The sequence below is a fragment of the Zingiber officinale genome, chromosome 7A (assembly GCF_018446385.1).
Source record: "Zingiber officinale cultivar Zhangliang chromosome 7A, Zo_v1.1, whole genome shotgun sequence".
NCBI classification, from domain to species: Eukaryota; Viridiplantae; Streptophyta; class Magnoliopsida; order Zingiberales; family Zingiberaceae; genus Zingiber; species Zingiber officinale.
This window is the reverse complement of record NC_055998.1, coordinates 5728161-5800249: the sequence shown is the minus strand read 5'-3', so window position 1 is coordinate 5800249 and position 72089 is coordinate 5728161. Positions and strand designations below refer to the sequence as shown.

At 38.8% G+C, this 72089-nt stretch overlaps 3 protein-coding genes across 5 annotated transcripts; all 3 read left to right on the top strand.

The window, feature by feature from the left end:
* The first annotated feature begins 47196 nt into the window (after nt 1–47196).
* LOC122000835 (transcription termination factor MTERF9, chloroplastic-like) lies at nt 47197–49126 on the top strand. Its single transcript, XM_042555308.1, has 2 exons — nt 47197–48463; nt 48875–49126. The coding sequence occupies exon 1, from the start codon at nt 47270–47272 to the stop codon at nt 48050–48052; it is 783 nt and encodes a 260-aa protein (XP_042411242.1). The 5' UTR covers nt 47197–47269; the 3' UTR covers nt 48053–48463; nt 48875–49126.
* Nucleotides 49127–56849: 7723 nt separating this feature from the next.
* Nucleotides 56850–57583, top strand: LOC121999885 (ethylene-responsive transcription factor ERF003-like). Its single transcript, XM_042554516.1, has 2 exons — nt 56850–57025; nt 57103–57583. The coding sequence occupies exons 1-2, from the start codon at nt 56943–56945 to the stop codon at nt 57500–57502; spliced, it is 483 nt and encodes a 160-aa protein (XP_042410450.1). The 5' UTR covers nt 56850–56942; the 3' UTR covers nt 57503–57583.
* A 6477-nt stretch (nt 57584–64060) lies between these two features.
* On the top strand, nt 64061–67357 carry LOC122000834 (two-component response regulator ORR24-like). 3 transcript variants are annotated; one of them, XM_042555304.1, is made up of 6 exons: nt 64061–64443; nt 64572–64724; nt 65033–65446; nt 65531–65607; nt 65863–66990; nt 67196–67357. In XM_042555304.1, exons 1-6 carry the CDS (start codon nt 64272–64274, stop codon nt 67265–67267), a joined length of 2016 nt encoding a protein of 671 aa, XP_042411238.1. In that variant the 5' UTR covers nt 64061–64271; the 3' UTR covers nt 67268–67357. The 3 variants fall into 3 exon arrangements, with proteins under 3 accessions (XP_042411238.1, XP_042411240.1, XP_042411241.1); XM_042555306.1 differs by having other exon boundaries at nt 64572–64734; XM_042555307.1 differs by having other exon boundaries at nt 64572–64783.
* The last annotated feature ends 4732 nt before the right edge of the window (nt 67358–72089 follow it).

The following is a 72089-nucleotide window of genomic DNA, read 5'->3' as shown; positions in this document are numbered from 1 at the left end:
ACTTTTGTGCAAGATCCCCTTATTCCAATGCCTATTTCTTTGGAGAGAGGTAAGGCACCAATGCCCCCTACCCCCCCTTATCTCCAATCCTTCTCTTAGGATGATGAGACCGGCTCTACTCATCCCTTCTTCTCCTGTTATTGTTTCAGCTTCTTCTGCTTCTGAGATGGTTGTTATTAGACCTGACCACGGTTCAGAACTGACGGTTCGACGGTTCGGAACCGCCGGTTCGACGGTTCCAGGCAGGTCGACCCTTAACCTTAACCGCCCAAGACAGTTACGGTTCACGGTTCAGAACCGCCGGTTCACGGTTCATCACGGTTCAAGATTAATATGTTAAAAAAATTAAAAATTAAAAATTAAACATTAAACATTAAACATTAAAAATTAGAAATTAAAATTTATTAAACAAAGGGCTTGCACTTATTTAAGTTGCCTACGTATCCCTTTAGGGGAATCAAAGCCCACGTAGTTCTTTTACATTTTTTATCCTTTTACATTTTCATTCACTTCCATTTCCTGTTCCTGTCGTATTTGTTCCTTCAGTATCAAAATCTTCAACTTCGTCATCTGAAAGTTGCATTCCTTGGATTCTTTTCTCCGCTCTGGTCCAATCGTCCAGTAATGCTTGGGCTTCCAAGGAGTCGGGAGACAAAGTTGATCGTCGTTCATCTAATATGTTGCCGCCGGCACTGAACGTCTGCTCCACAGCAACAGTTGACACTGGACAAGCTAAAATTTCTTTTCCGATCACATAGAGAATGGGAAAGCTTTGAGCCTTCTGTGACCACCACTTTAAGATATCGAAGTTTTCGCTATCTGCTTCATTAAAATCAAAAGAAGTTGTAAAATAATTCTCAAGTTCCTGTGTGGAACTTGAGGATCCCCGTGGACGTTTTGTCCGTTCTTTTAATAAGAGTTGTGCTTTTGTAAGTTTTAAATTACTACTAGTAGTTTGTTGAATTTCAGAAATATTAATTTGTGTTCCATATTTTGCATAATATTGATTATAAATATCATATAAATAAATTCTAACATTATATATAATATTAGCTGGATCAGGGGAAGAAGAATCTTTAATTGGAATTAAAGCATCATAATATAAAGTTAACATTTCTTGTAAAACTTCTAATTTAAATCTAGGATCTAAAGCAAATGCAATTAAATAAATTTCAGGAATTAAATAAAAATATTTTTCCCATTTAGTTTTCATAGCTAAGATGCAAGGAGATAAAGATTCATTATTAATATGTTCATTTAAAACTAATACTATATTAGAAAAATTTTCTAAAACTAATTGAGCAGTGGGATAATAAACATCGGAAAGTTGTTCGGTTGCATCATTAAATACTTTTAAAATTTCACAAATACTACTACAAATATTCCATTGTTGTGAAAATAAATATATATTAGTATTAGTATTTTGTGCAAAAAATGAACATAATAATTCTTTATATTGAAATGAATCTTGTAATAATTGGTATGTTGAATTCCAACGTGTTGGTACATCACGTGGAAATTTTTTAGGTCTCATTCCATTAATTTTACAAAACCTACCCCATTGTTTCATTATAGATGGATGAGACCATAAATAAGAAATTGCAATTCTAATTGGTTTAATATAACTTTCTAAAATTTTAAACCATCTTGAACACATAAATTTAAAACATGGCATACACAACGAATATGAAAAATAAACCTCCAATAATAGGTTGACAAACAAATTTTAGATCATCTATACAAGCGGTATTAGAACTAGCATTATCTAATGATATTGAAAATATTTTATGAGTTAAACCATATTCTTCTAAAATTAAACATAATAATTGTGCGATATTATGAGCATTATGTGATTCATCAAAAACTCTATAAGCTAATAATCTTTTTTGGAGGTTCCAAGAGTTATCGATCCAATGACAAGTCACACCCATATACGAATGTGTTTGCCAATGATCACTCCAAATATCGGAACATAAAGAAACTTTATTATCTAATTTACTAAATTCATCAATTAAATTCTTTTTTCCTTGTTTTACTAATTTTTTAATTATACGAGTAAGTGTAGTCCTAGGAACACGTTTAGCACATGGATTAAGACATTCTTTACAAAAATCTTCAAATGTGCATTTAGATCCAAAACTAAAAGAAAGATGTTCTACGGAAACAAATTTAACTAATGATTCTCTTAATTTATTATCTGAATATAAAAATAAACTAGAATCGGTACTACCGCTAGTTGAAGAAAATCTTGATAATTGTGTTTGAGAACGGTCGAGTCCATATTCCGTCGGGTGCTTCGTTTCTACATGTCGTTTCAACGACCCATAGCCGCTGCCGGCTTGGAATTTGTAGGAAGCATTGTAGTGTTACATTTTTCACGCATTTCTCCCGACAGAAGAGTGACCTTCTCAAAATGTTTAGTAAAAATAGAAGACTTTAGAGGAGGAAGTTCCGAACCTTAGAAGTAATTGCTTCGGTACTTCCTTGTGTTTCGGGTGTCGGATTCGGAAGATGCTCGATCTCATCATCGGTAGATTGAATGTTGGGGTCCTCCTCCCGCGGATTCATTATTTGCTTTCCCTTCCGAGCTCGAGATGATGCACCTCCGCGGCCTCCTTCCATTGTAATTGAAAATGAAAGCGCGTAGAGATTAGAGAATACGAAAATGAGATTAAGAGTAGAGAAGATGTGTGTGAAAAATGATGAAATGAGCTCTCTATTTATAGAGTTTTGATGGTAACGGACACTAAATCATAGCCATTGATCAAAAAACGGTCAAATGATCCTAACCGTTGAAAAAAAATACCTAAAAAACCCTCCCAACGGCTACGAATCGCCGGTTAACCGGCGGTTCCAACAGCTATGAACCGCCGGTTAATCGGCGGTTCAAGCCGTTTTAAAAAAAAAAAAAAATTTGCGGCTGAACCGCCGTTTCAACCCGCCGGTTAACCGACGGTTCGCCGGTTTTTACATCTAATGAACCGGAACCGGCCCGGCAACTTGCCGGGCCGGTTCCGGTTCATCCCGGTGAACCGGGTCAACGGGCAACTGGCCCGTTGATCCGGTTACGGGCCCGGGCCGGGTCCGGGCCAGACCCGGCCCGGGGTCAGGTCTAGTTGTTATCCCTTTTGTATCTTCTGAGTCTCTTGCATTGGCCTTGCCTCCTTTGGCTTCTAGGCCATGAGCCAGACGAACACCCTGCCGAAGATCCTCTCCGAGGGCAGGGCCATCAGCAGTTCATGCTTTGACAATCAAGTCAACACCTCTCGCATTAACTTCTTCCGTTCCATCTAGTTCTTCTTCTGCTACTTTAATTTCTACTACATTTTTTCCTTCTATTGCATCTTCTTCCTCTCTACCTCCTTCTTCTTCAATTCCCCCACCTTTGTTTAGACAGGTTGTGGGCCTACCTTCCCAAATGGGACAAGCTCCCAATCCCCCTAGTTATGGCTCTCTTCAGCTACAAGGTCTGTTGGCTGAATCTTAGCTACATAGCCAAGAGCAATTAAGGAGCGTCAATCTTTCAGATCGGATTGATAGTCACAGTCGTCAAGCTATTGCTGTAAGTATTCTTAGTTATGGGTTACTACCTTCCTATCATTTTTTCTAACTGTATTATTATTCTGTTCAGTTCCTTGCTTCAAGTATTCACATAGACCAGCTACTTATGGCTCGAAACCGGGAAAATAGCCAGTTAAAAGCTCAAATAGAAACATTGAAAGTTGCTTCTCCTCTTTCTCATGATGAGCTTGTTCAATTGCGAGAGAAGACGACCTCTCAAACTCAACAACTGGAGGCTATGAAGAAAGAATCAATGGAATTACAACAATTATTAAAGGACAAAGATCTTAAGAAGAGAAACTTAGAGTTGCAAGTGGACCGATTACTGATAGATCGTTTGAAGCGATAGAGGGGGGGTGAATATCGCTCGTTTAAAACTTTTCTTTTCCTTTTCAAATCAGAAATGTGCAGCGGAAAGTAAAGAAAGAGACACGTTTATTTACTTCGTTCGGATCCTAGCTCGACTCCTACTCGAAGGCCCGCAGTCCTTGACCGCACCGATGGGAAAAGCACTAAAACCCTTCTTTCCGAGAATCTCGGAAGGAAGTGGATCGTACAAGTACAATGATGTAAGATAGTAACACTCCTACTATCTTACAAGAAATTAAGTACAGTATTAATGAAATGATATACCGACAATAGTAGTAGTAAATCGTAGCTTGGTCGACACTATCGGATGAAGTCTCTTGCAGCGTTGATGAAGACTTGTAGCGTTAGCAGCTTGCAGAAGAGCACTTGAATCAATCAGAAAGTTCTATTTGCTTCTGCCTTCGAGCCTCAATTTATAAGTATACTGGAGGTTCGGTCGACCGATCCCTCTGTTCAGTCGACCAAACTAGCTCCGATCCCTTCCAGCTGGATTCAGATGTTGGCTCGATTCTCTAGTATTAAATGATCTTTAAGGGTTCGGTCGACCGATCCCTCTGTTCGGTCGACTGAACATGCTCCTTCCCTGTTCGTCGAGATTTTCCATGATCTGCATTTACTGCGCCCTTATTATTGATGGTTCGGTCTACCGATCCTCGGGTTCGGTCTACCGATCAGTGTAGTTTCCTTCTGCATCTGATTGTTGCTGATTAAACTGATCTGTGCTGAGTCATCTTGGTTCGGTCGACCGATCCTCTGGTTCGGTCAATCGATCCGGCCAAACCTGCAACACAGTATTAAGCAAAGTATCCCTGCAACACAAAGGTTAGCACAGTAATATATAATGCATGAGTATGACAGTTAGGACTGTCATGATCTCAACTTGGAAACCTTCCTGGTTTCTTTAGTTGGATCAGTGACCTTAGGTTGTTCCCTTTAGGAACCCGACCTCACTGTCGCTCTTCCAGTTGCATACCTCAACTTACCTGCCAAACATGATCCTCCAGACATGTTTGGTCTTTTGTCTGCTCAGTGTCTGATCGCCTGATCCACTAAGACTTTTCCTGCAATACCATATTAGCCAACAGCAATAATAGTTATACAGAAAACAATGATAAACCTAAACCTAGATTTACCGAGATCCGCTGGTCCGGTCGACTGCGCGCGGTCGACCGGAAACCATCCGATCAACCTTGCTTGGAGTTCACTCCTTCAAGACTTCTCGTTACCTAAGGTTACCACCCCCTAGGATTTTCTCCACTTGGCTTCACTTACCAAGACTCAGTATTCGGCTACCCAGGGATCAAGGCCTCCAGACCTATCCTGACTTCCACGATATACCAAGATTTCTCTCCTTGCCTAGCCTCCAACTAGGACTTCCCTAGATCAAGCTCCATACATACTTAAGCATACTTAAACATATTTGTCTGACATTAAAATCTTGGAGGTCGATTGCACCAACAATCTCCCCCTTTTTGATGTTTGACAAATATGTTTAAGTTAGGTCAATTCAAAAAGATTTAGATTTCTAATTTAAACCCTTCTTCTCCCCCTTTTGTCATACAACAAAAAGAATTCTTCACAAATGGCTTTAATTGCTAAGGATTCCTAAGTTTTGCACCAACAATGATGGAATACTTTTAAATATTGTCAGGATATGCCTAAGGTATTCCCTCACCCATTTGATGTATAATAGAGTTTTCAAAAATGAGTCATAGAGATTTTGAAAAAGCCTTATTCCATTAAAAAGTTGAGTAGATTTTCAATATCTTTTTTAAAATAATTTTGAAGAATGGACGAAGTAAAATCTCTCAAGAATATGTTTCAAAAAGTATTTCAAGATTTAAATTATTTATGCAACACCATGATATAGAAGTTTTAATGCTTGCAAAAATATCTTAGAATTTTTTTAAGAATACTTTTCAAAAATATTTGGAAAGAGTTTTTATCAAGCATCCTTGTTAAAGCTGAGTTCAAAAAATATTTTCAAGTAATTTTCAAGGAAATTTTCAAAGAAATTCTCTAAGTAAAATTTTATTTTCAAGGAATATTCAAAGTATGTTGGAAATTATGATTTTTCAAAAAGTTTTCAAAAAGTTTGAAGAATATGATTTTGAAAAGATAATGCTTGAGCTAGGTTTAAAAGATAGTATTTTGAGTTTTGTAAACAATTTTTTAAAAATATTTTTAAGTTAATTTCAAAACCAGATTTCTTTAAATATGTAAAGATAATTTTCAAAAAGTATTTGATTAAGAGATTTTAAAGATAATTTTCAAAAATATTTGTGAAGAAGTTTTATCAAGCAAATTATTATTTTTTTTTAAAAAAATGTTTTGAAACATTTATTCAAAATATGTTTTCAAAAGTAAGATTTTGAAAAATGTGTCCTTCAGTCAAGTCTCTCCCCCTTAATCAGACACTCCTTTTAGATATCCTTGTTACCCACAAGGAAGATTTTTCTATGTCTATCTAAGGATGACGATTGTCTTAAGGTTCTAAAGACTTAGGCGATGAACAATAATAATTTATATATAATACATCCAATCAATCATCAATCAATATTTGAAAAATATTTTCTTAAGAAAATAGATTTATAAGTTTTCAAAATAATTTAAAAATGATTTAGATTTTAATTTTCTTAGCATCTCACCTATTCTAAGTTTTCAAGTATAGTAATCCTATAATTGTGTGAGATGACTTTATTGATTTTAAGTTAGTTGAAATTTTAAATTAAACTTTGATCATTGTAAGTTAAATAGATGGTAACATTTATTTTGTGAATTAATTGAATTAATGTTTAGTTTAGAAATTGTAAAGCTATTAAGTGAATTTGGTTAAGAATTAATTTTAATTGTTGATTAAAGTTTCATAATTAATAGTTACGAATTAATTGATTATGAATTATTATTAATTTCTTAGGAATTAATTAGGTAAAGATTTTAGGAGTAGTTATAAAAATTTAATTTTGTTTAAGGTTAAAGTACTTTATTTGTTGATTAAAGATAAGATTTTAATTTGAGATTTATTAAGAATTAATTAAGTGTATTAAGTTAATTTAAGTTAATAGTTAATGATTAGGATTAATTAATTAATTTAGTTTATTTAATTAAGTTTTAAAATAATTTAAGTTTTAAATAATTTTAATTAAGTATTTAATTAAGTTTTAATTAAGTTTTTAAAATAATTTTAATTAAGTATTAAAATAATTTTAATTAAGTTTTAAAATAATTTTAAATTAAGTTTTAAAATAATTTTAATTAAGTTTTTAATTAAGTTTTAGAATAATTTGAATTAAGTTTTTAATTAAGTTTTAGAATAATTTGAATTAAGTTTTTAATTAAGTTTTAGAATAATTTTAAATTAAGTTTTAGAATAATTTTAATTAAGTTTTTAATTAAGTTTTAGAATAATTTTAAATTAAGTTTTTAATTAAGTTTTAGAATAATTTGAATTAAGTTTTTAATTAAGTTTTAGAATAATTTAAAATTAAGTTTTAAAATAATTTTAATTAAGTTTTTAATTAAGTTTGAATTTAATTGAGTTAGGTTTGAATTAATTTAGTTTGAATTAGATTTGAATTAAGTTTGAATTTAATTGAGTTAGGGTTGAATTAATTTAGTTTGAATTAGATTTGAATTAATTTTGAATTTAATTAGAATTTATTGAAAGAGGTTATTGAACCCATGTTAGATTCAAACTTAGCTTTGCGTTAATCAAGCAGGCGTCCTAAGGATAAGTTTCAGTTCAGTGGTGAGACATATGGCCTACTTGAATATCATTAGACCACTTGCTAAAGACTTTCCAAACTGTTCCTGCCCAAAAAACTTAATACTAAATTTTGGTCTAGCTAGCCCATGTTTGACTGGGGTAGCTTCGGTCAGTTCCACAAAGTCTAGTGCACCAGGTAGAATTCTATATTCAACCTAGACATGCCTTCGACAAAGTTTCCTTGACGTACTATCATCCCAATCCATTCCGGTGCTATGTTGTTAGGGTTTGGTAAACCTTTTTTTTTTAACTAACCGTTCTAAACTAGTAGCATAAAGAAAAGATGCATGACATGTTAAATAATAGATAACTATGCATGAACATGGCAAGTCATACAATTCAAACAAGTCATACATAATTCATTATTGTTTAGTTGTTTAGTTATTGTTGTTTTATTGATTTTTGCTGTTGTTTTATGGATTTATTTTAGTTTTAATATTATTGTTTTATTTTAATATTATAGTTTTATTGATTTATTATTATTTTGGTATTATTGTCTTATTGATTTGTTGTTGTTGTTATTATTATTATTATTAATTTGTTTCATAATTAAGGGGTACATGATTATAATTAGGTTTGTGGAAGTTTTGTTTTAGATTTGGTTTTGATTTATAACTTAAATCTAGATTTTGTGAGTTGATACAATTTTTAATAATGTTTTCTAGTTTAACAATTTTATTTTTCAAAACATTATTTTGTTTTTCTAATTTTCTAAACTTTGATTTATAGTTTAGTTTCTTATTTTTATTTAAATTTTTTGTTAAATTATGTTTATTTAATTCTAGATAATTATTATTTTGATTTAAATTCAAATTATCTTGAATAAATAAACTTTGATTAACTGAATCGGGGTCTTGATTAATGTTTGAGTTGATTTGATCAATTTTAATTATATTTGAATTAATTAAGTTTTTATTAGTTAGATTATTTTTGTTAAGTAATTTTAATGTTGAATTTTCATGCATTTTTAATTTCATATTACCATTCAAGCAAGAAGGATCTAAAGCATGCAAATTTTCGTATAAATTAAATTTATTTACCATATTTACCAAATTTTCTCCGAACATTGAAATTTGTAGTGTCCCATCTTTTTGCACTTGAAACATTCGATGTGATCCTTCCTTTTCCGGACTCTAGGCATCAGTTCCTCCTTTGCCTCTAGTTGTGCAGATCGACTCATCGGGCATTTATTTTTGTAGTGTCCTTTTTCTCTGCACTTGAAACATGTTATGTGTTCTTTAAATTTTGAATTTACAATATTACCTTCTGAATCCTTATTAGGATTCTCCCCCTTGACCATTGCCACTTCGGATTCAGGCTCGAACATTTGGTCGGGCTTGGGTTCGGGTTTGGACACTTGTTCTGACTCGAGTTCGGATCCATCAGCCTCCTCCTCAGCCACCAGTGCGATGAAGCTGATTTCGTCTTGTTCTTCTAGATCTGATTCTGAGGATTGCTCTCTGAATTCGGACTCAGATTCGAACTCACTTTCGCCTTGATCTTCTAGCCTCGATGGGGTCTCGTGAAGCTCAATTAATTTGGTCCACATCTCGAAGGCGTTCTTGTAATTTTCTAATTGACACAAAATTTTGTTAGGCAAAACACTAATTAATATATCTATTACCTTTGTGTTTGCTTGTGGGTTCCGAGAAGATTGTCTCGGTGCAATCCAATTGTCAAAACTCTCACTTCCGATGAAAGATTCCATCATTCGTCTCCAGATATTGAAATAAACTTGATCGTACAGTGGAGGTTCGTAGATGCTTCTTCCTTCTTGATAGGATGTCGACATTCTTACAAAAAAATAGAAAACAAATTTCCAAGACTTGCGTCTTGGGATTAGCAGTGCGAGATAAATAGAGATAAGAAAAATATTCTAAAAGAAAAGAAAAAGTTTAAAAAAATGCTTTGAAAATCGGTTAAGAAATTTCAGAGCTAACCGGCTCTGATACCAATTGATAGATCGTTTGAAGCGATAGAGGGGGGGGTGAATATCGCTCGTTTAAAACTTTTCTTTTCCTTTTCAAATTAGAAATGTGCAGCGGAAAGTAAAGAAAGAGACACATTTATTTACTTCATTCGGAGCCTAGCTCGAATACTACTCGAAGGCCCGCAGTCCTTGACCGCACCGATGGGCAAAGCACTAAAACCCTTCTTTCCGAGAACCTCGGAAAGAAGTGGATCGTACAAGTACAATGATGTAAGATAGTAACACTCCTACTATCTTACTAGAAATTAAGTACAATATTAATGAAATGATATGCCGATAATAGTAGTAGTAAATCGTAGCTTGGTCGGCACTATCGGATGAAGTCTCTTGCAGCGTTGATGAAGACTTGTAGCGTTAGCAGCTTGCAGAAGAGCACTTGAATCAATTAGAAAGCTCTATTTGCTTCTGCCTTCGAGCCTCAATTTATAAGTATACTGGAGGTTCGGTCGATCGATCCCTCTGTTCGGTCGACCGAACTAGCTCCGATCCCTTCCAGCTGGATTCAGATGCTGACTCGATTCTCTGGTATTAAATGATCTTTAAGGGTTCGGTCGACCGATCCCTCTGTTCGGTCGACCGAACAGGCTCTTTCCCTGTTCGTCGAGATTTGCCATGATCTGCATTTACTGCACCCTTATTATTGATGGTTCGGTCGACCGATCCTCGGGTTCGGTCTACCAATTAGTGTAGTTTCCTTCTGCATCTGATCGTTGCTGATTAAACTGATCTATGCTGAGTCATCTTGGTTCGGTCGACCGATCCTCTAGTTCGGTCGACCGATCCGGCCAAACCTGCAACATAGTATTAAGCAAAGTATCCCTGCAACACAAAGGTTAGCACAGTAATATATAATGCATGAGTATGACAGTTAGGACTGTCATGATCTCAACTTGGAAACCTTCCTGGTTTCTTTAGTTGGATCAGCGACCTTAGGTTGTTCCCTTTAGGAACCCGACCTCACTGTCGCTCTTCCAGTTGCATACCTCAACCTACCTGCCAAACATGATCCTCCAGGCATGTTTGGTCTTTTGTCTGCTAAGTGTCTGATCGCCTGATCCACTAAGACTTTTCCTGCAATACCATATTAGCCAACAGCAATAATAGTAATACAGAAAACAATGATAAACCTAAACCTAGATTTACCGAGATCCGCTGGTTCGGTCGACTACGCGCGGTCGACCGGAAACCATCTGATCAACCTTGCTTGGAGTTCACTCCTTCAAGACTTCTCATTACCTAAGGTTACCACCCCCTAGGATTTTCTCCACTTGGCTTCACTTACCAAGACTCAGTATTCGGCTACCCAGGGATCAAGTCCTCCAGACCTATCCACCTGGCTTCCACGACATACCGAGATTTCCCTTACCTAGCCTACAACTAGGACTCAGTATTCGGCTACCCAGGGATCAAGTCCTCCAGACCTATCCACCTGGCTTCCACGATATACCAAGATTTCTCTCCTTGCCTAGCCTCCAACTAGGACTTCCCTAGATCAAGCTCCATACATACTTAAGTATACTTAAACATATTTGTCTGACATTAAAACCCTGGAGGTCGATTGCACCAACAATTACATTCTGGTCTTCGGCTTGAAATTGACTTAAAGGAAAAAAGCTCTCTCGGATGTTTTTCACAAAAGCCTTATTTTAGAGAAAGTAGAGAGGCTTCATAATGTCTCTCTAGCTGAATAGGCTCAAGATTCGGCCTTACATGATTTCGCTATTTTACAGGAACAAGAGCAGAGGAAAGCTCAGGAGGTTGAGATATCCTTGCTCCAGAAGGAATTAGAGCAACTTAAACTAGAGAAAAATACTCTCAAAGATCAAGTTGCTGAAATATAGGCTGAATTTCAGGAGTACAAGGAGCAGGAGGAAAATCGATGGGAAGAGAGGCATTTAACTTTTTTAAAGTCTCCAGCATTTGTCAAAGAGTATGTCTATCGGGTTATAGGGGTTCTAAACCATTCCGTGGCGGGGATTCTTCAACAATTGAAGGAGGGTGGTTATTTACCTAGGGAACCCCCTTCTTCATTCATAAATCGTCGCAGACTTAACAAAGAATTACCCGAAGATTTAACTAGTCCTTTTAAATAAGCACGACTATGTATTTAAAAAGATTAGTAATAAAAAAATTTGTAATGAAAAGACTTGTAACAAAAGGAATTGCAACTAAAAGATCTGTAATTAAGTGATTGCAATATCAGAAGAAAGTTTGATACTTACCTGTTTTCTTCCCAGTTTGTATTAGCTTGAGCTTGCTTCCTTTGAAATGCTTCTGAGAACTAAGTATGAGTGCTACATTATTCAAGAATTCCCTCCTTATTCTTTGGAATTAGGTCTTGTTTCAATAAACTTTTTTGCTGATAATATCTCCCTTGTCCACATAACTTTGAGCAATAAAATTTCCCATAATCTTCTTGAATTTCAATCGGGTAGTCATGTGTAGGGTATCCTTCATATTTCAGAAGAACAGGTAATCCCGAGCGATTTCATATGAGGAACTTTATAGAGCTTCTGAGCTTTTAGCTGAGTATAATACGCCGGGTAATTTTAAATAAAGAGCTCCATATAATCAAGTCTCCAGATAGGGGATGTAATTTTGAAAGATTATATGTATATATAGATACAGAATCCCCTTCACACCCTGGCTCTTGATTAATGTGTAATACCAAATGATTTTGTGAAGAAATTTGCATAACTGTGAATTTACATTAACAATATGATTCCGACCAGTTATGCTTTGTAATAGTCTAAAGTTTTTGGCTCCTCTCATGAAGACATGTCCGGGTTATTTCATGAAAATTCCCGATCGATTATCCTTCGTAATAGTTTAAAGTCTCCGGTTCCTCCCATGAAGACCCGTCCAGGTTATTTCATGAGATTTCCCGATCGACTAGGCTTTGTAATAGTTTAAAGTCTCAGGTTCCTCCCATGAAGACCCGTCCGGGCTGTTTCATAGGATTTCCCGATCGATTATGCTTTGTAATAGTTTAAAGTTTCCGGTTCCTCCCATGAAGACCCGTCCAGGTTATTTCATGAGATTTCCCGATCGACTAGGCTTTGTAATAGTTTAAAGTCTTCGGTTCCTCCCATGAAGACCCGTCCGGGTTGTTTCATGGGATTTCCCGATCGACTATGCTTTATAATAGTTTAAAGTCTCCGGTTCCTCCAATGAAGACCCGTCCGGGCTGTTTCATGGCTTTGTAATAGTTTAAAGTCTCAGGTTCCTCCCATGAAGACCTGTCTGGGCTGTTTCATAGGATTTCCCGATCGACTATGCTTTGTAATAGTTTAAAGTCTCCGGTTTCTCCCATGAAGACACGTCCGGGCTGTTTCATGAGATTTCCCGATCGACTATGCTTCGTAATAGTTTAAAGTCTCTGGTTCCTTCCATGAAGACCCGTCCGGGCAGTTTCATGGGATTTCCCGATCGACTATGCTTTGTAATAGTTTAAAGTCTCTGGTTCCTTCCATGAAGACCCGTCCGGGTTGTTTCATGAGATTTCCCGATCGACTATGCTTTGTGATAGTTTAAAGTCTCCGGTTCCTCCCATGAAGACCCGTCCGGGCTGTTTCATGGGATTTTCCGATCGACTATGCTTATATGCAAAACTGAAATACTTGTACTAACCTTGTAATGGTTTAATGTTTTTGAGCTTTTCTTAAGGAAATTGGATAGATTCTTCCTTAAGGTTCCCAATTGTTGAGTGTCGGAGTGAATTACAAATGTTTGCTCAGTAATTATCAAACTGTTTGAACCACATTTGATTCTTGGGCGATGTTTGTCTCACATAATATCTATTAAGAGGAATGGGGTACATGAACTATAAGCATACTTGTCATTAGTTAGCCTGGAAATTGCTTCAAATAATTTCGATTTGCTCCCTTAGACAAATTCTGGCATGGTATGATCTTGTTAGGTTCGGTAATGCTGTAAATGATTTGCACTCCAGGGACGCTCGAGAATTCTTCCTTCAATATCCTGGAGATAATATGAACCTGATGCCAGTTTTTCTACCACCTTGTAAGGTCCTCCCCATTGTGGTGCTAGCTTGCTGACATCCCCAACGGGTTTAATACTCTTCCATACTAGATCTCCTACTTGGAAAAATCTCGAGATAACTCTTCTATTATAATTTTACCTCATTCGTTGTCGATATGAGGTGAGGCGAGCTGCAGCCTTGTCTCTGATTTCCTCTATCAGGTCCAGCTCCATGAGTCGTCGACCCGCATTGTCTTTATCATATAACTGTCTTCTATCAGATTCCACTCCCACTTCGATGGGAATTACTGCTTCTCCTCCATAAACTAATTGAAAAGGAGTAATTCCTGTAGCTTCTCGGGGTGTAGTATGATATGCCCAAAGAACACTGGGTAATTCATCTACCCAGCTACCTCCAACATGATCTGATTTAGTTTTTAAACCTCTTATAATTTCTCTGTTAGTTACCTCTGCTTGACCATTACTTTATGGATACGCCACAGAAGTGAAGGTCTGAATAATGTCATAGCTTTTGCACCAATCTAAGATTCTGTCTCCTTGGAACTGCCTCCCATTATCGGAAATTAATTTATGAGGAATACCGAATCTGCATATGATATTTTTCCATAGGAACTTAATAACTACATCTTTAGTGATTCGAGCAAGTGGTTTTGCTTCTACCCATTTAGAGAAATAGTCCACTGCTACTAATAAAAATCTTCTCTGTGCAGGTGTCATAGGAAACGGGCCTACTATATCCATACCCCATTGATCAAAGGGGCAAGAAACTGTAGAGGTTCTCAATAATTGTGTGGGATGATGCGGAATATTCTGATGTTTCTGACAAGAGATACAAGTTCTTACCAGTTTGTTAGCATTCTCATGTAAAGTAGGCCAAAAATACCCTGCTAATAAAATTCTGCGAGCTAAGGATCTCCCTCCTATATGACTGTCGCACGAGCCTTGATGAACCTCTTGTAGTATAAATTGTATATCTTCCATACCAATACACTTAAGCAAAGGTCTGGAAAAAGCTCTTTTATATAATTGCTCCCCTATCATAGTATACTGAGCAACCCTCTTTTTAAATATTCTTGCTTGTTCTGCATCACTTAGAAGAATACCCTGCTGTAAGTACAATATGATTTGTGCTCTCCAATCACCCTGTATTTCTACGTCAGCTTGTCTCTCAATACAAGATATTAACATATTTTGTTCTACTGGCCGATCCAAATTACATGGTGTTATAGCAGAGGCCAATTTAGCTAGTTCATCAGCTACTTGATTTTTAGATCGAGGAATTTTTTGTATATTTACTTCTTGAAACTGAGACTTTAATTTATCAAAGGCTTCAGTATATAATTTGAGTCTTTCATTATTAATTTCGAAGTTACCTGATAATTTTTGAGCTGCCAACTGAGAATCAGAATAGATGAAGACTCGAGATGCCCCTATATGTCGAGCGGCTTGTAACCCTGCTATCAATGCTTCATACTCTGCCTCATTGTTAGTGGCTCTATAATTTAACCTGACCGAAAGTTGCAGTCTATCCTCTCTTGGAGATATAAGGAGGATACCAATCCCACTACCTTGTCTGGTTGAAGATCCATCTACGTAAACTTTCCAAGTATTCTCTTCCTCGAGGCCTTGAACTTCTATAATGAAATCTGCTAGAGCTTGTGTTTTGATAGCCGAGCGGGGCTGATACTGTATATCATATTCACTAAGTTCGGTCATCCATTTGATCAATCGGCCTGAGGCTTCTGGGTTAAGCAACACTCGCCCCAGAGTGTTGTTAGTTAACACAATAATTGAGTGTGCCAAAAAATATGGGTGTAGCCTCTAAGCAGTTAACACTAGTGCATAAGCTAACTTCTCGAGTGTAGTATATCTGCACTCGGCTTCTTTTAATAAATGGCTGGAAAAATATACAGATTGTTGTTCTTTCCCTTCTTGCCTAACTAGTACAGAGCCCACAGCGTTCTCATTAGCTGACAAATACACCCAAAGGGTCTCCCCTACTATAGGTTTAGCTAATACAGGAAGGGTAGATAGATAGTCTTTTAATTCTTGGAAGGCTTTATCACATTCCTCATTCCATTGAAATTTGTTCGCCTTCCGGAGTATTTTAAATAAATGAAAGCTACGATCGGCCGATCTAGAAATGAACCTAGATAAGGCTGTAATCCGGCCGGTAAGTCTTTGAGCTTCCCTCATGTTGCGTGGTTGCTCCATGTTTTGAAGTGCCCTGACTTTGCTCGGGTTGGCTTCTATTCCCCACTCGGACACCATATACCCCAGGAACTTTCCCCCTTTGGCCCCGAATAGACATTTGCTCGGGTTTAGCTTGAGCCCATACTGCCTCAATGTTGCGCAGGTTTCTTCTACATCCCTGCATAAATCAATAGCTTGAAGAGACTTAATTAAGATATCATCAACATATACTTCCATATTTCTTCCAATCTGCTTCTGAAAGAGCTTATTCATGAGCCTCTGATAAGTCGCTCCTGCATTTTTTAGTCCGAAGGGCATAACATTATAACAATAAGTACCTTCAGATGTTATAAAACTGACCTTTTCTTGATCCTCCTTAGCTAGGGGGACTTGATGATAGCCCTGATAAGCATCCAACATAGAGATGTATTCACAACCAGCGGTAGAATCTACTCGTTGATCAATCCGGGGCAGCGGATAATAATCTTTCAGGCAAGCTTTGTTGAAATCCCGGAAATCAATACATACCCACCGTTTGTTTCCTGGTTTAGAGACTAAGACCACATTAGCCAGCCAACTAGGAAACTGCACCTCCCTGATGTAACCAGCTTTCATGAGTTTAGTTACTTCTTCCTTGATGATTTGGTTCTGCTCAGCACTAAAATTTCTCTTCCTTTGCATGACCGGCCGGCCATCTGGAAAGACATGCAACGAATGCTCCATTATTGCAGGGGAAACACCCGTGACATCTTTAGGCGTCCATGCAAAGACATCATTATTCTTCTCCAAGCACTACACCAGCTCGGCTTTCAGAATAGGATCAAGATCGGCCGCGACATAAGTAGTGGCTTCAGGTCGACCGATTTGAATCTGAACTTCTTCCTTCTCTTCATAAACCAGGACAGGCTGCCTTTCCTGAATGGCATTGGCTTCCATTCTTTGAACTTTTCAAGCAGCATTAGCTTTAGTCCGAACGATCTCCACATAACATTTACGGGTTGTCTTCTGATCACCTCGTACTTCTCCGACCTGATCATCAACAGGAAACTTAATTTTTTGACAATAAGTAGAAACACCCGCCCTAAACTCGTTCAGGGCCGGTCGACCCAATATCACATTATAAGAAGACGGGGCGTCCACCACCATGAAATAAGATCTTCTTGTTCTCATTAAGGGCTCCTCCCCTAGAGATATGACCAATTTTATCTGACCAAGCGGTTGTACCTCATTACCTGTAAATCCATATAGAGGAGTTACCATCTGTTGAAGTTCACTCGGGTTGATCTGCAATTGATCAAAAGACTTCTTAAAGATAATATTGACAGAACTACCAGTGTCTATAAAGGTACGAGAAATGGTGTAATTGGTTATTACGGCCTTGATTATCAATGCATCATCATGGGGTATCTCTACCCCCTCAAGATCTCTAGGTCCAAAACTGATTTCAGGACCAGCTGCTCATTCCATGCTGCACCCCATAGCATGAATCTCAAGTCTTCGTGCATGTGCTTTTCTGGCCCTATTAGAATCTCCATCAGTGGGCTCGCCCGTAATCATACTGATATTGCCCCGGGCGGCATTACTCCTGTTTTCTTCTTGTCGGGCTATCATGGCTTTAGATTGAGCCTTCTCTGACACTTGTCTTGTACCGACCGGGGTAGGTAGTGTGTCTGGCCGAGGTTCGACCGGGCGGTATTCCAATTTGAGCGGACTTTGCTGCTAGGGTATTGTTGTCGATAATAGTTTTACCTTTGGTTGCGATCCCTATTTGCTTTTTTATTTCTCAAAACAAAACAGTTTTCAGTTTGATGACTGTTAGTCTTATGATAAGTGCACCATCTTCTCGGGGTTTCTGGCTGTATCTCCATATGTTGCACTTCTTGTGGACGATATTCTGGGTGACGATAAGGTGGATGAATTACCCGTGACCCCCTTGGTGGAGGAACAGGAGCAGGGGCTTTTTCCTTAACCATAATAGGAGAAGAAGTAGTGCCTTCCTTTCTGCGGGTAGCTTGAGCTTCCTCAACATTAATGAATTCAGTAGCACGTTCAATTAAGGAATCAAAATTGGCAGGAGGATTTCTCACCAGATCTTTAAAGAAATCATTATCATTCAAACCTTGAGAGAAAGCGCTTACCAAAATTTCTGTAGTGGCATTGGGTACATCGATAGCTACCTGATTGAATCTTTTAATGTAGGCTCTGATGGACTCTTTAGACGCTTGTTTAATTGAAAATAGACTCCAAGGAGTCTTATGATACCTCTTGTTACTGGAAAAATGGTGTAGAAAAACCTTCTTGAAATCCTTAAATTTTCGGATAGATTTTTTTGGCAATCTCTTGAACCAGCGTTGTGCAGCTCCTCCGAGTGTAGTAAGGAACATCCGACATTTCACCCCATCAGAGAATTGCTATAATAATGCTACATTCTCAAATTTCAATAGATGATCCTCTGGATCTATAGTCCCAGTGTATTCACCGATCTGCAAATTTTGATATCGCTTGGGAAGCGGATCATCCAGCACGCTTTGAGAGAATGGAGAAATGACTTTTTCTGGCGAGCTATCACTAGTTATCATTTTCCCTTTACGCTTCTCTCTATCTGGTGCCTCGCCAGAAGATTCTTGGAACACCGACTTTTTTCCTCCCTGCTCCATAGGAGTGCGAAGAAAGGCTCGTGGACGCCTTATTGGAGAAACTGTGGCTGGAGGAAAATATACATGCTCTTCCTCTTCTGGTTCCTTTCCCTTTCGGTGTTCAGTAGTTGAAATTGTGGGATTATGAGCTACCTGCAGAGTGGTTCTAGTATGGGCCTATTGTTGCTGTTATTGTTGTTGCAGAGCCTTCTGCACATGAGTGTTGATGAGGAAGTCTAGATCTTCACGGCTAATGGTGAGTAGGTTTGATTTTCCAACTTCTTCCATCTTGTAGTCTCAGATTCAAGTGAAATTTTCCACAGACGACGCCAAATTTGATCCTGTCTGAGATGCTGGACAAAATGGAAAGTCGGGGAGAAAGAACCTACCACTGGTGAAGAATGATACCTGACTGAGTGTCAATCCAAGAAATCCAAAGCGGATCGAGAGAGAGAGAGAGAGTCGCAGAAGGCTATACTGGTGCCAAGATCCAGTGGAGGGGGAGAGATCCGACTGAAGCAAACCGAGATATGGAGCTCCCAAGGCTTCCTACGCACAAGAGACAGACCAACCCTATCGTCAATGACCTAAGAACAGGGTGGGAATCCCTGGCTAGGCCCTCTGACGCTCAAGTTAGTGATCTCCCCAAGTGTGGAAGAAAAGAAGAAAGAAGAAGAAGATGAACAGTAGTTGAAAAACTAGAGCCTAGATGTGAACCGTGATGTGCCCGTACCTGGCCAACGGAGAGAATTCCTCTTTTTATACCACTTCGTATAACCTCCGTAGTCATGAAGTGGACCCCGGTTTGTTAGAGTTTGTTATGAGATGACGTCAACTGCGTACTTGTGGCAAATGACTTTTTAAGGAATCTTTTTCGTACCCCAGATGTACCTTTTTTGTCGTTTAATACTTGCAGAAGAGTCTAGAAACATTCTTCCCGCCAATTTAGTTAACCTGCTATATAATCACATGCAATACATATTATCATAAGACATTTATGCATATTCTCGAAATATTTACTCTAGTTCTATCTTGCGTGCTATACTGAAGTATATTTATCGTTCATACCTGTTTACTCTATTTCGGTCATATTATGAACAGTTCGATATTGTACTGTGCGTTTATCCCGACCAACATTGGTCTACTCCCCTCGAGGTATATTACGACCGATATTGGTCTGTCTACCTTAAAGTATATCCCGGCCGATATTGGCCTACCTCCCTTGAGGTATATCTCAACCGATATTGGTCTGTCTTCCTTAAGGTATATCCCGATCGATATCGGCCTACCTGCTTTGAGGCATATCTCAGTTGATATTGGTCTACTTCCCCTGGGGGTATATCTCGACCGATTTTGGTTTACCTCCCTTGAGGTATATCTCGACCGATTTTGGTCTACCTCCCTTGAGGCATATCCCAGCCGATATTGGTCTACCTCTCTTGAGGCATATCCCGATCGATATTGGTCTACCTCTCTTGAGGTATATCTCGACCGATTTTGGTCTACCTCGAGGTATATCTCGACCGATTTTGGTCTACCTCCCTTGAGGCATATCCCGACCGATATTGGCCTACCTGCTTTGAGGCATATCTCAATCGATATTGGCCTACTTCCCTCGAGGTACATCTCGACCGATATTGGTCTACTTCCATTGAGGCATATCCCGGCCGATATTGTCCTATCTCCCTTGAGGCATATCCCGGCCGATATTGGCCTACGTCGAGGCATATCCCGGCCGATATTGGCCTATCTCCCTTGAGACATATCCCGGTCGATATTGGTCTGCCTACCTTAGAGTATGTCCCGGCCGATATTGGCAGATCTCCTTGGAGATATGTCTCGACCGATATTGGACTGTCTTCTTGATTTTGCTATCTCTTTTCTCCTTTTCACCAGGGACCTACTAAACATAACCCATATCATGATTAATGAACTTATTTAAAAAATCTTTATTTGTGGAACCACAAATAATGTCATCTACATATACTTGAGCCACAAACATATCACTACCACTATTTTTCAAAAATAATGTAGGATCAATTTTCCCTCTATGAAACCCTTTTGACACTAGAAATGTTGACAATTGTTCATACCAAGCACAGGGAGCTTATTTTAGCCCATATAAGACCTTTTTAAGTTTATATACATGGTTTGGACACTCCAAATTTTCAAACCCCGGCTGTTGCTCAACATACACCTCTTCTTTTATAACACCATTTAAAAATACTGATTTTACATCTATTTGGTATAACTTGAACCCCTTGTGGGCGGCAAAGGCCAACATCATACTAATAGACTCCAATCTTGCTACGGGTGCATAAGTTTCATCATAATCTAACCCTTCTACTTGATTGAAATCTCTAGCAACTAATCTGGCTTTATTTCTCACAACCATCCCCTAATCATCAAGTTTGTTTCTAAAGACCCATTTTGTATCAATAATTGATTTGTTGGTAGGCCTAGGAACTAAATCTCAAACTTAACTTCTCTCAAATTGAGATAGTTCATCTTGCATTGCTAAAATCCAATCTGGATCAAGGAAGGCATCATCAATGGTTTTTGGCTCTATTTGAGATATTAGGGCTACTTGACTTCCTTCATTTCTAAAGTAAGATCGAGTTCTCACTCCTTAAGTGATGTCTCCTACTACTTGATCTAAGGGATGATTTACATGAATCCTAGTAGGTCTTGATTCTTGATTTGTTACAATTTTGAGTTCAAGTGGCAAAGTTTCAATTTTCTCACCATCACTCTCTTAGTTTTCTCCCCCTTGATCATTTTCTTCATTTAGTGTTAATTTCTCTAACTCAAATTGTAGTTCTTCATCGTTTGTTCTTATAGGGTTCGAAGGAATATTTTCTTCAAATACAATATTTAATGATTCTTCAACTAATTTAGATCTTTTGTTGTAAATTCGATACGCCTTATTATGACTTGAGTAACCTACAAGAATGCCCTCATCCGCCTTAGCAGAGAATTTTCCCAAATGATCTTTGATGTTTAGAATATAAACCTTACATCCAAATACTCTAAGATGCTTATGTTGGATCGAGAAGCGCTAGAGGGGGGGTGAATAGTGCTCGTGGCTTTTACTTATCGAATTCGAAAACGTATCGAGTTAAGCAGCGGAAATTAAAATAAAACACACACAAGAGGACCCAAGTATTTTTACTTGGTTTGGAGCCTTGGGCGACTGCTACTCCAAGGCCCACGCTCGTTGAGCATTTACTTTGGGTAATCACTATAATAGTGCAAAGTTACAAGTACGAAGTATAAGTACAGCAATAACTAAATTATATCGACAATAGAAATACTGAATTTGAAGCTCCGGGTCGTCGGGGTGTTGCTATAGTACTTCTGGAATGTCTCTTGAGCAACACATGGAAGAAGGATTGCTTGGAAATTGAGTATACAATGTGCTGGTTAAAACTGCCTTATAAAGGCTGTTGAAGGCGCCTCCAAGCCCCTTGAGGCGCCTCCAATCTCCGGGTCAGCCGTGCATGGATAAGGCCTGACTTCTTCGCCACTTATCCTCTTGAAGGTGCCTCCATCACCCTTGAGGGCACCTTCAAGGCTGTCCGAGGTGCCTCAAGCCTCCATGGGGCGCCTCTAGCCTGTCGTCCGAGGCGCCTCAAGCCTCCATGAGGGCGCCTCCAGCTTGGCTTCCTGCGCAGCTTCTGCCTTGCACCCGAGGTGCCTCCAAGCTCCATGAGGGCGCCTCGTGTAACACCTGTAAATTTCCTCTCTTCCAAAAGAGCAAAAAGAAATAGAAGAAGATAAAAGAAATAAAAATATATATATAAATGACCTGGGCTGGGATTTGAACCCTAGACCCTTGATTTAAGATTGGTTTAAGTAGCCATTAGGTGGTGGTAAAGCATCACATTGGAAATAGGAAACTATTCATTATATGTAGATTATGTGTGAAGAGATGTTTCAACTTCCACTTAGTATAAAAAGAAATAGAAGAGACCAAAAACCTAATTTTTGGTTTCCTCTTCTCCTCCCTAGTCAAAATTCCTCTTCTCCTCTTTTTAGTTTTCAGCCAAGAACCTTAGGGTTCCAGGTTCTAAGTTCTTCAAGAGGAGAACCTAAGAGGAGAGTTTTCATAAGGATTAGTATGCGCGGGAAAGGTGACTTGGAGATTAAGGCGTACAAGAGAGGATTGTCTTCCCTACACCCTATAATAGTAAGATCTAGTGAAAGGAAGTAAGTACTACTCACCTGCAGTATGAGTTGCTTCGATGATGCATGTTGTGATATATTTTATACACGTTAAAGAAGATACATGTTGTGATATGTTTTATACATGTTAAAGAAGATACATGTTATGATTGTAAGAGGCCCTCCAAAGTTTTGGGAGTAAGAGCATGTTTGGAGTATCTTGATTTGCTTCCCATTTAGTTCTGGGGCTAAGAAGTATATTCAAGTGCCCTAAAGTGCTTCCCTATAAGTGTGGGGGATTAAGCGCACATAAGGTGCTTGTTTAAATGACAAGTAAGTGCAAGTATAAGAAAGTAATATTTAAAAGAAAGTATTTTACTTTAAAGTAGCATGTACTAGACACAAGGTTCATGGGTGGGCTCCTAGATCGCCCCTAGGCCCCTAGATCGCCTAGTAGTACCTTAATAGATTTAGGATTAGGTACCTCAGATCTTATTAAGGATGCGCGCAAAGTGGTACAATGTCGGGCCCAAGCAAGTTTATTATTATTTTCACTAGTTATGTAATATAAAGTTTTCAAAATTCATTGTTTGTCTTAGTGGAAGCCTTCCTAATTTTGAGAACTGGAGTTACAAAGTGTAGCATTGATGAACTCTATAGTATGGCAAGACTTATGTTTTCATTACATGTTTACATTACTAGCATGGTTTTAAATTGATATTTTACATGACAATCCTATTTAAAAATGCATGCCATATATATATTTCTGAATTATGCATTTTAGCGTGAATTACTATCAAGTGCAAGTTTTGTATTTTCCCCAAGAAGTTTTGAAAAGCATGTTCCCTTTTTAATGTTTATTTTGTGAGTAGATAGTACTTACTAAGTATTCACTTATAGATTTGCATTTCCTTATACTGCAGATAAAGGTAAACGAAAGCTCGAGTAAGAGGAGGCAGCAGGAGCGGTGTTTTGTGTGTGTGTGTGACGGAACAGTGGAAGCAGATCTGAGAACTTGCTATTGTATGGAATATGTTAGAATTTTATACTAAAGTACTTTCTTCTCTCCGCTCTACATGAAATACTACCACTAGTTTCTTAGGATGAATTTATCAATTTGACAGTAATTAGAGTGGCAAAGAGGGAGGATCTAGGGTCTCCCCAAAGGGGAGGACCCCTCTTCAAGCAATGGAAGAGAACCCTAACCCAAAGATGAGTACAAAGGGGAGAACAACTCCTTTTTGTAGAGCAGGGTGTGAATTCACACGGCCCGTGACACGGCCGTGTGAATTCACACGGCCTCGCACCTCTTCCTCTCAGCCAAGGGGACACGGCTGTGTGGATTTACACGGTCATGCACCTCTTCCTCTCTGCCAAGGGGATACGGCCATGTGGATTTACACGGTCGTGCACCTCTTTCTCTCGGCCAAGGTGACATGGTCGTGTGACCTTCACACGGCCGTGCCCTTGCGCCAGCCGAGAATGCCTTACATGGTTGTGTGACACACACGGCCGTGCCAAATTGTGGCCTCAGCAAGGCTACATGGCCGGTTATCGCCACACGACCATGTCTTGCTCCTTCTCGGGCAAGGCTACACGGTCGATTAGGGCCACACAGCCCAGACCCGCTAGAAGCTCTAGACTCCCTTCCAGCTATGCTTGGCTCCAAATCACGTCCTATCAGTCGAAACAAGTTTAGAGTAGATCTTTGGACTGAGCGGTATATAATGTAAGAATTTCAAATTTAGACAAGAAAGGAGTAACGTTTGTCCTGTAAGGTAAAGATAGAAGGTCGGGGTGTTACACCTCGGGTACTGTTCATCTGAGGCATAAGATGCTCTTTTGTCCCTGCAAGATAGGTTAGTCCACAAAATAACAATATATCCTGCAAAACAAAGTTAGCACATGATAAACATAATAACAATAATATTTTGATAGTCTCCGGACTGCCCGGTTCTGACTTCGGATTTCCAACCAGAAATCCTAGGTCGAACCGATGCCTACTATTTCCTCCGCGGGGAACGCGTCCTCACCTACGCCACTCAGGAGAGCATACCTGATGTCAGTCCGGTCCTCCAGACTGACTTGACTTTCTGCCTAGGGTTACCACCCCCTAGAACCTAGGGTTGCCACCCCCTAGGGTTTTTCGCCACCTAGGGTTACCTCCCCCTATGACCTAAGGTTACCCCTCTTAGGATTTTCCACCACCTAGGGTTACCACCCCCTAGGACCTAAGGTTACCGTCCCTTAGGGTTTTCCTCCACCTAGGGTTACTACCCCCTAGGACCTAAGGTTACCGCCCCTTAGGGGTTTCCACCACCTAGAATTACCACCCCCTAGGACCTAGGGTTACCACCCCCTAGGGTTTTCCACCTGCCTAACCACAGTTAGGACTTTACTGCAAAGCTCAATCAACATATCAGTTAACAAAACAACTTAACTTTGAACCCTTTAACATAATCAAAACACAAGTTCGATCGTCGGATGCTTCCCACACCAACAGCTTAATTGTAGGTGGTTTACCAAACCACAACTCATGAGATGTTTTTCCTAAAAACCTATATATTAAAGTTCAATTTTGTACATAACAAGTCGTATTAGTTGCTTCGGCCCATAGGAAACTATGAAGTGAATAATCATTTAACATGCTTCTAGCAGCCTCTTGCAAAACCCTATTTTTCCTCTCAACAACTCCATTTTTTGAGGAGTCCTAGGTGTGGAAAATTCATGTTTATAACCTTTTTCCATACAAAAACTTGTGAACCTATCATTTTCAAATTCACCTCCATGATCACTTCTTATTTTGTTTATCTTATGATTTTTTTCATTTTCTACCCTTTTACAAAAAGCAATCAAGGTATCTAGAGTTTGATCCTTATGTTTCAAGAAAAACATCCATGTATATCTAGTGTAATCATTCACAATCACAAACCAATACCTACTACCATTTAAAGAAATATATCTACTACTATCAAACAAATCCATGTGAATAAGCTCCAAAGCATTTGAGGTACTTACAATGTTTTTACCTTTATGGGTAGCTTTGGTTTGCTTACCCATTTGACATGCATCACACATTTTATCTTTTTGAAACTTCAACTTTGGCAATCCTTACACCAACTCTTTCTTCGAAAGTCTTTTGATATTCCTCATGTTGGTGTGACCAAGTCTCCGGTGCCAAAGCCAAGTCTCCTCTTCTTTAGATATGAGGCACTTAGCAAACACATTAGTAGCACCAAATAACTCAACTTGATAAATATTTTCTCTTCTATGGCCTATGAGGATAATGGTGTTTAGTTCACTATGCTTGATTAGGCAATGAGATGAGTTAAACTCAACTCCATAACCTGAATCACATAGTTGACTAACACTTAAATATTAAAGACCATGCCTTCCACTAATAACACATTTTTTATCACAAATTTTTCAAAAAATTTAATATCTTCTATTCCCATAACTTTTAATTCACCGCTATTACCAAAGGAAACGGTACCTTTACTTTTGTGTTTGAATGATGAAAATTTTGAAAAGTCTCCCGTCATGTGACTAGAGCATCCACTATCTACGAACCGTGTTGTTGGATGCTCCCTCTCGACGCATGTCTGTTTAAACATGATAAACCAAATGTTTTGGTACCCAAACATTGGGTCCGGTAGCATCAACAACAAATTTCTTGGGTACCCAAGCTTGCACATTCTTAACCCTTAAAGCATGAGTTCTACTAACTAGAGACATGAATTTGATTTCTTTATGTTGTGATTTAAACCCTAAACTCACTTTGTTGTACACACCCTTTTGAGCTCCTAGAATCATGTCCAAATATTTAAAGCTTGAAGTAAACTTTTTCTAAAGCACTTCTAAGATCATCAACTTGTAATTTCAAAGATGCATTCTCATTTTTAAGATCATCAAATTCATTCATGCCATTTTCATGAAGCATGCAAGTTTCACATGGCACAATTTCATTCTTAAGTGATTTCAATTCATTTTGCAACTTTTAACCTTGCCTTTTGATTTAGGCAGTGCATTAGTTAAACATGCAATGGTGGCATACATCTTATCAAGCTTGGGAGAAATTACCTCATCATCACTAGATGATGACTCACTTGAAGATTCTAAATCCTTCCCATGACTATCTTCATCTTCACTATCTTTTACATGGCTTAAGGCCATGAGTCCCATGTGCCTTGAGCTCTTCCTTTCATCTTCTTCCGATGAACTTGAAGATGAGTCATCCCATGTGGCTTTCAAAGCCTTCTTCTTTTTCTTGATTTTTTCTTCTTGCTTCTTCAATTTTGAGCACTCCATTTTGTAGTGCCCCTTTTTCTTGCATTCATAGTAAATTATACCAGTCTTAGTCTTTGAATCCACAAGAGATTTACCTTTTCTCTTGTCATCATTGAAGATCTTCTTGACATCCTTCTTGTCAAAATTCCTTGAACGTCTCATCATTCTTCGAAAAAATTTGTCATTTCACTTGATGATAGCTCTTCATCACTATCACTATCACTGTCTAGCTCAGATTCTGAAGATGACTCCTTCTTTTCCTTGTGCTTATTTTTACTCTTTTCACCTGCAACCAATGCTATACCTTTCTCTTTGTGGCTTGTATTAGCTTGCTCATGCAATTCAAGTTCACAAAATAATTCATGTAACTTTACTATTGACAAATCCCTTGAAACTTTATAGGCATCCACCATGGATAACCATAATGAATTTCTTGCGAAAGATTTTAGTGCATACCTTATGAGATCCCGGTTCTCCACACTTTCTCCAACTGAATGGAGAATATTTAGGATTCCCTTGAATCTCCCATGTAGTGAACTTACCGTTTCTCCATCCTTCATTATGAAATTTTGAAGTTGATTTATTAAGAGATCTCTCTTTGCAATTCTTAAATCATTGGTTCCTTCATTTATCTCAATGAGCTTATTCCATAAATCCTTGGCACTCTTGAATGATCCAACCTTGTTGAGTTGCTTCAAGTTCAACCCACACTGAAGAGTCACAATCGCCTTAGCATTTGCTTAAGCCTTCATCTTTTGTTCAACGGTCCACCTTGATGATTCAAGCATTTTTCCATTCTCGGTTGGCACCGTGAATCCCTCCATGATTGAGAACCATATATCAATTTCGGTCATGAGCTAGTGCTCCATGTGACTCTTCCAGTAAGCAAAGTTGCTGCCTTCATAGAATGGTGGTCGTGAATGCCCCTCTTTCAATGACATCTTATAGCTCTTAACTTGTGCTTTCTTGGCGATGAATCCTCAAAAGCAACCTTGCTCTGATACCACTTGTTAGGACCGATTCAGCTAGAGGGGGGGGTGAATGACTCACTTCGATTTCTTCGTTGACTTGACTTTGCACGGCAGAAACTCGAAGGCAATACTAACCTTGTATTTACTTGGTATCCACCTCCTCAAGGAGGTGACTAGTCCAAAGATCTACACCACCATCACTCTTCCACTATAGAACTTCTCCTTCTCGAAATTACACCGAAGGTGGAGAAACCTTACAAGATTTACAGCTCTCTCTCTCTCCAAAGGAAAACGCTCACAACCACTACAAGGAAGAAGAAGAGGATGATTATAAATTTGGAATAGCTTCTTCTTTGTAGAGTACAATGGCAAGAAGGAGAGCTTGAACTTGAGAACTTGAGAGATCTTTAGCACTTGAGAGATCTTTTTACACTTGAGAGCAATAGAACAGTGTATTTCTGCGGGAGAGATGTTTCATTGCCCCTTTACCAGCTTTTTAAACGTCTTCAAATATAACCATTTCTCACATGATTGTCGTTGTGAATTGATTGTGTTAGTCTCCAATCGATTCAAAAGTATTTGTTGAGTGCCATCACGTCAAGATCAATGGTGTAGATCATTTGGTTCGAACCTCAATCAATTGGGACAACATTCTCAATCGATTGAATTCATCAATCTATCAACATATCAATTTAGACGCACTGTGCTCTAGCGCAGAAACACAGAAACTTCATGAATCGATCGACCAATCGATTAGATACCACCAATCGATCGGCTGATCAATCCAGGAGCGTTCTATGCTTCGCGCAGAAGCTTCGTCAATCGATCGGCCGATCGATTGATTTACTCCAATCGATCGGTCGATCAATTGGTTTACTCCAATCGATCGGTTGATCGATCCAGGAGCATTCTGTGCTTCATGAAGAAGTTTCACCAATCGATCGGCCGATCGATTTATTTACTCCAATCTATCGGCTGATCGATCTAGGAGCATTCTGTGTTTCATGCAGAAGCTTGGTCAATCGATCGGCCGATCGATTGGTTTTCTTCCAATCGATCGGCCGATCGATTGGTTTTCTTCCAATCGATCGGCTGATCGATCCTAGAACACTCTATTTCATAGTCATGCGTCTCAATCGATTACTGGTTTCCTGATTAATAGTAAGTGGATTAACACATATTTCTTTTAATAAATACTTCATGCCAGATGAATGCATGTTCCCCTAGATTTTCTTGCCTTGCATCCAGCCTTCTAACCTGCAAGGGCTTCTCTTGCCAAGAATCTGGTCCTTGACCTTCTTGGACTTCTCTTGCCTTACATCCGATCTTCTAACCTGAAAGGACTTCTTTTGCCAAGAATACGGTCCTTGACCTTCTTGGAATTCTCTTTCCTTACATCTAGTCTTCTGACCTGCAAGGACTTCTCCTGCAAACTCCCAATACACGTTAGATCCAATGTATTAACATAAACTTAAATAATTGTCAACCCATTGAAACTTTCAGGGCATGATTGCACCAACAGTTAATTCCTACTTGCGTGGTTAGACATACTTTTGGAATCCAAGCTTTAGTTTGTGTTTTGTTTTGAGTTGCAAGTGACATAAATGATTTATTTGTTGAGCTGGACTTGTATCCAAACTCAGATTTATTGTATACACCTTTTTGATTTTTTAGAATTAAATCCAAGTTTTTAGATCTAGTTGTAAAGTTTTATAACATCCCTTTAAGTTTGTTTATTTCAATTTTTAATGTTGAGTTTTCCTCTTCAAGTTTTACAACTTGATTTGGATTAGAATTTTTAATTTGTTTCTTGAGGTGTTGATTTTCCTTGAGGAGCATTTTATTTTGATTTTCATTTTCAGTTAATTTTCTATTTAAGCATATGATGACTTTAAAAAACTTTTTGCTTAAATTAAAGTATACCTCATCAGAACCTTCATAAACGAGTACGAACTCGTGGCTTGATTCGAGTTTGGACCCGTCTTCTGATTCATCCTCTGATTCTGATTCGCGAGCCATCAGCATGAGGTAGCTTCGGTGCTTCTGATCTTCGACATCCGATTCATCTAATGATTCATCCCACGTCACCTTGAGTGTTTTATTCTTGGTTATTTTATTTTTGTCATTCTTCAGCTTTGAGCACTCGTTCTTGTAGTGACCATTCTTATTGCATATGCAAGTCATTTCTGCTAAGTTCTTCTTTCTCCTGGTGAACATTTTTCTTACCAAGTTCACCAGGTATTCTTCATCTTTTGAGTCTTGGTCAGACTCACCTTCAAATTCAGGCTTGGTTCTTGACTTTTCCTTAGAGGAACCTGCAAAAAAGAACAATTCCTTTCTCGGCCTATTTTGAGTTAGTCTGCTCAAGGAGTTTGAGTTCACAAAATAATTCGTCAAGTTTTAATTTAGAAAAATTCTTCAAAATCTTGTAAGCATCAACGATGGATGCCCACAGTGCATTTCGAGGAAATGTGTTTAGGACGTACCTTATTAGATCGTGGTTGTCTATTTGGTGGCCAATAGTATAAAGCCCATTGAGGATGCCCTTTATCCTCACGTGGAGTTGACTTGCAAATTCTCCTTCCTATATTTTAATATTAAATAACTTATTCAAGTAGAGGTCTCATTTGGTTACCTTCGCATCACTGGTTCCCTTGTGCAGTTCGATGAGCTTGTCCCACAGTTCCTTTGCATTTTCATGTGGGTCGACGTAGTTCAGTTCCTCCTTCGTTAGCCTACACTGGAGGGTGTTGAGAGCTTTGAAGTATATTTGGGCTTTCTTCTTCATCTTCGGATTCCACTATTCCGGGTCCATCGGAATTCCGGTGTTATTAACTAGAGCCTTATAGCCTCTGGTGATGTTGAACCACTGGTTGAAGTCAGTCTTCAGATAGACCTTCATTCGCTTCTTCCAATACGGGAAGTCGTCGTCGTTGAACAGGGGAGGACGGACGGTGTTGAATCCCTCGATTTGGGCCATAACTCTTTCACACAAAAAATAAGGAAGAGGATCCCAAGACTTAGTCTTATATTTAGCAGTGTGGGAGAAAAAGTAAAAATTTAAGACTGAATTGGTGTTGCACCAGTTCAGTTTAATTTTCTACGAAAAGAATTTTCCAAAAAGGTAATTATACTAATTTGGATTATGTCGAAAAACTTAAAATTGAAAAGAAAAAAAATCACCCTCTTTGCCTGATTGGTGGTTGCACCAAATCAGAGCGATACCTGCTCTGATATTACTTGTTGGATTATAAAGTTCGCTTGGGGGGGAGGGTGAATAGCGATCATCAAAAATCGTAAACTAAATCTAGTACGCAACGGAAGAGAAAAATTGAAGCAACGCTAACAAACCAATTTTACTTGATTTGGAGCCTTCGTCGACTCCTACTCCAAGGCTCACACGTGAGAGTGATTTTGTTGGGCAATCACTAATAATTCACAAAAAGTATTATACAATTTAGTACTGGAACTATATATAAAAAAATACCAACAAGAAGGAAAATGAAACTAAGTCGTAGGTTGTCGGAGGAGCTTCGCAGGAGCGTCTTTGGAGCAGCGCGCAAGAGAGCAATCGTAGAAGAAGTTGTGCTTGGCTCTTGGTGGAAGACTACTTATATAAGCAGTTCAGGCGCCTGGATCCCTTCCGGGCGCCTGGATCGTGATGTCAGCCCATCTAATCAGTGCGCTCTAAGCTGGCGACCAGATAAGCCTTGGGCATTCTGGGCGCCCGGACCACTTCCGGGTGTCCGAACCACCCTGAGCGTCCGGATTCCTTTCGAGCATCCGGACCACTTTTTCCAGCAAAACATTTTTCCTGCAAGAAAAAGTTAGTCTGAGACAAATAAAAATTATACTTCCCTGCAAAACAAAGTTAGCACAATATATAACAAGTAGAGTAGTAATTAGATTCTGTCTCCTCAAGACCAGAATCTAGTCAAAATCTCAATTTGGATTTCCAAAACGGATCTAAGTTGGATCGACGTCTACTGTTCCCTCAAACGAGGAGCGCGCCCTCACCAAGTCACTCCCCTCCAATAACTTACCTTAACTTACCGTCTTGCCAGATATCTAGTCAGTCCATCGACCTATCTGGACTTCATGTCAGCTATCCGATCAACCCGTTGACCTAGCTAGATTTCCCTGCAACACTGAGTTAGTACAATAGATAAAACAGTAAAGTAAGACAGTGTTAACAGATTTCAAGATTTGCTGGTCCGGTAGACCGTACGCGGTCGATCGGAAACCAGTCGATCACATATAACCTAGGGTTACCTCCTTTAGGGTTGCCCAGCTTCACTCACTAGGACTTCCATTGTCTAACTTCATTCACCAGGACTTCCACTACCTAACTTCACTCTCTAGGTTCTGGCTTCACTCACCAGGGCTTCCACTACCTAACTTCACTCATTAGGGTCCACCTTCACTCACCAGGACTTCCACCACCTAGCTTCACTCACTAGGGTCTGGCTTCACTCATTAAGACTTCCACCATCTAACTTCACTCACTGGGGTCTAGCTTCACTCACCAGAACTTCCACCATCTAGCTTCACTCACTAGGGTTTGACTCCACTCACTAGGACTTCCACTTTACCTAACTTTCAGTTAGGATTACTCACTCAGTAGACTTCTCACCTGTTTATCCTTTGATTAGGACTTAGCTTTACTAGTCATCTAGTCCTGACTAGACTTCTCTATTCCAAACATCAAGTCCAGTTTGGATCAACCCTTGGTCAAACTAACCAAACTTAGGTATATTCTCAAACATCGAAACCCTAGAGGTCGATTAATATATATATATATAGTCAAGCACTAATATGCAAGAATAATAGTAATTGATCCTGTCTGAGAGCTTGCGAGATGAAGCACTGGCAGTGATGGGTGGCGGCGAACTCTGATACCGATGAACATAAAGAGGATCAAAGAAAACCAAAGCGGACCTCACTTGCACTTGCAGACAAGATAACCAATCCGAGAAAACCAAAGAGGATCTTATGAATAATACCTCACAGAAAAGAACGCCGGTGAGATGACTCCCAAGATCAGTAGAGATTCAGCGATCCGCTGAATGAGATGATCCCGTGATCCTGCACACAATGAGATTAACCGACAAAGCGTTAGTGACCTAAGACCGGGGTGGGAATCCCTGGCTAGGCCCTCCGACGCTCAAGTTAGTTTCCCACGAAAAGAGGAAGTAATCTAGAAGAAGATGAAAATTAGGGTTTGAGTTGTTTAAGAATGATTGCATACCTGGCCAGTGGAGAGGATTCCCCTTTTTATACCACCTCACTTGACCTCCACAATCATGAGGTGGGCCCCGGTTTATTAGAGTTTGTTATGAGATGACTTAAGCACCACTTGCGAAAAATAGTTTAAGGAATCTTTATCATACCTCAAATGTATCTTCTTTGTCGTTTAGCATACCTGCATAAAATTCTAGAAGACATTTCCCGCCAAATTAGTTAAACTTTCATATAATATATAATCGCAAAGTATTTCCCTATAACTTATGTGCCGGAGTTTTATGAGAAGTTGAATGGTAAGACTCGGTCGGCTTCTTTTGCTCGATCAGCCTTCCCTGTCGAGCGTATTGTGCCTCATATGCCTCTAGGATAAATGCTTCTTCTGCTCGACCGGCCGTTCTTGCTCGGCCTATCTCAGCCTACCGAACTTAAATACTCGGTCGACCTCTTTCGCTCAGTCGGTCTTTCCTGTCGGGCATACTGTGCCTCGTCGGTTATGGGGCCACCCGCTTCTTCTACTCGACCAGTCGTTCTTGCTCGGCCTGTCTCGGCCTGCCGAACTTAAATATTTGGTCGACCTCTTTTGCTCGGTCGGTCTTTCCTGTCGGGCATACTGTGCCTCGTCGGCTATGGGGTCACCTGCTTCTTCTGCTCATCCGGTCGTTCTTGCTCGGCCTGTCTCGGCCTGCCGAACTTAAATACTCGGTCGACCTCTTTCGCTCGGTCGGTCTTTCCTGTCAGGCACACTGTGCCTCGTCGGCTATGGGGCCACCTGCTTCTTCTACTCGACCGGTCGTTCTTGCTCGGCCTGTCTCGGCCTGCCAAACTTAAATACTCGGTCGACCTCTTTCGCTCAGTCAGTCTTTCCTGTCGAGCATACTGTGCCTCGTCGGCTATGGGGCCACCTGCTTCTTCTACTCGACTGGTCGTTCTTGCTCGGCCTATCTCGGCATGCCAAACTTAAATACTCAGTCGACCTCTTTCGCTCAGTCGGTCTTTCCTGTCGGGCATACTGTACCTCGTCAGCTATGGGGCCACCTGCTTCTTCTACTCGACTAACCGTTCTTGCCCGGCCTGTCTCGGCCTGCCAAACTTAGATACTCGGTCGGCCTATTTCGCTCTTTACTTAGAAAAATATATCCATTCTTCATAACCCATATCAGTAATGTATTAAGATTAGCATGTAGGTCAATTTATAACTTAATCTTACAAGTCATAGATATAAGATAATGTTAGTGCAATATCCTTAGGTCAAGGTTGACCTGGTTGACTAAGTTTGAGTTAGCTCAAGCTTTAGTCTTGATGTTTGACAATACATGAAGATTGTAGATGCAATCGTCTATTTGGAGAGATTGTTAATACAACTCCCCTCTGGTCAAGGTTGACCAGTTAGATGTGAAGAAGAATTAATTAGGTCAAAGGGTTGACCGGATACTTGACTGGGAAAGTCTTAACTGGAGGTTAGGCAGGTGAAAGTCCCAGTGAGTGAAGCCAGGCAGTGGAAAAATCCTGGTGAGTGAAACCAGGTGAAACCCCTAGTGAGTGAAGCATGGTGAAAGTCCTGGTGAGTAAAGCCAGGCAGATGGGAAGTCTTAGTGAGTGAAGCTAGACAGATGAAAAGACCTGGTGAGTGAAGACAGGCACGTGGAAATCCAGGTGGGTCAAGATTGACCGGACACCTAGTATTGAGAAGTCCAAGTAGGTCAAAGGATTGACTGGATACTTGGCACAAGGAAATCCAGATGGGTCAAGGGTGACCGGACATCTAGTGGAAGAAAGTCCAAGTTTGTTGGGGTTGCAAGGTTGCAAATATAGTCCCATATTGAAAACACATTGGAAAGATCATAGGTTTATAAGAGAAAAGATATCTCCATTAAAATGAGGCATTTTGGGGAGAGCCCAAGAGCAAAGACATGAGGATCTAGGCCCAAAGTGGACAATATCATGCTATTGTGGAGATATCTAAATTCTTTTTAATCCTACAATTGGTATCAGAGCACGGACTGCCAGAAGGTTTAACCGCCGACTGTGCACAAGAGCTATGGTCTGATTGAGCCATGTGGGTACAATATTGACCTCGAACAAAGAAAGTGGGGGCTCCTGTTTTCGGATCAAGAGGACCAGACACCAAGCAGGAAGTCCTAGTTACAACTAGGCAATGAAATCCTAGTAGGTCGGGTGGACCGAGGGGCAGGAAGACCTGGTGGGTAGAGGATCGGACGTGGGAAGTCTATAGCCCTTTGTTTGAGGGGGGATTGTTGGGGTTGCAAGGTTGCAAACATAGTCCCATATTGAAAACACATTGGAAAGATCATGGGTTTATAAGAGAAAAGATATCTCCATTGGAATGAGGCATTTTGGGGAGAGCCCAAGAGCAAAGTCATAAGGGTCTAGGCCCAAAGTAGACAATATCATGCTATTGTGGAGATATTTAAATTGTTTTCGATCCTACAATTGGTATCAGAGAACGGACTGCCAGAAGGTTTAACCACCGACTGTGCACAAGAGCTATGGTCTGATTGAGCCATGTGGGTACAATATTGACCTCGAACAAAGAAAGTGGGGGCTCCTATTTTTGGATCAAGAGGACCAGACACCAGGCAGGAAGTCCTAGTTACGACTAGGCAATGAAATCCTAGTAGGTCGGGTGGACCGAGGGGCAGGAAGACCTGGTGGGTAGAGGATCGGACGTGGGAAGTCTATAGCCCTTTGTTTGAGGGGGGATTGTTGGGGTTGCAAGGTTGCAAACATAGTCCCATATTGAAAATACATTGGAAAGATCATGGGTTTATAAGAGAAAAGATATCTCCATTGGAATGAGGCATTTTGGGGAGAGCCCAAGAGCAAAGCCATGAGGGTCTAGGCCCAAAGTGGACAATATCATGCTATTGTGGAGATATCTAAATTCTTTTCGATCCTACAAGTCATGGAGGACCGAACACTTGGCACGAGACGGTAAATCTAAGTGGGTCAAAGAGGACCGCATTTGGTGATCCAATGAGAAGTTGGAAAAGAGAAAGTCTAGATGGGTCAACAGTTGACCGAACACTTAGCGGTCGTAAGTCCAATAGGGAGTTGACATGAAACTAGGAAGTTCGGACATAGTAAACTTCCAAAGTCCATAACTTTTGACTTGGATATCGGAATGAGGTGATCTCGGATGTGAAACAAATCTCATTTCAAGCTCTACACATTTTTCTACTTGTCAATAGATTGGCCAATAGATTGGGGGGGTCAATCGATCATCCAATCAATTGGTTGACACGATTTGGTGTAGAAACTATCTTGATCGATTGGGTAATCGATCAAAACTTCCCCAATCGATTGATCAATTGATTGAGAGAGTTTTTGAGCAAACAGTGAGCTTCTAAATTGATCAATTGATCGATTGAAAGCTGCCAATCGATTAGCCGATCGATTGGGGAGCTGGAAATCACGCGATAAAGGCTGAATCGATTAGGCAATCGATTAGGCAATCGATTCAGGTGTCATCCAGAGAGCACAGAGGCACTCTGAATCGATCAGTCGATCGATTCAAAGCCTCCCCAATTGATTGAGCGTCATTCAATTGATTGGGATCCGACTGTTGTGCAGGTTATGGTCGTTGGTGAACATCTTCTTTGTGTGCTTCTTCTCCAGCACAAAAAGCGACGATCTCTCAGCGACTTACTCCACAGAGCACATAGACACACACCAGATCTTGGAGGCTTAGAGAGAAGTGTTGGTGCACTTCCAAGCAAGTCAAGTGGTGTATTCAAGCAAGAAGAAGCAAGTTAGGGTTTTGTAAATCTTGTAAGATTTGTATTGTATAAGCTTGTCTTTCCTTCTTGTTGTATTGTGAGTTTATACAAGGCTTCTCCACTTTCAGTAGTTACCATAAAGGAGTGTTTTCATAGTGGAGTGAGCATGTCGTGTGTGGATCCTTGGATTAGTCACCTCTTCTTGAGGTGGATGCTAAGTAAATCCTCGTGTTAGCATTGTTGAGAGCTTCGTGTCCTTATTCCACTGTCTATCAACAACAACGAAGCAAGCAATCGAGCATAATGAGCTATTCATCCCCCCTCTACCAACAAATTGACCCTAACAAATGGTATCAGAGTAAGGTCGCTCTTTACCGGAATCATCGCCGGAAGGGGCAAAAAAACTAGAGGGTGAAGAATTTGAAATTCTTCAAGTCAAAAAATTTATCAAAAGCTCAACTTCAAGATGGAATTCCGAGATGGACTCAGATTCAACACAAGGGTGCTTTCACCATTCATATCAACAAGCTTCGATTCTTGGAAATCAAGAATCAAAATTTTCCTTATGATAGAGATAATGCAATGATTTGCTCTAATGGAAGGCTTCGAAGTTCCAAAGAATTCAAAAAGCAAGATCCTCAAGAAGAGCAAATGGAGTCAAGAGCAAATCCAAAGGTGCGAGGCGAATGACAAGATAACCAAATTATTGTTTAGTTTATTGCCAAGCATAATTCTATGTAAAATTGAAGAATTTGAAGATGCAAAAGAATTATGGAGGAAATTGGCTAAGCTTCATGAAGAACCCTCCACTACAACAAACCAAGAGAAATCCAAAGAGGGCAACTCATTGGAGCAAGACCAAAAGGAGGAGGACACTGAGGTTGAGAGATGCTCAACATTGGAAGAAGAAGAAGCTTCATCCTCAATGGAGTGCAACGAGAAGGGAAAAGAGGGAGCATACTCTTTGTTCCATGTAGAGGATGAAGATGAAGAGGCCTCCACCTCGAGGATTGAGGGGGAGCAACCTTTGTTGACACCGGATCAAGAAGAAGGAGAAGCTTCTTCTTTTGGGTCAAGAGAAGAAGATGATGGGGCAACCTCCACAACACAATAAAAATCAAATGGAGAATTAAGTGTCATCCCTACCCGTGAAGGTATAATTAACTCAAGTAAAAATAAAAAACATATTATATATTTTGAGTGTAGGGAACATGGGCACTATAAGAGCAAGTGCCCCAAATTGGTCAAGAAGAAGGGTCAAGTGGTAACAAAGGACAAAGAGAAGCCCAAGGAGACCACCCCCACAACAAAGAAGAGCAAGGAGCACATAGTGTGCTTCTTGTGTAATCAAAAAGGGCATTACCGGAGCTAATGTCCAAAGGGGAAGAAGTCGGTCAAGCCCAAAAGAGAAAGCACAAATCAAGGAGGAGCTCTTAAGAGCAAACCCAAGGTAACATTTATTGATGCAATTCTTCTTAAAAATGATAAAGAGCATGCTAATTCTTATTTATATCATTTTAATGATATTTACCATAAAAATAGAAAGCATGATAGCATTAAGGAAAAATATGTAGCTCTTTATGCTAAAACTACCTCACCTAAGATTAGGAAGGTAGATAACTACTTGGGCAATAACACTAAGGATAATAGATACAAGCCCAAAAATAAAAATGCTCAAAGATTTAATGACAAATCAAAATCTAGGGATTTATGGAGAGAAAATCAAGTCTTGAGGTTAAGGTTTGATAAAATGGAAAAGACCCTAAAGAAAATAGAAAATATTCTTAAGGGTCAAAATGAGCATAATCTAGGGTTAGGAAGAGTTAGACAAGAACCATCCAATGGTAGGAGGGGTTTGTGATACAATCCTCAAGCCAAAAAGAATGTTCCTTCTTATCATAGGGTTCCACATAGCTATGGAACCAACCCTAAGTCTAGTGGTCAAGTCAAAAGCACAAAGGAAGCTATCCCTAGAAGTATTTTTGCAAAGACAAAAGTAACTAAGACTTCTAAGAAAGCTAACAAAGTCACTAAGAAGGTCACAAGAGAAGTTATCCCTAGAGTTGACCTAGAGAAAGTGATCAAGGACTCTAAGAAGCTTAGCAAGGTCACTAGGAAGGTATCTAGGGAAGTCATCCCTAGTGAATACCTAAAGCATCCAAGGAGCACAAATAGGTTTTGAGTTCCTAGGAGCATTTTCTCTACCCTCTAGATGTGTTAGAGAGTGTCAACTTTATTTGGAAAGGTGGTTAACCCAACTTTAATAAAGTTGACACTTGGAGGTATTTTCAAGATTTTTGTTAACCTTTGAAAATGTAAAGGATTAATTGTTTACTCTTTGGAAGAGTAAAATATGTCAAAATTTGAGGAATTCGACTTAATTTAAATTGGCACACTTAAGAAAAGGATAAGAAATGTCAAGTTGGGATTTTGATATTTTCTTAGGAAGTTAAGGGCAAGTTAGGCCTTAATTTAAAATGATTACTCTTTGAAAGAGTAAAGTGTGTCAAACCTTGAGGAATTATGCTTAATTTAAATTAGCACAAATTAAGAAAAACAAAAAAAAAATGTCAAAATTGGGAGTTTAACATTTTCTTGAGAAAAAGTGGGCAATCTAGGATTTAATTTTAAGTTAGCTAAGGTTTAAGGATACTTAGATAGGTAATCTAGGTATATTTTATTTATGTTAATTTGTCATGATTGTTTGCCCATCATATGTTATGACATCATATTTTGCATTCATGTTTTATTATGAAAAATACAAAAATACTATGTCATGTCATATATACATCATATAGTTATAGCAAATTTTCTTTTGAAAATTATTCATTTTGATGTACGCCATAAATCATCATGCATTAGTTTAATTTCCTTGCAATTAAGGACAAATGGAATTTATTAACAAGTAACACCCTAGGTGGATGTTCATAAATTAAAATGCATAAATAGATGTGCATGATCCCTAGTTTAGGGCAAAACCAAACTTTACATCTCACAAAGAATCATAAGGTGACTTGTATGTGTATTAGTACACATTAGATATAAGTGAGATGTTAGGATGATGAACAAAACTTAAGATATTGATTTAGTCCATTCTTTTTGAGTTTTAGGTTCATCAAAACACATAGTTATGTGTACTTCAATCATTGGGAAAGTTAATGTACAAGTCATGTGCATTATGCCCAAAGAACATGGTTGTAAATTGGTTTTGAAAATGATTTTACATATACTTTGGAAAACCTTGGTGAAGGCTATCTTTTGATAGCAATCATCATTAAAAAGTTAGACACAAACTTGGAAGAAACATTGAAGTTTTTGTAAGTTTTCAAGTTTGTGTCAATCTTTAAAAATTGGAACTATTTTTATATAAAACTATTTTTCCATGATAGTATATACCCTAAGTAATGTCTATATGAATTTTCATAATTTTTAGAATTTTATAGAATTTTTAGGGCATTTCTGAATTTCGCTAAAATTGGATTTCAAAAAATCAGAAATCCAATTGATCAGCCAATCAATTGAAGGGTCTCAATCGATCAGCCAATCGATTGAGAATGCATTTGTCGCGAGCAGAAGCTCATTGAATTGATCAACTAATCGATTGACCTTGGCTGGATCGATCAGTCAATCGATTCAAAGTCAAATTCTACGAACAGAAGCTCGCAAAATCGATCAATGGATCGATTGAAATGGTGTTAATTAATTGAGATCCAACCCCAATCGATTAAGAAGGTTGATTTCAACTGTATATGTCTGATTTCAGCACTTTAAACCATTTTTAGTCTAGGAAACCATTCCTAACTCCTTGAAACACATTTGTACACATTTTTTTGGGTGGGGGGTTCATGATGAAAACAAAGATGGATTGGTTAAGGAAGACTAAGTTGAAGTTTAGATTGAGGTTTACATTTAAATATTGATACTTAAATCTCAAAACTTTTAATTTTGGGTTTCCTAAAGGTTTAGAGATTTCAAGTCATTGTTGGTGAAATGACAAAAGTTTGGAGCATGTCCTTAGGGGGAGTCACTCGCTAAAGATATGAAAATTATTTTCTGAAACCATGGAAGGTGGTATATCCTTCGCTTGAAAAATGCTCAAGGATGAGCATTGGATACAATGAAGGGTATAAGACCTTCATTGTGTTTGTGAAGATATTTAATGCTCAAGGGTGGGCATTGAAGATAATGAAAGGTTTGAGACCTTCATTGTTGGATTGGTTAATGCTCAAGGGTGAACATTAGAGATAATGAAGGGTATAAGACCTTCATTGTGGTGTTGTGAATAACGAGTGAAGTTGTGAACAACGGTGAGTAACTCTTCAGGGGAGAGTTTTTTTTTATGTGTGCCAATAGGGGAGAATGTAGGGTTTAAGTTAGACCTTCATTACCTAAAGAGAGAGTTTGCCCTCTAGGAAAGGGGGGAATGAAGGAAACCCTCATTCATCCCTTAGCATGAAAGGAAGTTGAGGCTATGGGATTAGTCTAACTTAAATGTATTGTCAAATATCAAAAAGGGGGAGATTGTTGGTGCAATATCCTTAGGTCAAGGTTGACCTGGTTGACTAAGCTTGAGTTGGCTCAAGCTTGAGTCTTGATATTTGAATTTCGATGTTTGACAATACATGGAGATTGCAGATGCAATCGTCCATTTGGGGAGATTGTTGATATAATTCCCCTTTGGTCAAGGTTGACCAGTTAGATGTAAAGAAGAATTAATTAGGTCAAAGGGTTGACCAGATACTTGACTAGGAAAGTCCTAACTAGAGGTTAGGCAGGTGAAAGTCCTAGTGAGTGAAGTCGGGCAGTGGAAAAATCCTGGTGAGTGAAACCGGGTGAAAACCCTAGTGATTGAAGTTTGGTGAAAGTCCTGGTGAGTGAAGTCAAGCAGATGGGAAGTCCTAATGAGTGAAGCTAGATAGATGGAAAGACTTGGTGAGTGAAGACAGACACGTGGAAATCTAGGTGGGTCAAGATTGACCAGACACCTGGTATTGAGAAGTCCCAGTAGGTCAAAGGATTGACTGGATACTTGGTATAAGGAAATCCAGATGGGTCAAGGGTGGTCGGACATCTGGTGGAAAGAAGTTCAAGTAGGTCATGGAGGACTGGACACTTGGCACGAGACGGTAAATCTAAGTGGGTCAAGAAGGACCGCACTTGGTGATCCAACGAGAAGTTGGCAAAGAGAAAGTCCAGATGGGTCAAAAGTTGACCGAACACTTAACGGTCGTAAGTCTAATAGGGAGTTGGTATGGAACTAGGAAGTTTGGACGTAGTAAACTTCCGAAATCCATAACTTTTGACTTGAATATTGGAATGAGGTGATCTCAGATGCGAAATGAAGCTCATTTCTGTTGGTGCGGTTAGCACTAACGGTCTAACTCAGGTTTTGATGAATGAAAAATTAGGTTAAGTTAGGTTTGTTGTTATCTAACACTCTGATCGAGTGTGCAGGCTAAATCCAGACAGGTCTTCGGGCTGACCGGATGTCTGGCACGAAGTCCAAGAGGGGTCGACGGGCTGACCGAACGTTTGGCGAGAAGTCCAGCTAGGTCGACGGGCTGACAGGATAGCTGGCGAGAAGTCCAAGTGGGTCGACGGGCTGACCGGACACTTGGCGAGAAGTCCAGCTAGGTCGACGGGCTGACCGGATAGCTGGCAAGAAGTCCAGACGGGTCGAAGGGTTGACCGGACATCTGGCAGGTGAGTGAAGGTAAGTCACTGGAAGGGAGTGACTGTGAGGACGCGTTCCCGGGAAGGGAACATTAGGCGTTGATCTGACTTAGATCCATTTCGGACACCTAAGTCGAGATTGTGACTAGATTTCGATCTCGGAAAGACGGAATCTAAGTCATACTCTTTTTTGATTAAACTATAAACTATGCTAACATTTTATTTTGCAGGATATATATATTGTTTATCTCGGACTAAATTAATATTGTTTATCTCGGATTTTTATCCTGATCGCGTCGTCGCCACGTGGAGCTCGCTGATTGGACCTGCCACGTCTCACAGGGCGCCCGGAAGGGATCCGGGGCACCCCGAGCCTTATATAAAAGGAGGGTCAGAGGTGGAGCTCAGAACAACAACTGACAAGAAGATCTTCTGCTGCTTGCTCTGCTGCTCTGCGCTCCTATGACGCTAACGAAGTTCCGGCAACACACTTCTCCTTTTCGATTTATTTCTTTGTCGGTATTTCTTTTCATTAGCATTTTCTGTACTTAGCTTGTAATAAATTTCGAATTGCTAGTGATTGCCCACCGAAAGCACTCAAAGAGTGCGGGCATTGGAGTAGGAGTCGACACAGGCTCCGAACCAAGTAAAATTGGTTTGTGTTAGCATTGCTTAATTTTTCCACTGCGTTTAACTCTTATCGAAGAATTTTCGTAATCGATATTCATCCCCCCCCCTCTATCGAAACATCACGATCCAACAATTTCAAGCTCTACATATTTTTCTGCTTGCCAATCGATTGGGGGGGTCAATCGATTAGCCAATCAATTGGTTGACGTGATTTGGTGGAGAAACTATCTTGATTGATTGGGTAATCGATCAAAACTTTCCCAATCGATTGGTCAATCAATTGGGATAGTTTTTGAGCGAACAGTGAGCTTTTGAATCAATCAGTTGATCGATTGAAAGCTGCCAATCGATTAGCCGATCGATTGGGGAGCTGAAAATCGCGCGATAGAGGCTGAATCGATCGATGATCGATTTAGGTGTTTTCCAGAGAGCACAGAGGTGCTCTGAATTGATCAGTCGATCAATTCAAAGCCTCCTTAATTGATTGAGAGTCATTCAATCGATTAGGATCCGACCGTTGCGCAGGTTATAGCCGTTGGCGAGCGTCTTCTTCGTGTGCTTCTTCTCCAGTGCAAAAAGCGACGATCTCTCAATGACTTTCTCCACAAAGCTCACAGGCACACACTAGATCTTGGAGGTTTAGAGAGAAGTGTTGGCGCACTTCCAAGCAAGTCAAGAGGTGTATTCAGGCAAGAAGAAGCAAGCTAGGGTTTTGTAAATCTTGTAAGATTTGTATTGTATAAGCTTGTCTTTCCTTCTTGTTGTATTGTGAGTTTGTACAAGGCTTTTCCGCCTTCAGTAGTTACCGTAAAGGAGCGTTTTCATAGTAGAGTGAGTGTGTCGTGTATGGATCCTTGGATTAGTCACCTCTTCTTGAGGTGGTTACCAAGTAAATACTCATGTTAGCATTGTTAAGAGCTTCGTGTTCTTATTCCGCTGCCTATCAACAACAAAGAAGTAAGCAATTGAGCGCAACGAGCTATTCACCCCCCCTCCCCCTCTAGCACCAAATCGACTCTAACAGATAATATATATATTAGAGAATATGTACTGAATTGATTCGTTATAAGAATGTTTCATGGACCGTTATATGAGTGTTATAAATATTTTCATAGTGACTATTGGTATGAATAGTCTTGAGATCTGAAGTTACTATAGTTCCCTACATAAAGAGTTGTGCACTTTGGTATCGACAAACGTTACCTGTAATAAGATGGACTATAAAGTTGATCACTGGGTATATAATAAGTTATGAAGATGGATGTGAGTGATGTAAATATGATCTATTCCTTCCATATGACGGAAATGATATCATTGGGTCCCTTGATTAAGTAGAACATAATAATGCATAATAATGCTCAAATTAGTCAATATGAGATATTGAATCTATTTAATTGAGTATGTTTACTTAGGGATCAAGAAACATAAAGATTGATAAGAAGATAACACCGTTTATATCTCATTGATCAATCTAGATATCAAGGATAGAAGAACTAAGTTATACGAAATAATAGGCACAGAAAGATTAGGTCAGATCTCGACATTCTCATCACTTGGATAGCAATAATGCATTGCTAAATGTCACTCATCGATTGTATATCTGAAATGGTTTTAGAGACACTACTATCGTTACGAGAACCGATTGGGCCACTACAAAGAACATGTTGATTTTAAGACGAGTTTAATTTAGTTTGACTATATTATCATGGGTCTTAAAATTATTGGATTAAGTTTAATTCGAATTAGACTCAAATGAATCCAATCATTAGATTGAGTTCAATCCGAGCTAGACTCATAGGGTTGAATTGAGTCTAATCCGAGTTAGACTCATTAAGTTAGATTCAATTGAATCCACTTATTAAAGAAGAATAATGATAATTAAGTTAGATTAATCATGCATTGAAGGAGGAAGACCAAAAGATAAAATCTCTTAGTATTCGTTGGATGAATATAAAAGGGTGGTTTTTTGCAATGTGTTTTCCAAGTAAACCTTTTAGTCTTCTTCTTCCTTTGGCCGAACCCTTCTTTGTTGCCATCACTCAAAAGGTGGTTCTTCTCTGATACCAAGTTTGTGCGACGAACGAGGAGTTTGTTCGTGTGGATATTGAAGAGACGCGATTACTTGATCACCTTAAGATTTGCATCCAAATCAAAGTTGCTATTGAGAGTAATATTCACGCATCAAAGATAATTATTCTATCTGATAAAGTAGGAAAATATAGTATACAGTATTCATTTGGATCTCTGAAGAGATTTTTCTACTATGTGTGTTATTATTTTATGCATAAGATCTCTGCATTTACTTCTTGGAGATTGCAAAGGAGAAAATGAAGGATGAGGATCCAAATCTTCAAGGTCATTTTCCACAATTGTTTCAATGTCATTGTTAGTACAATTATTGGTATCTTTTCTCTGTATGTCTTCCATCATATTGGTGGAACCTCCAACACTTGTGAAAAGTCTATATTAAGTTCATTCAACATGTCATACACGATATGAAAGTCTATTTTGAAGATTTTAATTCTTGATTCAATATGTGGTTTGATCTTCAAACCTGAGTTTGGTAGAGAAACTTGCATCTTCTTCTCAACATAATTCAGATACCTATGTTTGAACATATTTTCCGCTTTATATGCTACAAGATTTATCATATCTAAAAGTGCTTCAACAAGCTTGGCATCTTCCTCATGCTTCCATTTTCTTTTATTTTTTGCTTGGACCTCTCTTATCTTTGATTATGATTGTTCATTCTTTATTAAATAACTAAACGAAATGACAAGTATTTAAAGCTTTTAAAAGTATTATTTCACAATCAATGTAAAACAAATGGTGGGGAAAACAAAAATAACACCAATTACGAAAAATAAAATTAATAAATAAATCTTTCAGTGCACCAAATGCAACCCAATATATTTATTTCTAAACACAACAAATCATATACGATTTCTTTGAGCTATCCAAGCATTTAACATATTAACTTAACAATATTATAGATACAAAATAAATTGCATATCAATGTTGAAAGGAGATAATGTATCGATGCACCCAACTTGATGAATCTTCAACACTATCAGCAAAAAAATCTTTAACCGTTGAGCATAAACTAATCAAACTAAAAGCTAAAAATTAATGCTCCAAAATCCAGTTAGAAATTATTAGTATAAAAATCCACAATGACACATCAGACAAATCACGAGCTTATAAAATCGAGTGGAGAACTAAAATTGTTAATTTTTGAAAATTAATGTTTAATCATTACATCAGAAATATTAATGTTTAATGTCTATATTACATTACGTTGTGGGACATTTAGTCTATTATAATATACAAAAAATTAACTTTTTCTCAACTGTATTACAGTATTACGTGTGTATATATATATATATATATATATATATATATATATATATATATATATATATATATATATATATATATAGGTGCGGCGAAAATAGACCTTACTTAGGCATGAGGGGACTTGCGGCGGCGGCAGGAGAGGGGAGAGAGCGGCGCTCAGCAATGGAGAGAGCAGAGCTCGGCGATGGAGAAAGCTGAGCTTCGCGAGGGAGAGAGCAGTGCTCGGTGGGGAGAGCTACAGCAGATCTCAGAGGCACGGCGAGGGCGAGAGGCGCGGCGAGGGAGATCAGAGGCGCGGCGAGGGCGAGAGGCGAGAGGTGCGGCGAGGGAGAGAGCAGAGGCGCGGCGAGGGCGAGAGGTGCGGCGAGGGTTGAGGTTGCAGCTTCTCTCTCGCTGTGATGCTTTTTTTTTTTTCTCACGCGCTTATTTCTTTGGTTCACTTTCACGGCACCGCAGCTGACGTGGACGGAGCCGCATTTTCGCCGCACCATAAGCACCGCAGCATATAAATTCTCTCTCTCTCTCTATATATATATATATATATATATATATATATATATATATATAAAGGTTTAGGTTTTATGATTTTATATATCTAAATAGGGCTACTCCGAATCGACCCGGATCGAACAGTGTGACACAAAACAGCCGCAGCGGCCAGGGACCTCACTGCTACCAGCGTCGCCGCTATGCGGGCCTCGATCATACGCCGCAGCGGCGTCTTGGCCTCCTTGCGATCCGGCTGCCACACATTTTTCTTCTCTTCCTCGATTTTCCCGGACACTGCCGCCGCGGCGGATGGTCAGTCCTCCAAACCACTTTCCATGGCCGAATACCTAGTCCGCTCGTGGGGCTTATCCGCCGCCGAGGCATCCAAGGTCTCCAAACTATCCCGCGGCAAATCCACCCAGAAAGCCGACGTTGTTCTCAACTTCTTGAGATCCGAGGGCTTCGAGGACTCCTATATCAAGAAGATCGTCGTTCTCTCACCTGATTTCATTGTCTACGATGTGAAGAATAATCTGGCCCCAAAGTTACGATCTTTTGTGGATATGGGTTTCTCGAAGTCTGACATAATCGAGATCATTGCATCGAATCCCTCCATACTTACCGGTAACCTGAAACGTTCTATACTCCCCAAGTTGGAGATATGGGAAAGCCTCTTTGGATCGAGGGAGCTTCTCGTCAAGATTGTCAAGAAGAATCGCTGGTGCCTCAGGTATAGCCTTGAGAAAAGAATATTTCCTAATTTGAAGTTCCTAAGGGAAGAGTTAGGTATTTCTGAAGATAGAGTGTCTCGAGCAGCGAGACACCACCCAGGATTTGTTGGCCAGAAACCAGAATCACTTCATGTTTTGGTCGATAGAGCCGATGAGATGGGGATACCTAGGCTATCTCCATTGTATCTATGGGCCCTTTACATTCTCCAAACTGTCAGTAAAGAAAAAGTCGAGGCTAAGCGCACCTGTTGATGAGCCTTGGTTGGTCGCAGACAGACTTCTCCGAGGCATTAAGGAAGTCGCCAAGTTTCTTGTCTCTATCCGTAGACGAGCTACGCAAAAAGATGCATTTTTATGTCGAGGAAGTTGGTTGCACGCCTCCCCTAATCGCCAAAAATCCGTCCCTTCTCGGATTTAGTTTGAAGAAGAGAATGATTCCTCGATTTCGTGTGGTGGAAATGTTGAAATCTAAAAGGCTATGGACTGTTAAGTGCAAGTTTACTACTCTTTTGGCGTTCTCAGATAAGAAATTCGTGGAGAAGTTTGTTATCCCATATAAAGAAGAGGTCCCTGAAGTGGTTAAGATTTTGGAGGGCCAGGAAGGAATTCTTCTAGCTTTGCATTCTGGGTAAACAGAAGGGAGGGTTTCTGCGTTATAATCAGGTTTGAGATTCTTCTTATTTAAACAATGTCAGCTGTGATTATAAACCACTCTTATTGTAACCTTAAGTATTTATGTGAAACTCTTGTTTGATATTTATCTTAATGTTTGTATACTTGAGAAATAGTTCTCGTCATATAATAAGCTTCAGGTTCGAAATCTACTTCAGTGGTTGATTATCTTTTGCCAAAAACATGAATAAGAATTCATGTTCATGTGACATGCCTAAAGGAAGCTCCATTGGCATTTAATTGAATTTATCCTGGTGATTATGTTATGCAGATGATATCCCAACTTATTCTAGATCATGTTTGCATATTCTTATGATTTGAAAGTTAACATATTTTATGCAATATCATTTCTTATTTTCTGGACATTCCCAATTTTATTTGATAAATTTTTTGTCAACGTAGTGATCTATGGCATTCCACCTGCTTCCTCTTGGAGCTAGCGTACTGTAAGTGAATCCCTTTTGTCACACTTATCGAAATATCAATTTTCTTCAAGCACTCTTCGTCCATCCTTCCTGCAGTATCCAACTCACTGATTGTTGTTGCACTGTATTTTGACTCTGCTGTTTGAGAGAATGACATCAAACATGTTTTATTATGAGAACAATTTTGAGTTCTTATAGGTATTTTGCTTTTGGGCTTCTTCTTGGATTATATGCCAATATCCCTATTCTGCAATCACTCAAGTGTGTTGCTGTTGACAATTTTGATTGTTAGGTCAAAATTTCCTGCGCAATTTATTTATTTATTTTGTAAAGAGATTTCTTGCCTAAAGTTCCTTGCCAGTCTATTATGCCTGTATTGTACTGGAATTCAAAATTTAACCTGGTTATGCCATCAGGTTGCTGCTACTAGTATTGAGAATCAAGAGGAAACAAGTTTATTCTAAAAACTCCTTGATCCCTAATTCTTTGAAATTGGGTAATAACTCATTCCCATGTACCTCCCTTCAATGAGTCATTACCCTATTTTCATCAATCAAAATATTCTCTTATTCCAAAAATACCCTTGACTTAAAACTAAAATTTTCTCCCTTAATATCAAATATCAAAATTTATTTATTTATTTTTTCTTCATATCACTTCTCTCTCCTTATTCTCTCTCATCATTTTATCACACGCTTTTTCTCTCCTATCACACTCTCTTTCCTCTTTTCTCATTACACTTTCTCTCTCATCATACTTTCTCTCTCCTTAATTTCTTCCATCATACTCTCTTCCTTTTTTTCATCATATTTTCTCTCTCATCATACTTTCTCTCTCCTCAATCTCTCCCATCACACTCTCTTTTCTCTTTTTTTTTTTTTCATCATACTTTCGTTCTCATCACACTTTCTCTCTCCTCAATCTCTTTTGTCACACTCCCTTCTTTTTTTTTTCCTCAACACACTTTCTCTCTTCTCAATCTCTCCCATCACACTCACTGTTCTCTTTTTTTCTCATCACACTTTCTCTCTCATCATACTTTCTCTCTCCTCAATCTCTTTCATCACACACTCTCTCTCCCCTCATTTATTCTCATTACATTTTCTATCTCTTCATTATCTTCCATCATAATTTCTCTCACATCATATTTTATCTCTTATCTTCTCTCATCATGCTCTCTTCTATTACACTCTCTTTTCTTATTTTCTCTCATCACACTTTCTCTCTTCATTCTTTCTTATCACACTTTTTCTTTCATTATACTTTCTCTCTCATCATTCTCTTTCATCATATTTTTCTCTTACATTCATCTTTCTCTCACATCTAATTTTTTCCTCTTATTTTCCTTTAAGGGTAAAAAAGGAAATATTAATTTATTCCGATAGAAAGTATGCAATTAACCAAACATTGCTTTTAAGAGTGATATTCATGTTCATATTCATTCCCATTCCACAATACAATGATTCTCATTCTGATTCCCATTCCCATGCTCATACCAAACGTCCCCTTAGTTTTTCTCTCACCGAGTCTCGCCATATTAATTGTCATCCTCTGAGTCTCGATTTTTGCACTCTTATAACATCATAGGTCTGTGCATTTCTATGACAGTTGACATTATGTCAGGGGATGAATGACATTGTAATTTCTTCTGTTTTTTCTTCAATTGTCTCCTTTGCGGCATGAGTCCATCCAGTCGAGTGCCTAAGTAGGATTGTAAACAAGTCGAGCCGAGTTTTGAGGTGTTCAAGCTTGTTTGACAAGGTAACCAAATCGAACCGAGCCGAGCCGAGCTTAAAATGAACCAAACTTTTGAAATGAGTGTTCAAGCTTGACTTGATTTATTTTTTATGAGCTTGAGTTTGTTAGAAGCTTAGTTTGAGTTTGGTTCGTTTAGATGTTATCAATCTTTCAATTCAAACTTATTTGATTGTTTGAAACTTTTAGTTGTTTGATTGGTTATTTAGTTTGATAATTTAAATTTATTTATTTAGTTTATGTTATTTTATTATTTATTTAGTATATTTAAAAAAATTTTATTAATGAATATGGTTCGTGAGCATTGTTCATGAATGTTGTTCACGAACGTTAACGAGTTGAATATATATGTAAAATATCGAAAAAGGGCGAATAATCATAAAGGAATTTTCCGGAATGTTTAGAATTTTTTCGGAAATTTTTCGGAGTTCGTATGACGAGTTTACGGAGATATTGGGCTCTGGAAAAATCTGTTTAGGCTATCCCATTTCAACGAGGAAAAATTGAAATTTTCTTTTTTCCTTTTCTTTTTCTTTTATTCTTTTCCTTCGTTTCTTACCCGTGCTTTAACTGTCTTACCGTTTTCCCCCAACCGATGTCGCTTCGCACTTCCTCTCCCACGCGAACAAAGTCTCAGCAAAGGAGGAAATCAAACAGATCTTCTTTCCCTTCACTCTTCTTCAACGCCGACTCTCCTCTTCTCCCCGATCCATCGTCGATGCCGCTCGATCGACTACGAGCTCATTGTCGGCAGAGCACCGTCTTTCCTCTGCCCTAGCTCCCATCTCGATCACCAGACGTAGTCTCCCCTCCTCCCTCTCCTGCTCGCGCCGATCGCTGTCGTCATGACGGCGACCGTCCCGAGAGCCACAGGGTTTCCTCATTCTCACCGCCGCCTACCCTCTCTTGGCCACGGACACTCAGCGTTTACCGGAACCCAAGATCCCTTTTGTACAATGCCCTAGTGCTGCCCCGGTTCATCTCTTTTTCTCGGTTTCCTCAGCCCCTCTGTCCTAGTTCACCACCACAGCAACATTTGGGGTTTTCGACCTGAATCCTGGCCAAACAGCATTGTTTCGACGGGGGAATCAAAGAAATACAAGGGTAAGTTGTATGGTTTAGAAGTGGTGGATTAAGATCGAGTCTTATGCTCAAAGGTTAATGTGTTGTTTACGTTTTTAGGATATTTGTGTTGTAGATGGGCAATCCCACCTTGCTGCAGCCATTAGATCCGGGCAACAACCATCTCTTGGCAGTGGATCAGTGATCACGGCTGTGAGGAAAGGATTCCAGCAGGGTAGTCTTGTGTTGTGGGTTGTTCTTAGATCCGACAGTCGCCTTCCAGCGGTGAACAACCCTAATATTACAGCCACTTCCATCCAACAGCTTCTTGTTCTAAAACAGGGTTGTGATTTGAGGTAAGGCATAAGGATTTGAAAATATTTTGTAGGTGGTTGCTAGTTATGTTAGCAAGGAGTGTTAATTTTGGTAGGGTGAATGATCATGTTGATTAGAGTTTTCCTTAATTAGGTTTAAGCATTTTATTTAGCTACTTAATTCATTTGAATTTAGCTAAATAAAGCACTACATGTACGATTTATCGCAGGACTTTGATTCAGGATGAGCACTTCGACATAGAGGTTGATTAGCTCGATCTATATTGGAGGCGGGTATCTTGACTTATCTTTTAGATTTGTCATTTGATGTGTATAGTAGTTTTTTTTAACAAATAGTAATGATTATTTTTTATATCTGCATCGGTATATCATTATCCATTACCTGTGCATGCTTTGATTGTTTCCTGTTTGCATTCTTGTTTATATCTTTCAGATTACTTATGATCATAAAGGTAATGACATACCATGCCATAGGATATACCGGACTTATTTGATACCATATCTGACCTGTGTACCTAGAATTTCTGATTTGATCAATGTATATTTTTGGTACATATTTTATAGAGGTAGATATGGTCAGGATCAGGATATTTTCATGCTTAGTGTCATGCATCATCTTACATGATTGCATGTTGTGCGATAGTCGACTCTATTATTGTTGAGCACATCGCCAGTTACATAGATCTGCACACCACCACTCATGGGTTAGTGGTATGTCAGGCAGGTGTGTGGCAGTTCTGCTGTTAGGCTCCGATGGTCTGGTGACTCAGCGTGGTAGCCGACAGATAGTTCTGCTCTGTTAGGCTCCGCTGGTCCGGTGACTCAGCATGGTAGCCGACAGACAGTTCTGCTCTGTTAGGCTTCGCTGGTCTGGAGACGCAACGTGGTAGCCGGCAGACAGTTTGCTCTGTTTGGCTTCGTTGGTCCGCTCATGGGTAGTGTGACGCAGCGTGGTAGCCGGCAGAGATCCCTTCTCTAGACTTGCTCAGTGAGATGAGAGCATTGAGCTCCTCCACTTATGATTTGGGATAGGAGGATAGGTGTACTCCGACAACATCCCGTCCACTCGGTCACTCATCAGGAGTAGTGATGACAGAGTGCATGGTTGTCACAGCCCTACCCACTCGGTCTCACCATCGTGTGTGAGACGGTTGACTAGCAGTAGGGGTGACAAGGACATATCATTGACATTATACGCATTGATGCATTTATTGCTTGTGTTTGCTGCACTTATATGCTGCATATTGGATGGATGCATTTGTTTGACATGCATACAGGATTTCTATACCTCTCGAGTTATTATCTATACACCAGGTCTTGGTTAGTACAGTTGTTCTCCTATTTATTTCAGTTTGCATTTATCCTTCTTATATTAGGAGACTGTGCGCATGATTAATGTTATTTGTTATTTTCTTTATTATGCATATTAGTAGTTACCCGCTGAGGAGTTGACTCACCCCGTGAATATTTACTATTTTCAGGTTGAGACTGCCCGGGGGAGTTCTAGTCGCTAGTTCCCTGCAGATCGCGAGGATGTGTGTTTTATCTTTTGGCTTTTTTATTATTATCTAGATTGTTTTGCTTTCTGACATATGGATATTGTGTTATCTTTATTGTCGATGAATTTTATTTGGATGTTTTTTTTTTGCTACATGCCTGCCTGGATGGCAGAAGAGGTGAGTTTGTTGTGATTTGTATTTTATGGGTGTAGTGGAGTAGAATATTAGATTTGAGCTTTATGGGTGAAGTTGAGTAGGATTTTTGACTTAATTTTTTTTTATCATTGTATTTGTTTAGTTTTTACTATTAACTGCGTGGATGCTTGCTTATTTTACTTTTATGTTAAATGACCTTGACTGAAGCGGAAGAGTCATGTGCGCGCACTAGCTAACTAAACATGCACGCTTAGAGCAAAAGATAGCATTGCGACTCATTGTCCAAATGACAATATCCAACTCTAGGATAGACTGTTAATGACCCAATAGAGATCTCTGGACAAAGTTGGCTACAACCCAAAACTCTATGGCAAACCAAATGAGAAACCTTAGAGAACAGTGCTCCTCTTTGTACCTTACCAAACAAATAAGCAATGAAACAAAAGTAGTAAAAGCATGATTCCTAACTATATGAACAAAGAACACAATTAGGCTAGATTTACTGTGAAAATAATTCCAATCTTTATTTTAGAGCTAAGACTAGGGTTAAGATTTTCTATTAACATGTGTGCATAGATGTGAAGGTATGCCTTTTTTTTATATAACTTTTCTATTAATTTCCTCTTTTTATACGCACACTTTTTTCCCCATTCTCAAAATGTAAAAAGTAAAAGTGACATAATTGTAGAAATATCTTTAGGGAAAAAAAAGAAGATTAAACAGATTTAATAACAGCAAACCCTGAATTAATTATACATGTAGTTCCGAAGCATCAACAGAAGAACACTCGTCTTCCCTCCACAAATCTGGTGGGCCTTCAGTCATCACGTTTCCATGACAAAGTGACACATCGCTTACAAAAACAATCCACGAGCGATGCTGGAGCGCTTCGGTCCCCGTCTTCTTCGATGGACGGCTTAAGGATTTGGAACAAAGCAGCATGCGAACAAGAAGAGTCAGAATCCAAGGAGAATATAAACATCTGAACTGCATCACATGCCATGGAAGATCGATTATGACTTGTAAGTTCATTAAAAGTAGCGCACGAAAAAAAAGTCCAGATGAATTGAACTGCTCCCTGCATATCTCCATCCATGTGAGACCGTCCATAACTTTGTTTATTAAGTTATTCCTCATCCTCAAGTTTTTATTATTATTTTTCCGGCGTGAGGATGTACAGTCAACCCAAGAAGTCAATGACTCTCCGTCACGAGTCACCACATTGTCGTCTGACTGGAGCGAAAGTAGTACGCGGCATACTACCAAGTCTCCTCCTCTGGAGCAGCGAGGTATGGGCCTGCACTCGCACCGCTCCACTACCTTCCAAAGCAGGGCACTAGTTCGTTCCCCTGTCACAATGCCATATTCATATTTGATGAGCATGGTGCATTGCACCTGGAAATTAATTGATGCTCATTTCTTTGCCTGTCACAATTCTCCAGCTGGAAATCCCAGATAAAATCTTTGAACATGCATGGTGCAAACAGAAACGCCTGTTGCTCTATACCAGCAATCCTTATCCTATTTCCAACCAGTATATTTCTATCTGCAAACCTATCTAATCTGAAGATATTAGGTTTCCAGGTTAGATCGGAAGTCTGCCCTACGAGGCTAATAATTAACCAGGGGAGGTCTTCGATTTGTCGACGACATGGATTACCTTTCCTACATGTTCAATTTGAGTTCCCAAGTTTGTTTTCAAACCCATTGACAGAATAATCTAACTCAAGTTTCAGAGGAAACACCCTCATTTCTCTTATTAATTAGATTCTGAAACGTTTTTAAATTTTCCTTAGTACTGCATCTCTATGTCTAACGAGCTGATTAGATTGTTGAGTCATTTTGAGATAAATATGAACAAACCAATATAAAAATTAATTTATTGGATGATTTAAGAGAAAATTTTGTAGGAGTACAGTTTGTTTGAACTTGAATGATCTTCCTGTTTAAAAGTTGAGAAGATGTTAAGCTGAGAATATGATTTTATACGGTTAATTTGATGGAGGCTCCTCGTTATTAAATATGATCCAATCTGAAAGCTGAGAAGATGATAAGTTAGGAGTGTGGCTCTGTGGTTGACTTGATGGATGCTCTTTGCTATCCTGCAAAATCAGGAGCGTTAGTATCGGGTCGTGAATCGATTCCCGGGATTAGTCTTCCGACGCTCAAGTCAGTCTTCAGCTCAGTGGAGAAGAACAATAGTAATGAATAGCAGCTAGAGCATATAGAATAACAAGAAATCGCATATCACCTTCTGTGAATATAAATCTTTTTTTATAGTGTTACTGCATTGTCTATGCACGTATCTCAAAGTGTATGTATGTTTTTCAGGATGTTCTAGGAAAAGATAAGTCAAAAAGTGTTCCTGATACCTTTTCATAAGCGGATATGTAAATCTTTGATATGACAGATTAGAAATTTTTAAAGTACGATTTACATGCTAGACATTCTCTGTTATCAGTAGCACAAACTCCCAAAAGAGTACAATGAGATATGTAGGTGAGTCTCACTATTGGCAAACCGAGACCGTTCGACAGGGGCATTCTAGCTCGTTCGTACTGATCAAAGCTACCAGTCTATCCTTCACTCAATTTTCTTGTTGTTGGAGGGTTACCATTTGTCCGACCAGACATGTTGTCCGATCGGCAAGGATGGTGGGCCGGAAAATTTACTGTATGCTTCTTAACCTCGGTCATAAGTTTTCGGAGGATGATTGTTCGGATGGTCATGTCTAACCGACATTGGAGGTCCGTTTAGTCAATTTCGTCTGATCTATGAGTCTTTAACTACTTCTGATTTTTTTAACTTTGAACTCTATATTACTTGGATCCATCTTTAATGTAGCCTCTTCATCATCGTATAAATCAGCATATAAACCAAAAATCAAGTCAGGATTAGGCAAAAGAACTTAATACAAATTGAGTGACGTATTAAAAGAGTTTGATTTTTTCATGTAAAATAACTCACTGTCACTTGAGAAATGGTTACAGTGGGTAGGGTAGGGTAGGGAGACCGGAAGTTAATTGCATTCGACAAATCTACGCCTGACTGACGTAGTGCAGGCGCAAAAGCCGGAAATGAAATGGAGTGACGAATTCGCTCGTGTCCACTCCAAACCCTGCAGCCATCAACGCACGCTGCTTTATAAACAGAGCAACCTTCGACCTCGCTGTCTCTTCCTCACCATAAACAGAGCAATCTTTTCTTGCTTTCGGCACTTCGTCTCTCTCCCCAAATCATGGTGAGGCCGCAGCAGCGCTACCGCGGCGTCCGTCAGCGCCACTGGGGATCCTGGGTATCCGAAATCCGCCACCCCCTGCTGTAAAAATCTCGACTTGAGCTCCTACTTTTATCATCTTTTTTCCTTGCATGTTTCTTCTAATCTTTCCGATTTGCAGGAAGACGAGGATTTGGCTCGGCACTTTCGAGACGGCGGAGGACGCGGCGCACGCCTACGACGAGGCCGCTCGGCTCATGTGCGGGGCACGCGCGCGGACCAACTTCCCCGCCGGTTCGCCCCCGAAGACCAACTACTTGTCCGCCGCGCTCACCGCGAAGCTCCACCGCTGCAACTTGGCGTCGCTCCAAGCCGCTGCTCAGCTTAAGGGCGGCGGTCAAGGTCGGACGCCGTCGAACGGCCGCGATATGCCCGAGTTCGCCGACGGCCAGACGAAGCAGGAGGAGTGTGATGGCCATGAGGTTGAGTTCGACTGCTTGGAGGAGCACCAAATAGAGCAGATGATACAGGAGCTGCTCGATTCTGATCTCTGCATCGAGATCTGCTGCACTTCTCTGTGATCGTCTCAACGTTATTTATTTAATTTTCTCCGAATTTAGATGATTTCAAATCTATGCATCATCAGAGTAGTAGTTGCTGTACAGGTATCTGTTCATAAAGATTATCCAGTTGCTAGCATAAATCAGTTGAAGTTATGACTTGCTGCATATTCTCCTTTCTAGATAGATTATAAAAGTCTGTGTGTTTTTTACAAGGAAATTTTCTTCAATTCTTCGATAAAGTCAAATTTCAGAGGATACTAGGAAAAACTAGAGCTTGAGATTGCTGCTATTAAATATACATTTATGAGGAGAGTCTATAGATTTTCAATGATTAGCATGGGGTTGAGTAGATCTTCGTAATATAGCAGTTTTGGCATAGTAGTACGTATGATAATATTTAAGATATAATTTTAAAACTCATATAATAAAATTTATAATAATTTAATAACACATAATATAATTTTGTCACCTAGTATATAATTTCATACTATTTGTGTAAAATTAATACTTGAAAATTTACACATGAATTTAATTTAAAAATCGTACATAAATAACAGAGTGTACTTTATACTCTATGCGTGCAAGAACTCAGTAAAATATATTTTTGATTTTTTTTTTTTTGCATGGGTAATATTCCATTAATTGACATAGTACAGATCATACCACATTAAAATGTCGGAATCCAATTTCAGTAAAAACTCTTGGAAAAATTCAAAGAAAAAACAATTTTTGAAAAGGTTAAAATTAAAGAAAAGAAGGCATCTTAGAGCTCTCGAAGAACTTTAGTACCTGGAACTCGAATTGAAGTGGCACAAGTTGGAAGCTTTCTGAGAGTTGTGGGAGAAATACCAGAAGAAAAAAAAGGGGAAAAAAACTGAAAGAATGAGAATTCATGCGCAAATCGCATACAGTCACCCTTAATTTGCTCCCATGTAGCTAGGAAAGATTGTGTTAAATCAATGAGAAGTAGGAACTTGCAGCTATGCGTACCTGTGCTGATTCAATTTTAGAGCTATAAAGGTGTGAGCCACAAGATTAGCTACTCAATTCGGCCTTCTGTTCAACACCCAGACTCCTTTGTAGAACTCAGTGAACTCATCAACTTTCCATCAATCCACAAGGACTTCCTTTGAGTCCTTATATTCCTTGTGCAAATTTATGAAAATAGATTCAGTACTTTCATCATCACCCTGTTTTATCCGGTTTCTCTTGTCCCTTTGCTTCCAGTGTTGGGCCTTGGTTCTCAATATCAGCTCCAGTCTGCGAACCCAGCTAGCTCCAATGGTTCTAATCAACTCACCATTAGCACATACTCCAGCTAGCTAGTAGCTAGCTCCAATTTATACTCTAATTGTCAGTAAAAAAAAATCGAAATATAAAAGAATATGAATCAAAAAAATGATGAACTGGATCTGAAAGCTAAACCTGCATTTGGCATGTAGGTATTTGCCATGGAAAGTACACAGTGAAGAACGCCAGAAAAAGATAAACTTGTCAGTGTTATGTTCCCAAGTTGTGAATTTTGTAGCAGTAGGTGCACTGAGTTGGTAGCTAGGCAAGCCCTAGAAGTAGAAACCTTGGCTAGCTGAGCAGGCTAAGTGTTAGATTAGATATCAGATGTGACTGAATTGAAACTGACTGATAATGATGGGAAAAGGTCGATAATTCAATGAAGCAGCCCAATGCATTCATTAGTTTGTCTGCCATCACAAGAACCCACACCGCAGCAGCAGTTAATTATCAAGTTGAGGCAAAACAAAAATTAGGTAATCTGTTAAGACGAGGCTTGCAGTTGCAGTCAGCAGATATTTTGGTTGGGTGGCTAAAAGGGCATCCAAATGGATGGATGGGATTGGATTCGAATTGAATTAGATTTTTTTTTTTTTAATTCGAATTTGAAATCTCTATACCAAAATTTAATTTGAATCCGACTAATCTGAATTCAATCGAATAATTCGAAAATATAATTCAAAATGATTTTTCTAAACTATTTTTCAAATAATTCTTCGTTTTTATGTAAATAACACATCATTATCCACCTAACATTAATATTAATATATATATAAATATTTTAATTTTTAAAATAAAATTCAACTTAACCCCCAAAAATTCACTAAATCCTAAATTTAAGTCAACCTGAATCCGACCCGAAAATTTTTAATCCGAAAATCTTTCAACCTAAAGTTGATCTGAATCTAAAAAATGTCTAATCCGAACTTGAACCTATTTTTTTTATCAATTTAAATTACATTATCGTCGGATCCGATTCATTTTGGATGAGAGCTGCTTTTCCCCCCTCCCGGTTTGACACACACCCCTCTTCTTCTCCCCTCTCTCCCTGCCAAAGGACGTATGTAGCCTCCTCTTCTAATTTTTTTTATTTCATTTAATTTTTATTTAGTTTTAATTTTTTAATTAATTTTGTTTAAAAATAACTTTCAGTATATTTTAAATTTTATTTTTTATTAATACTTATTTTTTCAATTTTATATAAATTTTATTTAGTTTTTATTTTTTAATTAATTTAATTTATTATTTTTTCATAATACTGTTATTTTTTCAATTGATTTTTTTAAATTTTAGTTTTTATTGATTTTTTTTTGTTAATCAATTTTTTTATCATCTTTTATCAGTTTTATTTTTTTAATAATTTTTTTATATGTTTATAATTTGTGTTTATTTTTAGTTTATATTTAAAACTAACAAAAATGCTAACAATTAATAGTGAACACATTCATAATTTAGGAACAAACATAATTTTTTCAAATGAAGAGTACATATAATAATACAAAAAAAAACATGAAAATATATAAAAATAGAAATCTTAATCAAAATTGCCTCCAAATTCTGCTCCCGACGCGTTTGATGGTGGTGCACCTATTACTTCGTACCACAAATAAGTACGTGTCATGTAACGAGTGACCCATCCTTTAGCTTTATACGATGAATGTTGCCACCACCAAGTTGGAATTGGTGGTACAGGATAATGAGGATGTAAGAAAACTTGTACGAAGTGATTGTCAACATGAGCAATAGCTATTTCTCGACATTCTTGGTTTGAAACTGGAGGAGTTCTTAATGGCAAGTGAGTAAAACAACTCCCAATATTCTCACCAAATGTATAAAGTACAAGATTATACCTTGATGCGATGACAATTCCCAAAAGCATAGCGTCTATCCAATATATTTCTGGTGCCCACGGCTCGAAATAATTCAATGAGAATAATAGATTGGTTATCAAATTTGGATCTGGATAAAGTTGATCATATAGATCCTTATTTTGTTGAATCTCTTCTATAAGCTCAAACCGTACTTGAACCCAACCTTCTTCAAAAATAATAAATAAAATTGATTAAAGAAATAAAACTAAATAAATATTAAAAATATAAGTATTAATGAAAAATAATAAACAAAATTAATTAAAAAATAAAACTAAATAAATTAAAAATATATATAAGTATTAATGAAAAATAATAAATAAAATTGATTAAAAAATTAAAATTAAATAAAAATTTAAAAATATATAAGTATGAATGAAAAAATTAATAAATAAAATTAAATTTAAAAATAAAACTAAAAAAATAAAAAAAATAGAAAAAGATAGAGGGGGCAGAACGGACATTTAAAGGAGGGAGAGAGAGGGGAGTGGGAAGCAATTTAGATTTTGGATACGTGGCTTATGCACCTAAGGTTACTCTAATCATATGCATTAATTAAAGTAGCATAAACATAATTAATTACCACAACAGACGAGGACTGTAACGACTTAATCTAATTTTATATCCAAATGAATACCATTAGATCACTTCGATATATATATATATATTTATTTATTTATTTATCAAAAATAACGATGCTGAATTAGAATTGTTGATAAAACTATTTTTTTTTAAAAAAAAAAAATTATGATTGGCACAACACTGACATAGAGGGAAGCTTTAAGGCCTTTAGATTGTTTTTTTTTGTTTACTTTTTAATGAAATTTTTTATTATAAATAAATAATTAAACTTGATTTTTAATTAAAGGTGAAAAATCTGACAAATATTTCTTTAAATTAATTTTAAAACTTTATTTTTAGTTTTAAAATACAAATAAAAAGAATAATTTATTATGGAAATTTTAGTTTATGAAAGTGTTAATAGGCAGTTATTTAATTGGTTATAGAAATAAATTTAGAACATCAACTTGCATAGTTTCTTTATACATAAATTTTTTATTTGTTTTATGCTCTAAAATTATTAATTTGGTGCTCTATTCACTCCTCCAACCAATATATATATAACATGATTTGATGAATAATCCCGTCCAAAAGTTGAGTCGGACATAGACTGGCCGTGTTATCCTCGCTGTTGACCGAAAGTCATGGAGACGCCTTGTTGACCTGGCACCTACCGGAAAGGTTCCCACGGGTGAGTGACGAGGGGTGATGACGGAGACGATGAGGTGAGGGCCTCCTGCGGACACTCAGACAAGCACTCAGGTCGTTAGAGACCAAGAACTAGGGAAAAAGTCTCCGGGTCAAGTCCTCTGACGCTCAAGTCAGGTATTTTTCCCTCAGAAGTACAGTGAAACGAAAGGACGAAAAGTAAAGGACGAATATGAAAAGATGAGTGAACGTACCTCCGTAAGGGAAAAAGCCTCCTTTTTTATATGGCAGTGGGTACTTCTAGAGTCTGACGAGTGTCAGGGAATGTCGACTGTCAGACTTTATCTGACGGTGAATGACACATGGTCTCTTGCTATAGGTCTAAGGAGGAATCAGTGGGCAATGAGCCCTAGACCGTTAGCATATTCCATGGCATGCAGTGATTATTCTCTGACAGGTTGTTACGATTCCCTGATTTGATTGTCATGTAGTGCGTGCCCACCCAGGTCCGTTAATCCTGGACTAGGTTCTCGTATCTGCAAACCTTGACCTATGGGCACAGACCTGCATTGTCTGGCATGTGTTTGTCGCCCCGTAAATCTAGATCTGTATGTCCATCCCTGCATTTGTACCTGCATGCAAACCTTGACCTGTGGGCACAGACCTGCATTCCCTAGCCCGTGTTTGTCGCCCCGTAAATCCAGATCTATATGTCCACCCCTGCATCTATCATTCGGTAGATCCTGATAAGTCCAGACCTGCGCTTACCGCTCTACCAATCGAGGCCCTCGCTTGTCGTTCCTTAAGTCTCGTCCTGTATACACGACCCTGCTCTGTATTTTATCTTGTAAGTCCTCAACCGTACGTCCTGGTCCACATATCCTGTCCTGCATATCTTATCCTGTAAGTCCTGACCTGTAAACCTTAATCCGCCTATCCCGAATTGCACGTCCTGGTCTGTATGTTCTGTTCTACATGTCTTATCCTGTATCTTGTAAGTCCTGACCTGTAAACCTTAATCCGTCTATCCTGAACTGCACGTCCTGGTCCGTATGTCCTATTCTACATGTCTTATCTTGTATCCTATAAGTCATGACCCGTAAGTCCTAGTCCGCCTATCCTGATCTGTATGTCCTGGTCAGTATATCCTGACTTATACGTCCTACATTCCGAGTTCCTTCTTGCCATGTAGGCCTAACCCTGAACTTATGTCTGACCCGGACCGCCCTGTGATCTGGACTTTTGACCACCACGTAGGCCGGATTTTTGACCACCACGTAGGTTGGACCTTTGACCACCACGTAGGCTTGACTTCTGACCGCCACGTGTGCTTGACTTCTGACCGCCTTGTGGGTTTGACTTCTGACCGCTAAGTGAGCTTGACTTCTGACCATATCAACTATCCAACCCCTCTATCATGCACCGTATCAATGAATTAATTAAGTAATGCAAGACAAAATAACAAATAATTAAATTAATTGAACCAAATATGCTACGCATGTTAGAGTTGGACAAATTTGATAGACAAACATGCTGATTAATGATATTTAACTATTCCTAATGTTATTATTTTTTACCTGGAATTACATGGTTAATTTGAATATGTGATTATTTAGAGCAGGAGAAGTGCCAAAACTAATTTATTATTAGACTATTATTGACTAAATAATTAATGATACGAATGCTCTTTCTTGATTAAATATCTTATATTTTTCTATAAATTTAAATACAGTAATTAAAAGAGAGCATCTATACATTAAATTAAGAAAATGCGATTCCTTGAGTTGACAAATGAACCAACTAAAAGAGAGTTTACAATAACAAAAATAATTAGACCGAAAAGTGATAATATATGCACTGCACTAGAAAGGAAGATTTATTTTCTTTATAATTTTTAAGCCAAAAAATTGTATGATTATGTATTATGATGATACAAATGGAATGAAATTCCCTTCATATATATATATATATATATATATATTTGTTCCCTTTATTGATATATATTTCTCCATTAACAGATACAATGTGAGCCTACAACTATAATGTTTAAATTTGTTAATAATCTTAAATGGACATTATTTGGAGAAAGATTTTACGGAAGAATCTCGTTGACAAATTTCGGTTTGATTTTCAAAAATTTTCCAAAGATTTTATGATAAATGAATATAAAAAAAGGCGGTGTCTGCTGATGCTTTCCCCATTTGACTCCCTCCTAATTGCCACACAACCTTCCTTTGCATCAACCCTTTCCTTCTCTGCGCTCTGCCAACCCATCCCACTCCTTCTGGCTTCGCTCCACTCTTTCGGATGCAATACCATGTGAGACCAGGCTCTTCCCTGCTCCTTTCCTGAACTTGTTATAGGTTCCTTCGAGCAACACACTGTCAAAAATTTGATCTTTGTTTTGTATTTTGTCGTTGATGCATTCCTGGCGCACGACGGCGGGAGAAGGGAAAGGGGGCTCGCTGTTGATGGGGAGGGCCGACGGACAGAACGACCAGTTCCCTGTAGGAATGCGTGTCCTCGCCGTCGACGACGATCCCACTTGCCTCAAAGTGTTGGAGGCCATGCTGCTTCGATGCGGATACAATGGTCTTCTCCCCTTCCTTCTTCGTGTTCAAAAGTTTGGTCTTTTATATCAATATTAATTGTTTTTTTTTTCACTGGATCTGTTGCTACGATCTGCTTGAGAGCGATTTTAATTTGGTCGGATGTGGCAGTTACAACTACGAATCAGGCTGCTTCGGCGCTGGAGTTGCTGAGGGAGGATAAGAACAGATTTGATCTAGTTATCAGTGATGTGCATATGCCAGACATGGATGGGTTCAGGCTTCTGGAGCTCGTGGGCCTCGAGATGGACCTTCCGGTCATCAGTAAGCCAAGGATGATCTCAATTTCATCCATGTTTTGTACAGTAGTATATGCTTGTCTGGTACGCATGCTAGTTTCTTCTTCAGAAACCATTTTGGTAATGTTTTTATTTGGCAATTTACCTAACTTTTAAAGCAGGCGTGCATTACACAAATAGTTGGATAACTCATTTAGATCAGATAAGTTTTTTTTTTAAAAAAAAAAAAACTTTAGTTCCTAACAGACAACCTCAGGCAATTGTGCGTTTCTTTTGGTTTGCTGAATCTTTGAACTCCACAGAGGTTGACTGTGATAAATTGGTTGAATGCAGTGCTCTCTGTGAATGGTGAGACCAAAACTGTAATGAAAGGCATAACTCATGGTGCTTGTGACTACTTGCTCAAACCAGTTCGGATTGAGGAGCTCAAGAATATATGGCAGCATGTTGTAAGGAGAAGGAAGTTAGCACACAAAGAGTATAGCCATTTTGATGATGGGGAAGAATCAGATAAGCACCAAATCGTTAGTAAAGAATCTGCTGACGGTCTGAACATGAATAGCTCTCCCAATTGCAATGAAAAGTTTATAAGGAAGAGGAAGGACCAGAATGACGAAGGCGATGACAACTCTGAGGAGAATATGCAGGAGAATGATGATACAACTACTCAAAAAAAGCCCAGGGTTGTTTGGTCTATTGACTTACATAGGAAGTTTGTAGCTGCTGTTAATCAGTTGGGAATTGACAGTATGTACCACCCCTATATTTTTTGTTCTATCTGACCTTGATATTTCTGTGTACCAATTCGTTGCTATGATTCTTCCATTGTAGAGGCCGTACCTAAGAGGATACTGGAGCTTATGAATGTTGAGAAGCTTACAAGAGAAAATGTTGCAAGCCATCTACAGGCATGTATTCGAATTTATACCTTTTCATTTTCATTATGATGCGTCTACCACAATATAGAAGTTACTGTATTGAAATTGCAGTAAGTTTAGGCTTTACCTCTACTACCTCTACCATGGGTAATAAACACTGGTTACCCAGGGAGATTGTGTTTATTTCTTTGTCATTTTGTATGTGCACGATAATATGAGTTTGTCTACTTGCTCTGCTACCTGTTCAGTTAGATTATATTGCTCAGTACTGTGTTGTAATTGCAGAAGTATAGGCTTTACTTGAAAAGATTGAGTGCTGCAGCAAGTCGACAGGTCAACATGGTTGCTGCTTTTGGAGGTAGGAACTCGTATATAAGTTCATTGGATGGCTTTGGGAGCTTTCACGCTTTGGGTGCTTCAGGCCAGTTACAGGCCCTTAGATCACTCCAACCATGCGAAGTGCTTGTTAAAGCAAATACAAATGGCTTGGGAAGTCATGATCTTTCCTCTTCTAGAGTAATTCAAGTTGGGAGTAGCAATTCAATCATTCCTTCTGCTGATATAAGCAGACTCCCACCAGTAATTCATGCCAGCAATCAACATGGGAGGTTGTTACAGGGAGTTCCCGCCTCATCGGAACTTGAACAAATGCAACTAAAAAGAATTCAAGAACCAAGTAGTCATTTCCCTGGTTTCTTATCTGGAAATGCAATTCCTATTCCCAGCAGTTCTTTTCTGGATGTGGCAAGTCATGCCTTTATAACACAATCACTCGAGCAACAGACTCCTTCCAGTGCAACGGTCGGCCTCTCTTCCGGTAGATCATTGCCCACAACCTTTGATCCTTTGCATGTTAGTGTTGGGTTTTCTTCCCAATTGCCTGATGCTGGTAGATGCAAAGCTGATTCGCAATCTGCCGTTCCGTTAAACCAGTATCCAACAATAGTTTCGTTTACTAATAATGATGATTTGTCCAAGTACTTGGACAACTTTCCCATCTCACAAAGGAGAAACAATCCTCAAAGCATTTCTTCCACTGTACAAGATCCTGTTACAGGCAGAGATGCAAAATGTCAGGCTAGCTCCTCTGGTGGACTGACGATGTTGTTGCCTACGACTATAGTCGGAGAGACAGGCAATTCTAAACAAAGAGCACCGGAGGAAGGCATATATGAACAAGAAGCCCTGTTCAATTTTCGCTCTAGTACTGCTTTGTGTGCTAATTTCGTGTCTAATTCTCCTGGAAATCAAAGAGTGAACAGTCACCATAATACCAGCAGTTCAATCTTTCCATCAAATTGCCAGATTGGTAAGCTAACTGCCGACGGTTTGCAGGAGATAATGAATGTGCAGGAAGGAACCGAGTCATCTGGTTATTGTCTTGATGACGTAGTTTGTTCTCTTATCAAACCGGTATGATATTCTCTGTTTGCATACACTATCAATTCAGTGTTGAGTTGTCTTAGTAAACAATCACAACTTTTTTCACCATAAACTACTCTTTTTTTTTTGTTTCTTTAAACTATGTTGTCAATCATCTAACCAACGAATTGTCCTGACCTTTATCTTGTTGCATTATTATTCACGATTTTCTAATCGAATTGACTCTACTTTGCAGGAAAAAGGTCGTATCAGCATTTCGGAGAATGATAGTAAATCTGACATGTATCAATTTGACGCTTGCATGTAATATTTTTTTATTGATGAATTTCAAGCTGCCCTCTTTTTGAGGAGAATCATTGTTCTGTTAGATCCGAGTAAATCAAATGATTCCGTACTACGTTGAATCTGCTTTCTTTTCTGTGCTCGGTAGATGGGAACTTGCAGGAAACTAACTGTAGCTAAATAATATTTTTGTTTCCAACGGAAATCAATGCATGCTAATACACTCGAAATTCTCCAATATTGTTGAGGAATAAAAAAAAACAGGGAGGTTGCTTTGAATGTCTAAACCTTTCTGGTAGCCTTTGAGTTTCAAACATGGCAAATGTTTGACAAGGTGCAGTATTGATTTGTACTCGAGTGTTGGCACCCACTACCCTCCCTCTCCATCTCAAAGTAGGTACCTATTCGTTGTCCATCCCTTTGATGAGCCATCCCATCTGCATTGTTCTCTGTCTATTGCAACTCTACTATAAATGCCCTTGTCACCCTTTGATTTGATAGAGGAAGAAGCCTCCACTTAAGAGCTGAGCAACTCCAGCCCCTGGCCACAATCAGTTAGTTGTGTTCATCATTCCCTTAGAGAGAGCAAGCCACAGTGTCTTCGACAAGGTGCGGCCACCCCTTTCTTTTCTGTACCCATAACCAACCAGAAAAGTGTCTAATGAACTTGGTTAAAAACCTATTTAAAGGAGAAATATATTTTGTGTGACCTTTTCTAGTTTTATATATTCAAATTGTTTCATTAACCTTTAGCTCTTATGTTGTTTCTTTGATCACATACATTATCCTCTTATGTTATTATTACACACTAATTGCCATCATTCCATAATCACTTGTCTCCTGCTTAGCTTTCTTAAAGTCACCATCAAGGTCATGGTCATGGCGCAACTTGCTTTACTGATATTGATCGATACATAATTTTCATGTTAATTAAAAATTAAACACACGATTTTCTATTTTAAATGAAAGGCATAAAGCTTACTGTCATGGTATGCTAAGATGTAGACCGATTTAAGTAGCCAAACAAATGATGAAGCTACAGTGAAAACTATATTGTACACATATTAGTGCATGCAAATTACTATGTGCACTGTGACCGAAAGAGAAACATTGTTTTCTATTAAAAAAATATTTATGCAAGTAGTTCACTTTAAGTGAATTAGAAAATCAACACACATATATAACTTGATAGCATATAATAACTCGCCTCTAAAAAATAAAATTCAAAATTTTCAATTGAATAGCTTAATAACTAATCCAAAATCAAACATGTAAAAATGAAAATACTAATCAACAACCGCCCACCGTAATGTCCACTTAGATTTAATAAAATGTCTAAGTCTAACAAAATCCATAATGACTAGGGATATTCTTTTTAAATATTTGTTATCCCTACTTTTACATCATTTTTAAAATATTTTGTAAATTTTCATAATGAAATATTCCACCCATCAAATATTCACTCTTAAATATCCTCAATTTCATAATCAAATATCTCACCAACTAAATATTTATGTGTCCACACGACTATTTAATTAACTTACATTTAATTTTAATAAAAATATAATAGAAGATATATAAATTTAAGTTTATATAAATATCAATTTAATTTTATTTTAAATTAATAAAATAATATAGGGATACATCAGATTTAATTAAATAAAAAAAAACAAAAACAGTGGCAGCCCACCATTTTGGTGGGCCCCACAAGAGCCCGGTGATTTCCAATCAGTCCTCAAATATCCCCCACAATGGAGGATATTTGAGAGAGTGGAGAGGGCATTTGGAGAAATATCTCCTTCAAATATCCTTATTGGAGATGCTCTAATGTACAAACAATCGTTATACTAAGATAAAATATTTATATAATTTATTTATGTATATTTTACAGTAGGTTACTCTAATATATATAAAAGCCGCTCATATTTACTAATAAAACAATAAGATTACTAAACTAAGAATCTATTTAAGATGGATCATTAGATATACTTCCACATGTAACAAAATTAACCAAAATAGTAATCAACTTTGAGTAAATTTTCCCTGATGGATGAGTTATATTTATTATGCAAGGTTATTTCTTTGTTGCAAATTTTTGTTATATATTAAATAAGAACAACAACAATAATAATCAAGCCTCGTCCCATTAGATGAGATTGACTATATAAATCCTTTTATATCATTAAGCTTTATTCCTTACTATATAATTATTTATACTTAAGTAAATTTTATCTTGTTTTATTATTACTAATCAAGTATTTTTTTTGTTTTCTTCTTCCTTATTTGATGTATGTTGTTCCTGTCCGAAAGCGGAGAAGATGACAATTTTGGGATGTGGCTGGAAGTTTAACGAGGAGAAAACTCCATGTAATCCAACAACACAGAAGCATTAGTGTCGGGCTGACAAGGGGTTCCCGGCGATGGCCCTCCGATGCTCAAGTCAGTTTCCAATGATATGGAGAATAGTGTAAAATTATAGCTAAAGCGTGTAGAATAATGAAGTTACGTATACATTTTTCTACAGATAGGAACCCCCTTTTATATTGCCAGTGTAGCATTTGCACACGCATCTCAAAGCTCATGCACGTATCTCAAAGTATGCACACGTTTTTTCAAACGTCCTCTGAAAAGATAAGTTAAAAAGTGTCCTTGACACACCTTTCCTTAAACGAGCATATATATCTCTAATGTAATAGGCTGGAAGCTTCTACCGTACGATTTGCCTGTGAAACATGATCTGTTGCTAGTGGCACAAACCTTCAAAAAAGTACAAGAAGATACACGAGTGGGTCCCGTTGTAGGCCGACCTGTGGCTGCTCGGCCGGGGCATGCCCTGCTCGGTTATGCTGCACCGAGCAATCTCCCTCAGCTTTTTCATTGTCGGAGGGTTGCCTCTCATCCGGATGGGCATGCCTCCTGCTCGGCGGGGGCATTGGTTGGGGGTTGCACTGCATGTTTATCTCTTAACTTTGAGTTATCCATTTGGCCTTGCTCATCCTCTAGGACATGCTGTCCACTCGGTCATAATTGGCCCACTCAGCCGCCTTTGACTCTTTCCTTAACTTTGACTTCCACATCAGCCGGTTTTCCTTACTTTGGCCTATCTTTGGTGGGGCCCCTCTTCATCACTGCATTACAAGCCTTCCCCTCAAATCTAGTCGAAGGAGGCTGCAAGTCCAATTAACTGGATAGTTAGTGAGACCTAGCATTCTTTCTTCCTGACTAGGTGTCCTAGGGTTTAGATCCATTGTTTGTTTACTGCTCCAGAGTTTATAGTCGTCGTTCGGTTGTGATCCTCATTGCTTAAGGGTTTATAGCCGCTCTCGGCTGTGATGCTCTCTACCCAAGGGTTTATACTCGCCGCTCGACTGTAATCTTCAATGCTTAAGAGTTTATAGTCAGCGGTCGACTGTGATGCTTCTTGGACAAGAGTTTATAACCGCTGCTCAGTTGTGATGCTCAACAGCCGCTCGACGATATCATGGCCAACACTTAGCCATTTTTTACCTTCCTTCTGATCTCTGCTCCAACCGTTCAACTCATGTAGTGCCTTTTAATTACCATTGATGTCACCATAATTTTTTGAAAGTCGTTCAAATTCTCTACCATTAATGCAAAGCATGCTTGGCCACGCTCTGTAATCATGCTTTCTGCTTTCTCATTAATGTCACCTGTAACCAAATACCATGTGTCACCCCTACATGTTGTCGCATGTGTAATGTGACAGGCGACTGTTTGGATTTGATATGATTGTTGCCTTTTCAAATTCAATGGTTACGATGAAGCCTCATTTTCTAAAGCCCTGGATTTGACGATCCAAGTCAATTGCCCACAGGGTTTTTAAACCCTTAACTTTTTCCTTAGCCCCATTGTATTCCTTGTCTTCGTCTTCCTCGTCTCCTAGCTCTTCTTTCTTTGTTTATTGCCGACGATCTCTCCTATTCTAATAAGTTCCTTCTCCTTTATTCCTTTCAATCTCCGCTTTCTATCCTTTGTTCAATGGCAGTCTCTCCTTCCCCACTCCTGGCCATCCCCAGGTTGTGGTACATCTCCACCGAGTCTAAATTCAATTGTAATGAGATCGACCGAATGAAGTTAACTTACCATCTTCTCAATGAATATCAAATCACCATTCCCTCCACTTATGACCGCCCTCATATGCCCCCTACTGGTTTTCTCCCCTTCTTCAAAGACCAGTTTTTGCTAGCCTTCACTTTCCCATCCATCCCTTTTTATCTGAAATTTACACACACTTTCACATTTCCATACATCAGTTAGTGCCCAATTCCTTTAGACTACTTTACAAGGTTGTTGCATTATTCTGTTTGTACAGGATTCCTCTTGTACCTCACGTTTCTCACTACTATTACTTGAAACTTTCTGAGCCGGTACTTGCCTCTTCCAAGCCCGAGTGGGCGCTATATATTTTAACAAGATGTCCTCCCCCAATAAACACGAGAAGGAGCACTATTTCTATGTCTGTTTGCTCACTTAGCCAGCCATTTCGACCGGGTGGCAAATCGAACAGTCGAAACCTCCCTCGCTCGACAGATGTCGAGGCCAGTTGGCTTACCTCCAAGCAGTTGCAAGCCTGGACAGTCAGAAATACTATATACACAGGCTGCTTTTAGAATGCGTCCTATATGTGTTTAGGTTGAGCCCGATCCAAATGCGGCTACCCTTCCCTCTAGATACATTATTTTTCTTTCGGTCATCTTTGAATCTAATTGATTTTTATTTCCTTTTTACAAATCAAATCATGAATCGTGCATTGCTGAGCAGGAAGTGTAAGCTCTTCGATGCAAACATTAACACCAAGAGAGAGACCGAGCTGGAGAGTCGCGACC

Coding starts and splice junctions, on each gene's coding strand:
- LOC122000835 (XM_042555308.1), top strand. CDS start 47,270: ATGCGGGCCTCGATCATACGCCGCAGCGGCGTCTTGGCCTCCTTGCGA.
- LOC121999885 (XM_042554516.1), top strand. CDS start 56,943: ATGGTGAGGCCGCAGCAGCGCTACCGCGGCGTCCGTCAGCGCCACTGG. Junction 57,026..57,102: donor GAAATCCGCCACCCCCTGCT/GTAAAAATCTCG, acceptor TCCGATTTGCAG/GAAGACGAGGATTTGGCTCG.
- LOC122000834 (XM_042555304.1), top strand. CDS start 64,272: ATGCATTCCTGGCGCACGACGGCGGGAGAAGGGAAAGGGGGCTCGCTG. Junction 64,725..65,032: donor GATGGACCTTCCGGTCATCA/GTAAGCCAAGGA, acceptor GGTTGAATGCAG/TGCTCTCTGTGAATGGTGAG. Junction 65,608..65,862: donor ATGTTGCAAGCCATCTACAG/GCATGTATTCGA, acceptor TTGTAATTGCAG/AAGTATAGGCTTTACTTGAA.